This window comes from Peromyscus leucopus, chromosome 10 (genome assembly GCF_004664715.2).
Source record: "Peromyscus leucopus breed LL Stock chromosome 10, UCI_PerLeu_2.1, whole genome shotgun sequence".
NCBI classification, from domain to species: Eukaryota; Metazoa; Chordata; class Mammalia; order Rodentia; family Cricetidae; genus Peromyscus; species Peromyscus leucopus.
The window spans coordinates 56,058,457-56,130,545 of NC_051071.1; positions in this window are offsets into that span (position 1 = coordinate 56,058,457).

Below are 72,089 nucleotides of genomic sequence, written 5' to 3' on the forward strand. Positions count from 1 at the left end.
TCCTATCTATTTGGTGTTCTGTAAGCTTCTTGTATCTTCATAGGTAGTTCTTTAAGCCGGGAAAGTTTACTTCTATGATTTTGTTGAATACATATTGTGTGCCTTTGAGTTGGTATTCTCCTTCTTCTATTCCTATTATTCTTAGGTTTGTCATTTTCATGGTGTCCCAGATTTCCTGGATATTTTATGTAATGACTTTTTTGGCTCTAGTGTTTTCTTTGACTGATTAATCTATTTCCACTATTATATACTCCACACCAGATGTTCTCTCTTTCATCTCTTGTAATCTGTTGGTTATACTTGCATCTGTCGTTCCTGTTCATTTACTCAGATTTTCTATTTCCAGCATTCCTTTGGCTTGTGTCTTGTCCATTTTTTCTATTTTCCTTTTCAGGTCTTGAACTGTTTCCTTCACCTATTTAATTGCTTTTTCTTGCTTTTCTTGTCTTTCTTTAAAGGATTTGTTGATTTCTTCCAATCTTTTGTCTTTTCCTCAATTTCTTTAAAGGAATTTTTCATTTCCTCTTTAAAGGCCTCTATCATCTTCATAAAGTTATTTTTAAGGTCACTTTCTTATGCTTGTTCTATGTTGTGATGTTCAGGTCTTGCTGTTGCAGAGCTGCTAGGTTCTGGTAGTGCCATATGCTCTTTATGTTGTTATATGTATTTTTGCACTGGCATCTACCCATCTCTTCTTTTAATATGTTCAAGAGGTGTCTGTGTCTGACGGAGTTGCTATTGGTCCAGTCTGTGCTCACTGTGTCTGTGTCTTGGGGGCCACTCTGTGTCCAGTCAAAGCTCTTGGTCTAATTGGAGCTGGTGGATTCTGTGTCTCAGGGAGCCACTCTTGGTCCAATCAGAGTTCTTTCCCAATCAGAGCTGGTGGGTTCTGTATCTCTGGAAACAACTGAGGTTGCAGGGGAATGGGTGGTTTTGGGGTAGTGAATGGGTCTTGTAGGTTGCAGGATCCCATGAGGGGTGTTGGTGGGGAGGCCTTACCACAGGAGTCTTCCTTGCTGGCCTGCAGCTGGGGCAACATGGGTGGGGGCCTGGGGCATAGGTCCTAGAAACAGGATTATCTGGATGGTAGAAGAGTCACTAAACTCTTGATCCAACCAGAGCTGACTGTGTGTCTCAGGGAACCACTGAGGTAGCAGGAGGTTTTGTGGGTTTAAGGTAGGAAGTGGGTCTTGCAGATTGCAGGGTCAGATGAGGGTTATTGGTGGACAGGTCTACCTGCAGGGGTCTTTCCTGCTAGCCTGAAACTGGGACAGTGATGGGTGGGGTGGGGTGGATGGGTTGTGCCTTAGGGTCTCCAAATGATAATTTTCATATTAAGAGTTCCGTTTTTGCATCCATATGGAATTAACTGATTAGAGGATTTTGAAAAATAACAAACATCTCAGGATATTCAAGTTTTCTATGTAAAATGGAATAGCAGTTTCTGTAACCTAGGAACTCTTCCCATAGATAGATATTTTTGATTATATATGGATTGCTGATAATACTGAACTAGAGTTAATGGTATCTAAGTTGTTAGACTTTATTGCTTAGGAATAATGAGAATGATACATATTATTCAGTATAGGTACAATTTTTTTCAAATATTTTTAATAAATGAGAATAGGTGTACCTGTGGATAAAGAACCAAAGATGCTAAGGACTAACTGTCCAAGGGAAGGGTGGCATGGAGTATAACTGATAATGTTTTTATGAATCATACTATACTTATTTCCTGAAAAAATTATTTTCTGCCAAAAAATATACTTATTTATGAAAAGACCAACAAGATGATAAGTAAACCTGTTTTCTATTATATTTGTAGACTTGAGTTTATAATTCATAATTACTTAGAAATTAAATAAGATAATTTCTGAATAATTAAGATATAAAACTAATAATAGATGAGACTAAATTCAAAACAATAACTTGGAGGCATTATTTTTGTTAGATAAAAAAAAATCACTCATAGAGCTGTGATGCAAAAATCTACAGAAGGACACGATTGTATATAGGGAGAGTTCTCTTCAAGAGTAAAGAGTGAAGATGAAAATGGAAACACTTTCATGATTGGCTCAGTAAGCTGCAAGGAGAGCAAGCTAACGATGTCCAACCATGGTACCGAAAGTGAGGTTCTTTCCCCATTGTCTTATTTTTCACTTGTGTTTTTTTCTTCATCATACTACAAGAAGTCCACTGTTTATTTTGATAATTAATAAGCAATGATTGACATTATGCTTCACATTGTTTATAACCTATTAGCCAGTTAAAGTTAAGTATATTCAGTATTTCTCATTATAAGGTAATAAACACGATGTTAGGCAACCTTAATAACTTCCAAACCTGTGTATGAGCCAACATGTTGGTTGATGATTAGTTTCTAACTTTGATAGTGAACATTAACACACACTTAGAAAGCAAAATTTTAAGAATTTAAGGATCAAAGCCTCTGAGCCTTTTTTTTAAAGGGATTTTTTGTGAATCTTCCAACCTGAAATTTTGAATTCAAATGAGCCCTTGAAAAATAGATTGCCTCTTAGTTGTCGAAAGCAGCATTGGAAATTGCTTTTACAGGCCATTTTAGAGTTCCACCTGCTCACAGGGAGGCAGAATGTCAGGAAGTAATGAATCAACATCAGGCACACTGAGGTGGCAAGATGGGAAATGGGATTCAGATCAAAGGTCTCTGAAGGATAAAACTTATAAATGAAGTTTTGACATTGAAGGGTGCACTGTAGCCTATCTTTGAATTTCTTTATATATCCACTGGGGCATGCTGAATGATTTTTGTTTGTTTCTAATGTCTCTTCCTTTGTAAATCTCCTGCAGTGGTTGAATTAGGCATGATATGAAAAGAGCTGATAATTCCATGGGTGCTGGGCTTTCTTCTGAAAATAAATAAATCTATACAAATTTTCATTAACCTCAATTACAATTTTTAAATCCTGGAGGTTTACATCACTGTAACTGAATAACTATTTCATTTAACAGAAAGTGAATTTGGAAATCATCCTTCCCAGCTTCAGGGGCAATGTTACTCAGCATATATTGAACACACACTTTAAAAACTGGTTTGACTGAGACCCAGAATTTACCTACCTGATTTTTTTTATAATACATATCCAAGTACATATCTAGATATATATGGAATTTTTCCAACTAAGAAAAGGAACAGTTGTGAATGAATACTAAAACCTGGATTCCAGAAACATTTAAAAAAAAATCATAGGAGGGCCGTGTTAACAACGGAAAGAAAATTTTATAAATATTAAACACATAAAACTCCATTTTTATAATACCCCCCCAAAACTTGAACATTTAACAATGTCAAATCAATTGGATACTCAAACAATTGAATGCCATCTGAATGCCAGCACAAGCTGGAAGAGTATGGTCATTTAGTGTGGGCAAATGAATCACAGACTAACATTATAGGACAAAATAAAATACAAAAATGGCCAATTCTGTATTGTCATTCAACCATGCTGGAACTGCCACACAGGACTTCAGCAGCCTGACCAGCAAGAAAAATGAGGATGAAAGCTGGCATTTTAGCATATTGCCATAGGCCGTATCTTAGAGGAAGCTCTCAGGAGGCAACATGGTCAAAACACATCCAAAATATTTAGAAACCATTTAGTCAATTAGTGCTTCATTTAATTTCTTTTCTTTTTATTTTTGAAATACATGAGACTCTAAGAATACAATGTATAAAAATAATTGCCTCTCTGTAGAAGATATTTCATTTGTCAGTCTTCCAGTGTCTGTTCTTACTATCCTCAATTTAAGAATGGGGATGCAGATTTCTGGGCTATTTTAGAATTATAATCTTTCTTAGTTTTCTCATAATGCATAATAGTTTTGAAAGTAACAACCGTTATTTCAAAGATTTAGTAGTCAGGAATCCTGGAGTCACTGGATGACTCCTCAGGGATGGTAATTGACACACTGTGAGCCATCTGATATGAAAACACAAAAAAGTGAGAGAAGCTGTATTGGGTTTAAAACCTAATCTTAAAAGTAGCACAGCACATTTATGCTGTTTTCTTGTGATTATACATCCAAACAGTGCATCAGCAGAGACATGACCCGAAAGTGTGAAGTGGTCATCACTAAATACATATACAGGTGGAAAAAACTAAAGAGACTTTATATATGAAGTTGAGAGGGAGCTGAGAAGGGTCAGAAGAGCTGCTGGAGGATGGAGAGTATGAGATAATGTAAATGTCAATGATATAGAAACAGTATTCACATACAAAATTGTCAAAACATAATAAAAATGCTTAAAAATTGTGGAGTGTCTTTGTGGCTGATTGTAACAATGATACAATCAAGTGTTTTATGTGAAGAAAAACAACAAACTAACAATTCTAATTACAACAGGAATATAAAGAGATATTCAGGTCACATGTCTAAAGAATTGATCTACACAGCCATCTAAGGAAGTAGTAAATGAAAAGAGAGTTAACTTTAAACTTTACCATTGTCACTTCTTTTGAGAATGTTATTAAATGTAAACATGTGCTGATGACATGTTAGGTATTAAATGCTTTGTTATGAATAAACCCTTTCCATTTCATTAATTCTGGATGGCATTCCAAATTGTGAGAAATTGCTTTCATATCAAATGGCAAAATGTAGATAATTTATTGTGAAGGTATGATTGCTAAATGACTGAAACGGAACATTTCAAAATGAAGAATTTTAGTAGAAGACACAATGCATACATACATCCACACCACACCACCTGGCCGAAGGGATTTAAGGGAGAAAGAGTTGTCTGAGCTTACAGTTCCGGAAGGGATACTGGTTGGCTACTGTCCATATGGTTGGGGAGAGGAGGCTGCAGAAGCTGAGGCCAGCTGATCATATTGTATCAGCAGTTCAGAAGCAGAGAGAGAGCAGGTGCTGGGGTGTCCAGGCTGTAAAACACCAATGCTTGTTCCCAATAACAGATTTTTTTTTTTCTTTTTAGCAATTAAAGTTTCTCCACCAATTAAAGTTTCCATGGTCTTGGCAAACAGTTCCACCACCTGGAGATCAGGTATGCAAGTGCAGGATCCTACCAGGGGCATTTTACATTCAATCCACAACATACTGCTGCTGGACCCCACAGGCTCATCGTCGTCTTATCATGCATAATGAATTGAGTTCAATTTCAAAAATGTCCATACTCTTTAACGGTCATAATAATGTGCCAAAGTTCAAGAGTGAAAAATGCAATTTTTTAATTTTATTTTTGTTTTTGTTTTTAAAACAGGGTAGCCCCGGATGTCCTGGAACTTGCTCTGTAGATCAGGCTGGCCACAAACCCAGGGATCCACCTTCTTCTGCCTCCTGATTTCTGGAACTAAAAGCATGCACAATCTTTTAATAAAGCCTCCTATACATTAGGAAGAAAAAAAAACCAAACAAACACCAAAAAACAAAAAAACAGACACACACACACACAAAAAAAAAAAAAAAAACCCTACCTATTTTCAATGTACAATGTCACAGAGTACTCATTTTCATTTAGAAAGGAGACAATGGGAGAATAGTAAGAAAGTGTTGATCCAAAGTGAGACTGAAATGCAGGAGATCAAGCATCAAATCCTGTATCTCTGTGTTCATCTTGTGGGTCTTCTAACAAAACTATCTCATTTCCAAAGTGCTTAGGTGGCTCCAGCCTTCCGCTTCTGCTGCCTGCAACATACATCATCTCTTGGGCTGGTTCTACTCACTGATGTCCCAAAGCTTTGGCATCCCTAGTGTTGGGCCCCACAAGGCCTGGGCGTGAGACCTAGTGTAACTTCCCAAGCCTAGCTCCAGTTAGGCGACCTGTCCTGGGACATGACTTCCGCATGAGTGACTCAGCACTACCTGACCTAGAATCGGCCTCTGCCTAATAACTGCGGAGATGGCATCATCTCATTGGCCCGCTATCCTAACCCCATTGCCCTGTCACCCCAACCTATATAAGTTTACTCCTGATGCAATAAAGCGAGTTCCTGCTTCGACACCGGCCCAGTGTGTTTCCTGTGGACAGGAGGGAGGTCGCTCGACACTCATCATCCCGCTCAGCCCAGGGAGAGACCTGCTGTCCCCATCCTGCCTCTGCCCTACCTGTCGGTCAGACTGACATTCTAGCATCTTGGGTTCTCCTTTGCACCCCAGGTTTTACCCTCACAGCTTCTTTATGTGCCAACTTTTGTCAATCTATGCAGATCTGTGTCATCTGGACCTGGGATATGAGGACCTGGAAGAATGGGGTAGAATGTGGTCTAATGCTGTAGACAACCTTACTTCAGTTTCAGTGTACCTTTATACACAAATGGAACAAGGAAAGCAATGATCCAAGGAAGGTTGTGTTCAGACAAACATGTAAATAAAAGTCAGTAAGAACACAATAGTATTAACAGAGAAGCCCTTACCCAGAACTTTCTCAGGACAGACCAATTTAAACACAATTGCCTGGCATGTACTATAGATTTCATCTGGGAAAGAAAGAAAGAAAGCCAGAAGGCCAGAAGGCCATATCCAAGATTCAAGATACAGTGATCAGATTGGGTTCCGTAGTTATGTTTTGACATCCAATAAGAATAAATGTATCTTATAAATTAAATGCAAATGTTTGTCACAGAAGGCATGACATCAAGTCCAAGAATACTCCACAGAACAAAATGCACCTAAGGTAAAAGGCCCTCTGCCTTTATTCCTGGAGCATCTCTCACAGTTCCCCAAGGCATTGTTCACCATGAGTCATTCTTTTGACCTTTTGACACATATGTATTTATTTTTAAGGTATTTTTAACTACATTGTATAGTCACTCTTTGACAAGGTTTGTAACTTTTCTCAATTACTCAAATAAAATCACTATTAGTAATTAATCTTTGATCTTAAATCTATTTGAGTAAGCATTCTGATTTGGAAGTTTGTGTCTACTAGAGTAAGTTCTGTTTTTGTTTTGTTTTTTTTTTGTTTTTACAGAATTTTTACTAAGTGTCTTGCTTTAAATTTATTTTTTTCTGTTTTTAAAATTTTATACATGAGTATTATATTTATATTAATGCTACCGTACCCTCTACTGGTTTCTGTATCCCTAGAACTCCCTTATATATTGGTAATCTCTTACTTACTTATTATTATTATTATATGAATTCTGCTGATTTCAACCTTTTTGAAGATAGTTTATAGTTTTTCTGAATTCATCCATTCCTTTTTTAAATCATAATTTTACACAGAATTTTCTTACTTGGAACTCTTACCTTAATCATGCTTATTTCTGTCTTAATCATTTTACATATTTGTTGAGGTTTTTTTCATTATCTCTTTATGTCTAGGTGAGTTTGTCTGTGCTTGAGTGTGTTTTCATGTGCACTTTTTTTTGTCTGTAGAGGCCAGAAGAGCATATTAGATCCCCTGGAGCTTTAGTCATCGAGAACGGCCATTGTGAATCTCTTGCTGTGGATGCTAGAAGAGAACTCAGGTCCTCTGAGAGTGTGGATGGAGCTCAGCTTTCCCTTCAGCATCCCTTTATATACTGTTAATCAGGCTAGTAGAATTATGATTTTTTATTTATTATTTATTTTCCTATTAGTAATTATTGAGAATTCTATACATGCATTTAATGTGTCTAATTCATCTCTACCCTACTCATAATGTTTAGATTTCTCTATTCTTCCTATTATTAGTTTGCCCTCTGCTTTCATCATTTCAATTTTTGTGATTATTTGAAGGTCAAAAATTATTTAATTCAGTTGTTGTTCAAAATAAATGAATATATTACCATAGCAAATGATTTGCCCATTTGAAAATGGAAATGAGAATGGTAAATTTGATAGTCAGAGTTATTCTGGAGGTGCACAGACCACAGTAGATAGTGACATAAGATGAAATCTGGTAAGGTTTGGGGAGCCAAAGAACTACATTGTATTAAACCTTAATGAGGAATTTTGTAAAGAATTTAAGATGAATGTTACCTGACTGCATTTTTTTTTTGTTTTGAAAATATGTTTATTGAAATGAAAATTGTAATTTCAACTTGTTGGAAGAGAAAAGTAAGAGCTTCTTGGAAAAACATGAAGTCCTGGACAGAGCATTGGAACACCCTGTAAAGATGTAACTGGTATAGAAGCTGTGGAGACAGAAAGAAGGTGATCAAATCACAGTTGCGTGAGAAATCACCAGCGTTCCTTGAGGGTGTGTGCAGTTTCACACAGAGAAATTTGAGCAAAGTGCTCCTTCCTGGGCTGCACTTTCACTTTCTCTGTTCTCCATCAAAAATGACCAATAATGGCTTGAACATATTGAACAGAAATTCCATAAATAAACAACTAATATCTTTTTTTTTTTTTTTTTTTTTTTTTTTGGTTTTTCGAGACAGGGTATGTCTGTGTAGCCTTGTGCCTTTCCTGGATCTCGCGCTGTAGACCAGGCTGGCCTCGAACTCACAAAGATCCGCCTGCCTCTGCCTCCTGAGTGCTGGGATTAAAGGCGTACGCCACCACCGCCCAGCAAACTAATATCTTTTAAATTGTTTAATATTTTCAGTACTGTCTTTTCAGTATGCTACAGTGTAAAAGATGAATTATCTATTTTTCTCCATATCCATGCTCTATTAACTATATAAAGATAACAATAATAATAGTGATGACATGAAATATTGTAAATGGCACCATGAAAATTGATTTCTGGTTTAACAGGGAATTACTTTGTTCATACATTATTACCAATAGAGAGGGTTACAAATAGTATAAACCAAATTTTATACATAAACATGGTCAAGAAACATCAGTTTTATGTGTCTATGTAAGAGTAAAATAGATTGTGTCTCCATTTAAATTATTTGAATGACTAAAAATGATTACAAATTGCATATTTAAGTTTTTGATAACAAATAGATACAGACATTTATTATATTGGTTCAGACTGTTTCTACAATTTTACTTAACTGTTAGTATTGACAGTGGGCAGCATATATGTAGCAGGCATGGAGGTACATGCCCTTAAGTCCAATGTTTTGGAAGGAGAGGGTGCAGGATTGTTAACTAAAGCACATTCTTGGCTTCATACTGAGTTCAAGGCCAGCCTGGGCTACATGATAAGAAGAGAAAGGACAGTGAATATACAAACTGTTGTAATATTTACAATAAGATAAGAGAATTCTAAAAATGCATAGCTCTTAACTTCTGGCTGCATTTCAAAGCTAATGGAGATAAGGCTTCAGGTACCATAATCTTTAATGGCTTCATTCAAACTCCTAGGAGAAGTCTAGTAATGTAATTGCCAAATAATATTTTTTTTTATTTAAGAAGAATCTTTATTATAACTGCTATTACATAATGCCATCCCTTTACCCAATATCCCACAATGTGAAATGTTTTGGAATGAATATTTTTGGCAATCTGTTATGAGTTAATAGAGTTACAAGTACGTTCAGCTAAGCTTTTAGAATATCAATATGACTTGGAGTCTTGACCATGAGTTGTTATTACTGACCATCTGGAAGTAGAAACCATTCAATAAAGCCATCAACAGTCTATTCTCATTAGCCACATCCATTATTTAGTGTGTGTTCTTTTCCTTTAAAAAGGAATTCCCAAGATATATTCAAGCATCTATTACAAGAGCAGTCCAGTATTCTCTTTCACACTATGTTATGTAGATTCAATATGGTTCTGCTCATTTTCAATATTTAAATCTAAAAAATGAGCCATGTAAAATGATAATCAATTATTTATTTATTTGGCAACCTTAGTTTTTCCTGAGGAGGTTACACAGATGAACTCAACAGATTTCTTATCTTAATAGTGTTCAATTCTAAGGGAAATGTTTTCAAAAATTTACATCAATATAATAGGATAAGTGCTATAGCAGAATGTGATCAGCTATCTGTTAGAATAATTCATTTTTTCAGGAAGCTGAAAATCACTGAAGTAAATATGAGGTATAGGTTGAGGCAGGATGGAACCTCACCATTTAAGATAATTTAAGACAATAACAAGAACAAAAACACCACTTTAGCAATGGGGAATGATAGTATGTGTTTTAAATGTTGTTTAGGGAAATGGACAAATGCATTTGAGTAGTTTGTGTTCATTTGCCATTTGATTTAGAATAGACATTGATTTATGCCATTATGATACAACTTATTGTGATCAGTAGGGCACCTAATGTTTTAGCATTGGTTAAAAACATAAATTTTGTGTATGTGTACAATAGGAAAGACAGCTTGTTTTTCTATATCTTTCCAGTTCAACAATTAAAGGCAATTTCAATAACTGTTTTTAGAGACACAACCTCTCTCAAAAAAGACTATTGTTTTCTGTAGTGGAAAAATATAATTTCCTGTATTCAGGAAACTCATTTGAAATAACTATGTAGATTCTATGCTTGGTTAATCAAGGAATGTCATATTGAAAACCATTATGTAATTCTTTTATAATACAAAGCAACATGATGTAATTTTCAAATGATATTATGATTTCTTCTTTGAAAATGATCTTATCAAGAGTGAAATTCATCATCTCTTTATGTTACACTCAGAACCAGGCTAGCATAAGAGTTTATTTTTCCTTACATTTTAAACATTTGAAAATGATTTCATGATTCTGATACTTGCATATAATTGTTATTCTTAGATGAAGTACATAATTTTGAACAGTGATAGTACTATATTTCATTTTTTAAAAGGTTATCTCTTCTAGTTTGTCATTAGATACTTGTAGGAAGAAATCCTGCTTCTCCACACATCTGATATAGGAAAAGATATTTGTAAAAATAGCTCTAATTCTGGATAGTGTTTTGTCAACATGACACAGGCTACAGTCATCCTGGATGAGAAAGTTTATTTGAGAAAATACCTCCATAGGCAAGTCTGTAGGGAATTTTCTTGATGAATGATTGATGTGTGAAGGCCATGATTCCTGAAGAGAGTGCCTTAAAAGATTTCCAGCACTCCAGACATAATCCTTCTTACTTTCATTGTGAAGAGTCAATCCAATTTCCTCATGGTAATCTGGATCCATCACCCCGCCTAACACTGTTATTCCTTTATTAGCCTGTTGGCTTAAGGGCATCAGAAGACCCAAGTGACCAGAGGGAAGTCTGAGCTTCTAATGAAGTGAAATGTTTGTTGTGGGTACTAGCAGGAGCATTCACCCCTCTGGAACCAAAACTTCTTCTTCTTTTTTTTTTTTAATTCTAGCTCCAAATCTTTATTCATGTTTTCTTATAATTCTGTCACTGCATTAAACATATTACTGTGAATTCTTTGCTGTGCACTTCATGGGTCTTGCTTTCCTCTGTGTTTGCTACCAGAACTTCACCATTGTTCTCTGTCATGTTTTACTTCTCCAATTTTCTTTTTATTGGTTTATTTAATTTAAAAATATTTCTTTTATTCATTTTACATACCAACCACAGATCTTCCTCTCCTCTCTCCTCTCACTCCCCTCAGCCTCCCCATACCCCGTCCTCACTCCCATGTCCTCCTCCAAAAGGATAAGGCCTTTACATGGAGAGTCAGCAAAGCTTGGTATATTCAGTGGAGGTAGGACCAAGCCCCTCCCCACTGCACCAAGGGTGAGCAAGGTGTCCCACCATTGGTAATGGGCTCCAGAAAGCCAGCTTATGTACCAGGGATATATCCTGGTCCCACTGCCAGGAGCCCCTCAAACAGATCCAGCTACATAACTGTCTCCCATATGTAGAGAGCCTAGTCCAGTCACATGCAGGTTCCTCAGCTGTCAGTCTAAAGTTCTTGAGTTTTCATGAGCTTTGTTCTGTTCTCTCTATAGATTTCCTCATCATGATCTTGACCACCTCCTTGATCATATAATTCCTCTTCTCTGGGGCTCAGCCTAGTGCTTGGCTGTGGATCTCTGCATCTGCTTCCATCAGTTACTAGGTGAAAGCTCTATGATGACAGTTAGGGTATTCACCAATCTGATAACCAGGGTAGGTCAGCTCAGACACTCTCTTCACTACTGCTAGTAGTCTAAGCTGGTGTCATCCTTGTGGATTCCTGGGAATTTCCCTAGCACCAGGTTTCTCCCTTGTCCCATAATCTCTCCCTCTATCAAAGTATCACTTTTATTGCTCTCCCACTCCATGCCTCCCTTAGCTCGACCATTCCATTCCCTCATGTTCTCATCTCCCATCCCTTCTCCTCCCACCCCATCTCCATTTTACTCATGGAGATCTCATCTGATTCCCCTTCCCAGGGAATTCCATGTGTTTCTCTTAGGGTCCTGCTTGTTCCCTAGCTACTTTGGAGCTGTGGGTTGTAGTCTGATTACCCTTCGCTTTTACATCTAGTATCCATTTATGAGTGAGTAACATACCATGCTTGTCTTTCTGAGTCGAGTTACCTCACTCAGGATGATATTTTCTAGTTCCATCCATTTGCCTACAAATTTCATGATATCATTGTTTCATACTGCTGAGCAGTATTCCACTGTGTATATGTACCACATTTTCTTTATCCATTCTTTTTTTGAGGACATCAAGGTTTTTTCCAGGTTCTGGCTATTACAAATAATGCTGCTATGAACATAGTTGAGGAAGTGTCCTTGTAGTATGATTGAGCATTCCTTGGGTATATGCCCAAGAGTGGCATCACTGGGTCTTGAGGTAGATTGATTACCAATTTTCTGAAAAACCACCACACTGATTTCCAAAGGGGCTGTACAAGTTTGCACTCCCACCAACAGTGGAGGAATGTTCCCCTTGCTCCACATCTTCTCCAACATAAGCTGTCATCAGTGTTTGATCTTAGCCATTCTGAGAGGTATAAGATGGTATCTCAGAATAGTTTTGATTTGTATTTCATTGATGACTAAGGATGTTGAGCAAATCCTTAAATGTCTTTTGACCATTTGGGATTCTTCTCTTGAGAATTCTCTGTTTAGATCTATAACCCATTTTTTAGTTGTTTGATATTTTAATGTCTAGTTTCTTGAGTTCCTTATATATTTTGGAGATCAGCCCTCTGTCAGATGTGGGGTTGGTGATGATCTTTTCCCATTCTGTAGGCTGTCATTTTGTCTTATTTACTTTGCCCTTTGTCTTACAGAAGCTTCTCAGTTTCAAGAGGTCCCATTTATTATTTGTTGCTCTCAGTGTCTGATATACTAGTATTATATTTTGAAAGTGGTCTCCTGTGCCAATGTGTTCAAGACTACTTTCTACTTTTTCTTCTTTCAGATTAACTGTAGCTGGATTTATGTTGAGGTCTTTGATCCACTTGGACTTGAGTTTTGTGCATGGCAATGGATATGAACATATTTGCAATCTTCTGCATGTTGAAATCCAGTTATGCCAGCACCATTTGTTGAAGATTCTTTCTTTTTTCCATTGTACAGTTTTGTCTTCTTTGTAAAAAAAATCAGGTATTCATTGGTGTGTAGATTAAGGTCTGGGTCTTTAATTTGATTCTATTGGTCCACACGTTGGTTTTTATTCGAATACCATGCTGTTTTTATGACTATAGCTCTATAGTAGAGCTTGAAGTCAGGGATGGTGATGCTTCCAGATGTTGCTTTATTGTAAAGGGTTGTTTTAGTTCTCCTAGGTTTTTTGTTTTTCCATATGAAGTTGTGTATTGTTCTTTCAAGGTCTCTGAATAATTGTATTGGAATTTTGATGGGGATTTCATTGAATCTGTAGATAGATTGGTATGATTGCCATTTTTATTATGTTGAGACCAAACTTCTAAATTATCAGTACTCAGATTGTGGTAACAGATAGCAAATACTTTCCTGCAGGGTCACTAGGGTTGATAGTGAATGAAACTATTCCATTTCCCAACTCCTGATTCCTAGACCCATGGATCCTGGCTATAGGAGAAATAGTACCATATATTGATGCTGACTCAAAGCATATGCTACCTTCTCTAGAACCCTGTATCAGCTCTCCATACTGCTGCCACATAATTGGCACTGCAGCTGTGTCTTCAAAAGGTCATTCCATCTTTCTCTCAAGACAGCTGATGCAAGATGGTAGGGAACATGTTAAGACTAGTGGATTCCATGATCATGGGTCCACTCTCAGATTTCTCTGGCTGTGAAGTGAATTCCCTGGTCAGAATCAATACTATGTGAAATACCATGTCAGTAGATCAGGCATATATAAGTCCACAGATGGTGGATTTGGCAGAGGCATTGCATTTCAGGAAAGGCAAATCCATAACCAGAATAAGTATCTACTCCAGTAAAGACAAAGCATTGTTCTTTCCATGGAGGAAGTGGTCCCGTATAGTCAATCTGCCACAAATTTGCTGGCTTGTCACCCCAGGGAATGGTGCCATGTTGGTCTCTGCTGATGGTAGATCTGGCACTCAGCAGCAGCTATAACCAGGCTAACCTTGGTAAGTGGAATTTCAAGAATCCAGTAATTGCTCAGTCCCACAAGGCAGGGTGACTCAGCTGGTCTTCTATATCTGCTATAATCCAGAAGAAGTAAACTCCAATGCCAGTGAAGGGATGGATTGCTGACCAGTTGAGGCCAAGCAGGAGAAAAAGGAACAACCCTTCCTTCTTCCATTGTCTTTATATAGGCTGCTTGCAGAAAGTGTGGCCCACATAAAAGGTGTGCCTTCTTACCTCAGGATCTGTATTAAATTCGTGTGTCATTCTGCCTCAAGATCCATATCAAAGGCCTATGTCTTCCAGTCTCAAGATTTGGATCAAAGGCATGTTGTCTTCCTGCCTCAAGATCCAGATCACAAGTTTGCCCTCCATTTCTGAACTGTATTTCATTCCAGATATAGTCCAGCTGACAATCAAAAATAGCCATTACAGTTGCCGTCTGGTTTGGAAAGGTTGCTGTGTCAAACCATGTCCATTGGCAAAAGATAAAAGCTCTTGGGGAAAAGACTTTGGCCTAGTGGTTAGTTATTTAAAGTTGAGTTGATGACACATTCTGAACTTCATTGATTCATCCAAAACTATTTACCTAATTCCTATTCACATTATAATTGCTAAGGGACCAGGACTGAACCAGCAAATAGCATAGCTCACCAATTTAGATTGAAAGAAATTAAAATGTAATGGTAGCTATAGATATTAAGTATGATTAATAGGAAAATATTAAAGGATGATTTTACATGACATTTACTGAATAGATAAAATAACTACTAGAGGCATTGCCATCCCAGATTTGAAACTGTAGTATAGATAGACCTGTAGTAACAAAACAGCATGGTATTGATGTAATGCTTTTATGACACAGTGGAATCTAACTGAAGATCCAGACATAAGTCCACGCACTTATAAACACCTATTTTTTCTTACAAAAAGCCAGAAAAGGCCACTGGAAAAAAAGCATTTTCAACAAATGATGCTAGTCAAACTGAATGACTGCATATAGAAGAGAGCGAATAGATCCATATTTGTCATACTGCACAAAACTTAACTTCAAATGGATCCAGAACCTCAATCAGTATAAGGCCAGCTGACCTGAATCTGATAGAAAAGAAAGTGAGGAATAGGCTTGAGCTCATTGGCACAGGAGGTGACTTTCTGAACAGAACTCTGATAGCACAAATGGGAAGAACAACAATTAATAAATGGAACCTCAAGAAACTGAAAGCCTCCATATGGCAAAGGGCATAATGATTCAGACGAAACAGCAGGCTACAGAGTAGGTAAAGATCTTTACCTATTACACATCCCATAGAAGGTTAATGGAAAATATATAAAAAAATTTTTAAGTGGACATCAAGGAAAAAGAAACACTCAATTTTAAAATTGGTTATAAACCTAAAGAGGAAGTTCTAAAATGAGGAAACCCAAATGAATAAGCAACTTAAAGAAACATTCAACATCTTTATTCATCAGGGCAATGCAAATCAAAACTGCTTTGAAATTTCATCTTACACCAGCGAGATTGGCCAAGATCAATAAAAATGACAGTTCATGCAGGTGAGAATTTGAGTTAAGGGGAACAGCCATTCATTGCTGGCAGGTTTGCAAACTTGTACAGCCACTTTGCAACTCAGTGTGGTGGTGGTTCCTCGGAAAGTTGGGGATTGATCTATCATGAGATCCAGCTGGGCCAGTCTTGGGTATATACCCAAAGGAGTCTACATCCTACTACAGAGACACTTGCTCATCAATATTCATTGCTGCTATATTCATAGTAGCTAGAAACTGGACAGTCTAGATGCTTAATAACAGATGAGTGGATAAAGAAAATGTGGTACATTTATAAAATGGACAATTACTCAACTGTTAAAAAATAAAATCATGATGTTTACAGCTAAGTGGATGAAACTAGAAAAAAATTATCCTCCTGAGTGATGTACCCTAGACTCCAAAAGATAAATATTGTATGCCTTTTCTTATATGTGGATGTTATCTTTTAAGCCTTTGATAGGCATGCTAAAATCAGTATAAGCACAGATATCAGGAGAGAATAAGAAAGTAGGGGTGAATGGATTATCTTCCAAGGAATATTAAATAGAATATATTATCAAGCAACAACAGGGACACTGGAGTGAGTTTACATGGAGAACAGAACGGAAGGTGGTATAAGAAAGGAAATATGGGGAAGGACAGCTAACACTGTGTCATTTGAGGGGTCATATGGAAACCTACTACCTATAAGTTTCTTAAAATACACACATAAATAAAATAAATTGAAATATAGTCACCAAATAATGGAGGAAGATAATGCCCCAATTAATGTATAACAGTTTCCTCCTAAATTGAAACATTAATTCCTGCAGAGGAGCTCCTTAAGCAAGACAGTAAGCAACTCAAAATAAATTCAGGAAGTCCCTGAATCTAACCAGGCTCACTAGTCCCCTCCCTGCTAGAGTAAGCGTAAAAGCTAAGACTCTCTCTCATACAAGACAAGTTACAAAGAAAACCTCTCACACAAGCCAAGCTGCAAAGAAGAAACCAGCTGAGCTTCTACAGAAGAGATTTAGGATAACTGAGTCACTTGGATGGGACATTATCCATCCATTGAGTTGTCTGGAGGCTGCACAGTGCACTCCAGGTTGCCAGATTTTGTGAGCTGTCCCCAGGCTCAGGTGGGCTTCGGTGATGCAGCTGTCTGTAAGTCATTTCTGCTCTTGTAAATAACCTTTAACTATATTCCTGTAAATAATCCCAATAAAACTTACTGGTTCACCAATATGGACTTTAGTGGTTTTTATATTTTGGCCTTTGTGGAGTCCTTATCTGGGGTAAGTAGATGTGTGTATAGTGTCTCTCGAGGGAAGGTTTTGTCACACAACACCTACAAGACATCTCTTGCCTCGAAGTGAAATTTCTGTTCCAGGAATTAGTGAGATCTAAAGTGGTTTTCGAGAGGATCAGGGTATGGATTAGGTTATTGGTTACTCACAGAAACTGATGGTAAGGCCATGTTGCTGAAGATAACACATGAGTTCAATTGTTTTGACGTAATGAAATGTATTTATACTGCTGCTTACCCAGTCCCTGCATGCAAAGCTCATTTACATAATATGTACTATTTGATTTATATATAAAGAAAGGTCTTGAGTTTATGTTGATTTTTTCCTCTTTCTCCACTACTATCATCATTGTCCTCTCTTTTTTTTTCCATACTGCCTCATTGATAATTGTACTCCGAGGTTCACCATTCAAACATGTTTAGAATTTAGCATTCTGATGGTTAGTTGTGATTATCAATTTGAAAAGACCATGAAAGCAAGCCTTTGGGAATATACATGAATGATTTCCTAAACTAGATTAGTAGAGGCAGGAAAGCTTATCATAACTGAGGACAGTATCATTTGACTGAGAGGGATACTGGACTGAAATGTAAAGGCAAAGCCAACTGAAAATTTGCATTCATCATTATCTACTTCCCAACTGCAGATTCAATATAACTAACTGTTTCACATTGCTACCACCATGCCTTTCCTGCTATGACAGCCTGTATCCCCTAGAACTGTAGCTAAAAGATCCCCCTCCTCTCTCTTAAATTACCTCTAGTCAGGTGTTTGATCACAGCAATGGGAAAAGTAACTAGTACTGAGATAATCCATTTGTTACAGTTTGGAATTGAATAAATCTGAGGTAAAATCTGTAACTAATAATTTTTTGTAAAATTTTAAAATACCTAAATGCATAGCCTGTCAGTGATTTATTAACATGCACCTAGATTTCTCAATCTTTTGCCCAAGGCTATAAAGTGCACACATCCATTAATTATCAGTCACTTAAGGCAATATTCTAAAAGACTAGTATTCTCATAGAACGTGGACTGCAGAGAGATCATTTAGAGAGACTGCTGATCCCTTGTCTTGTCTTCTGTTGTCCTCTATGTTTAAATTTAAGGATAGAGTGCAAGTGGTTTCCTGGAGATTCATGATAGATTCGGGCCTGCTCATGTCCCTGGGATGAATCTCTAATCATTAATCCTTCAAGAATGTTATGAACCAATGCCATCATCAGGACTAACAATGGCAATTTGTTTTCTCATCAGGTAAAATCTTTATTTCAAGTTAATGAAAAGCTCTAGATGGTCATTCTACAGGCAGAAGTGTTTTATTAATTTACTAAACAAGTTTATATTAGAGAAAGAAAGAAAGAAAGAAAGAAAGAAAGAAAGAAAGAAAGAAAGAAAGAAAGAAAGAAAGAAAGAAAAGAAAAGAGAAAGGAAGGAAACATTTAAGCAAGTATTATAATCTAGACTCATAAGTGTTTTAAATTTGGTTAATTACACTAATGAAGGGGTAACTTAATGACTTTGTCATCTGCCTTTATTGTATCTTTGATTTCCTAGTGAATGTGATTTAATCTAAGAGCTTTCCTGTTATTTAATTGATTTTATCAGTCAGCATGTCTAATTCTTAGTTTCCTCAAATAATCTATATATACTTTGACAGGTTCAAGTCAGCTTCACACCACAGGCTATAGATTGGCAAGGGGGCAGATGGTGAGTTTATTTCCTGAAATTAGAGGCAAAAAATCAATATTTTTAGATAAGTATATAAAGCCACATAAACCCAATCCATTCTTTCATTGAATCAAGATGTATATGCTGAGCACATGCTAAGTAATAGCCACCCATTTAGGTATAAAGAATTTGGCTGTTACTGTGGGAGATGAGCTTTTGTTATTAGAAATACACCTCTTATGAGAAAAACACAGACGAACTGATGAACAAGATGACAATACATTTAGCATTGACAGACAGAGAAAACGGTCTTGTACAAAACGAAAAGGTCAGTGATTTAAGATGGGGTACAACTTCTGACAAGTTGTTCACAAGCGTTTCCCTGATGCATGAGTATTTTTAAGAATGTAGATGATCAGGTCATATAAAGATGTCAAATAGAAGTGTACAGGCAAAGGGAACAGTAAGTCCCAAGCCTCATGACAATACCCTATCTGCTGTATTTAATGAATATAAAGGTCAACAGGCTGGAGCAGAATTAGTAAGGAGAGATTCGGAAAAAACATTATAGTCTGTAGAAAGGTCACTTAAATCCTTGGATACAACATTCAAGGATTTGCCTTTTTCTTCTGAGTGCTATGACAAACCATTGGAGAGGGCTTTTATAGGGTGTGTTCTAGATTTGTTTTTAACAAGAATTTTTCTAGCTGTTAACAACGATTTTCTCCTTGACAAACCCTAATATGACTAGTCTGAGTCTTTTCCTTAACTAAATCTCAAAGTTACTCTTTAAAATCCACAAATAGTTAGCAAATGTCATTTCATTCTTAGCCAACAATTCTTCTTCCCCAACACACACACACACACACACACACACACAACCAAACATTAGAATTGTCAGTTCAAAATGTATCCCTAGAATGATAATTCCAGCACAAGTTTCTTCTTGTGAAAGGGAAAGGCTGAATGAAGAATATGCTCTTTGTTGGAGCTTTCAACTGAATCCCCTTGTTCCCATTGCTAGAAAGAGCATAGCAGCAGAATTTCAAAATAAACCAGTTAGGAAACACATGCCCTAATCACATTAATGATTTCTCCTTCATATTTTGAAAATCTCCACTTATCTGATACCTGAATCCTCTATAGAGACCCCCAACCTCATTCTCCCTGCTAAAGACCAAGTTCAATTGATATGGGACGTCTTTTCTGCTGCCATAATTACTACTGAACAAATTTGGCCTCTCTTTCTTCGTGTGTGTGTGTGTGTGTGTGTGTGTGTGTGTGTGTGTGTGTGCATCTGTGCATATAGTTGTGCTTACAAATGTCTGTGCATACAGGTGGTGGCCAGAGGTGAACATAGCATGTCTTCTTCAATTATTCTTCACTTTGTTTATTTTGCTGCAAGGTGTCTCATTGGACCTGAAGCTTTCAGGTTCATCTAGACTTGCTTGCCTGTGAACTTCATGGATCTATCTCTCTGTGTCTCCACAACATTGGAATTATAGATGCACCAAACCAAGCTCAGCTCTTTCATGTGGGCTCTGAGGCTCCACACTCAGTTCCTCATGCAGACTGAACATTTCCCTTAATCCCCAGACCTTATTGCTTTAGCTAGTGTTAGCCTTCATTTTTCTTCCATACTGCTTAATGGACAAAATAATTGTAAGGGAGTATGATAGTTAATCTTGGCTGTCAACTTGATTACCTCTGGAATCAACTAAAACTCAAGCATCTGGGCTTGCCTGTGTGTAGTTTGCTTGACTGCATCATTCATTATAGGTGGGCCACAGATCTAGTGGTAGCACATAAAAAGGGGCATGGATGAAGAAAGTTTTGCCTTTGCTGGCTTGTCCTTACTCTCACTGGTAAGTTCAGCTCTCCTCTTGATGAGACACTCATTTGAGGGTATTAGGACCTCCATCTTCAGTATTCCCATGTATCCTCAGGAACAGCAGCTCTCTAGGAATCCTTCAGAACTCCAGTACTAGACTGAGAATGCTGAGGCAGCTAATCTCGTGGACTGAGTAACTGCCAGATGCTTTTCTGTCAGAGGATAACCATGGTTGGTCTACCTTGGCCATGGCCTATAAGCTACTCTAATATATCTTTTTGATATAGTATATATGTGTGTGTGCACACGTGTGTTTGTGTGTGTGAATATATATATATATATATATATATATATATATATATATATATATATATATTCCTTTAAAGAATTCTGACTAATACAGTGAGTTAATATGAGTTAATATTGAAATAGACATCAGGAAGCTAATGGGGTAGTCTGATGGTGTTAATCTTTGGAGTTATAGCAGTAGTAGTTGCTATTGTGGAGCAAGGTAGCATAGCAGTAAGAAATTGGCCTATCTGATATAGTTACAACTTGGTAAAGAGTTGATGAAAAGTTTTACTGATTTCCTTATTTTTTTATCAAATATTTTATTAATTATTCAAGAACATCATAAAAGGAATTCTGAACATGCAACTGCTCCCATTAAGCACCCTCTCCACTCTGCCATCCCTTCCTATGCAATTTAGAGATTGCTTCTTTTTATTGTTTTCTTTTTCTGTCCTCATCCAGGCAACTTCCTGTTTCCTGGCTAGTATAGGGAGTGGGGCCTGCCCTGGTGTGTGGTCAGCCTATCATGGGTCACAACATGAAGGAAAATGGACGCTCTCTCTCCCTCTACCCTAGCATCCCATGAAAGGACTTTCATTGTTTGTAGAATTTTTGTACCAACTGTGTAGTATTTTTAATTACTAACATATACGTATGTGGTAATATATTGTGCACCCTAGTAAAACTTATTTGGGAATCAGAGGACAGAGCCAGCCACTAGGTTAGACATAGAGGCCAGACAGTGATGGCACACACCCTTAATCCTATCAGTTCAGAGGCAGAGATGCACCTGGATCTCTGTGAGTTCAAGGCCACACTGGGTGCTACATGAGAGAAACAAATCTAGGCAGTGATGGCACACAACTTTAATCCCAGGAAGTGATGTCTGTGGAGAGAAAGGTATATAAGGCGTGAGGAAACAGGAACTCACTCTCTTTAGACTGAGGATTTTGCAGAAGTAACCTAGTAGCTGCAGTAATTCAGCTGAGACCCATTTGGGTGAGGACTCAGAGGCTTTCAGTCTGAGGAAACAGGGTTGGCTCTGGCTTGCTCTGCTTCTCTGAACATTCAGCTTTCGCCTCAGTCTGTTTAGCACTTCGTGTTACATCCATAAAAAGATGCATGGATTTAAAGAGTACAGATTGTTGTGTTTAGATGACATACTCCATAATCTAAAGAACACTCAATAGTCTTTCATCATTTTTTTAATGTTCTTTGGTCTCTTCCCTTTTTAGACTCCACAGCCAATTAAAAAACACTGAAACAATCACTCTACTCCTTTTCATCATAAATTAGTTTAACTAATCCTGTAATGTCTTATAAATTGACTCATTGAGTATACATATGTATCTATATTAACATCATATTTTGAAACATTATGAGTTTGGAATATGTATTTTGTTTATATTGCAAAGTGTCATGTACTGACTTGAGTGATTCCTTCCAACCCCCATTTATACATTCAAAATATAATATACATTGTGATGTAATTAAGAGGTTGGACCTTTGAGACAGAACTGAGTTTTGATAAAGTTGGGAAAGTTGGGGGGCCTTGGGATGGCATTATTACTCATTTAAGAAAAAAGAAGAGATACTTCTTTTAACTTTCTGTTGCATAAAAATGTAGTAAAACACAGACACTTTCAAGCCAGCAAGAGTGTGTTCACTAGAACTCAGCCATTGTGGCATAATGATAATGAACTCCTTAACTGAACAAGTAGGAGAAATAAGCCTCTCTTAGTTAAGCCACACTCTATGACATTTTTGTTGAATAGCCTCAAATAACAAAGATAGGATATAATCCCTTGTATAGATTTAACACTGTGTATTTTTTAGCTTGACTATTCATGACTTGTTTCCAGTTTGAGGCTATTACTAATAATGGTATTATGAACACCTGATGTGGTTTTTTTTTTGTTTGTTTGTTTTTGTTTTTTGTAGAAACATAAGAAAAGAATTAGGAGGTTACAGGATAAAAACATGCTTAACAGTATCAGAACCTTCCAGAACTATTTCCCAGCAATTGCTGGTACTATTTGTCACTTCCAGAGGGATAACAGTATTTAAGTTGTTCCAGAGACATAAACCTGGGACATTGTCAGGACTGGGATAACCTTTGTTTGCATAGGAGGGGAATCTAGTTGACTGTGGTTTTAATTTGCAGTTGTGTGAAAACTGTTCACATGCAGCCTTCTTTATGTGTTTGGCCTTCATTTACATAGTTTCTTTTTATTGTTGCCGTTTTTATTGTCCCATGATTGTTTCTGTATTTGACTCTTTAACTACTAAATTGTTCTATTTATTTATATATTATATATATATTTATAATATATTTAATAAATACATATTATCTGTGTATATATAACAAAAATATATTTATATAAAAATGTATTATTATTAAAATTCATTCACCAGTTTATGGATATGTCACAAATCAAAATCTTTGTCAGCTCTAAGATTATTTTTTTGGTTCTCAAATTTCTTTTAAATATTGTACTTGGGATTATGATACATCTAAAGTTAATTTTTCTGATTGTTTTAAAGTCTGATTATATTTTATATTTTACACTTATATCCAATTCTCCTTCATGATTTGTTCAAAAATTCTTTCCTATCCCTACCTAACATATTTAGCTAAAAGTCAACCAGTCATAGAATTGGAAGTCTGCTGCAACAGTCTCTATTTCATTTTTAGTATATTTCACTGTGCATATTTGGCATTTTTAGCATGATGTTTTAGGATACAGATTGAGAGCACATGTTTACATCAGGGAAACAAGATAGTATCTCCGGTAGCTTTGTTTTTGTGACACAAACAACTAAAATCAGCTTAAGAAAACTCCCAAACACCACAGAATCTTGTTGATAATAGTCCTCACATTTTTAAGTAGCTCTCCAGTTTTGTTCATTCTACATTGTTGTATGATACCTCGTTTGTGTTCTGACAAATAAGGCTTGCCTGGAGATCAGAGAAGCAGAGCAGCCAGCCACAGTTACTTACCTTTATGAAATCTCAGACTGACTGGGCCAGGATCCTGTCTCCACTTGCCTTATATTCCTGTCTCCACCTCTTAGGGTTGGCATTAAAGGTGTGAGCCACCACTGCCTGGCTCTGCTTCTCTTTTAGACTGATGCAATCCAGGGCAGCCTTGAACTCCTGGTCTTCCTGCTTCCTTCTCTCAAGTACTGAGATTAAAGGTATATGCCACCACTGCCTGGCCTCTATGGTTAACTAGTGAGTAACTCTGCCCTCTGATCTCTAGGTAAGCTTTATATGTCAGAACGCAAAGAAAATATCCTACAACACTACATATTAGCTGCTTTGCAACCTTTCATAGATGTGTGTTTTTACACATAAGCCAATACAACACTATGTACTGTAGAATTGCAGTAAGTCTTAAAGCACATATTGTAACTAGATCCTTTGCAAGTTTATGTTATTGTGAGTTCTTTCAAATCTGGTTCATGTACAATCAAATCCCCTGCTACCTTCCCAAGGGAGGCTCAATATAACCAACTTCTCTAAGCATAAAGACACACAATGTTACTCCCCTCTTTTACCTCCAGATGAGAGATGCGGAGAGAGAGAGAGAGTGAGTTTGGGCATGAAATATTTGTTCATGTAACATTTTAGAGAGGAAATGTCTAGATTTTGAGCATGTTTCAACAGGTATTTTAATTGATGGGCTCCAAAGAATAGGTGAATAGTGGAAAGTGAAACACTTGTGTTTCATACTAAGTTTAAATTTAAGCTTGTAATGCCACTTCCAGCGTAGAGCCATGCATTAGCAACTGCTGAGTCTCACATACAGAAATAAAATGACCATCTGTTTTCTGTTTCACTTCCGTCAAGTTTGGAACTCTGTGGAAGAAGGAAGAAGGTGGAAAACATGGTTATTCTCTTCACCACCTACTCTGCAGAATGCCATACTTTGGTTTAAAAAGCAACTGCCATAATTTTGGGAGTAATATTGTAGCAAGCTTTGCCATGGAAAAATCTTTCAAAACACAAAAATACATTAAAAAGAAATAATTACTTTCACATAAGCATCATGCATTTTTTAACATTTTATCTCTTCCTGGATGGTCTATTCTAGCATTAATTGAAAATCTAAATTCACCTAATTAGTTTTCAATAAGAAGCATAGGGAACTCCTGCTGAGAGCATTATAAAAACGTATTTATTTATTCATTTATTTGCAGATGCAGATGTAGAGCTGAGTATGGCTCTTAGTAAGATAATCTCATATTTGGTGAATGTCTAAAGTGGGGAATAAAGTAAGGATGATGAATTCAGCTCAACTTTGCTCTCCTTCCAAATGGTTTAGTCTTTAAAAAACAGAATACTGAATTTCTTAAAGAATACCATCATCTGCTTGGAATACAGCAAGACAGAAACATCAACAAAATGAAGACATATATTTCTGGCTCAGACTGTGAACATTATAGAACTTCTTGAATGCACTGCTAGCCAGGGGGAATTATTAATCTGTAGCAACTGTGGCCAATATGAATAAAGAACTACCACAGAAAGTGTAAAAGCCTATAAAAAAGACTCAAAGATAAATGTTTCCTGAGCTTTGATAACAATGCAATGGGTTTGGTCATTTCTCTTGAACTTTCCAAATCCAAATTTTATATTCATAAAGCCATCAAAATAATATGATATCTTTGTCAGGCTACAGTCAATATTGGCTGAGAATAATGTGGTGGAATGGGAGCAGAAAGGGATTCTACTATAGCTGATCACATGGGTGCTGTGGGATGTCCTGTATGCTGTGAATATATGTTGCTATGATTGATTGATAAATAAAATGCTGATTGGCCAGTAGCCAGGCAGGAAGGACAGTGTAGGCGTGACAAGGAGAAAAAGGAATATTGGGTGGAAGAAGGCTGAGTCAGGAAATGCCAGCCTGCCATCCAGGGAGCAGCATGTAAAGGCAATAGGTAAAGCCACAGAACACATGGTGACACATAGATTAATAGAAACTGGCTGAGTTTAAGTGTAAGAGCTAGTCAGTGGTAGGCCTGAGCTAATGGCCAACCAGTTTAATTAATATAAGCTCCTGGGTGATAGTTTTATAAGCGGTTGGAGGGTCCATGGGGCTGGGCAGGACTGGAGAAAACTCCAGCTACACAAGGGGTACAGGTAGATTATCAGAATCTTTAAATTCCTGAGGTTAAATTTAAACAGCATGTTTCATGGCTGTTTCTCTTTCTTTAAACCAACATCTTTTATTAGTGCTGTTGAACTAAAGGATTAAACTCTGAACGATGCCCTACTTTAGCTTATCTTTTTTTAAGGAACAGTGAAATGATGACAGAAAGAGCAGCAGAGAGTCTGGTTGGAACCTAACATGATGTTTTACTAGTTTATTTTTTTAAAAAAAAAAGATTATTTATACTGCTGTAATAAGAAGTAAGCTGCTAAAAAATAAAAATAAAAAAGCAAAAGCATTTGCAATTCAGAATTTTACAAAGGGTATTCATTAAAAAAAATCATGGCAGATTTTCTGCAAAAAAAGCAAGATGTAAGCTGCTGGACACTTCTATTCCTCTTTTTCAGTTAGTATTCCATGATGCCTGAGACTAAGATTACATTAGTTTAAAACAGTGAGTCCTCATACAGTCCTCACAGCGAGCCATCTTGCAGCAAGTCCTTTGTATGAATTGTGATGACCAATTCTAAAATGGTAAGGCTATCCACAGAGGAAGCACATAGTTAAAAATCCTAGCCTGGAAAAAGATGCACAGATTAGAATCCTAAGTCTTGCCTGTATTGGCCATGTGAATTTGAGCAAGTTACTTAAATTGTTTTTGCCTTAGTTTCCTTATACACAAAGAAGAGGCAATAATGCCAATTATGCTGAGAAACATGGAACAAAGCAATTTTACCTGATAAATTCTTAAGGCATGCCTACTGTATAATAGATAAATCATTTATGCATCAATGTAATAACATAGCCATTTCAAAGAATTTAATTAGAAGTCTCAAGTTTTCACCACTTATTGGTAGAGGTGAATATTAAACTCAGACCGATTTCTAAATGAAACTTCAGAGTAAACACACTCCTACACTGCTACCATCCTTCATGGAGTTAAGCATGTAGAACAATATACAATACAATTATAATTGTTGAATTCATTTACAGAATGTTGTTTTAAAGGTAGCAAACGGCTTTGCTGTATGAGTTGATGAACGGCATTTCATTAAGGGACACCTTAAAACAATGTTGTGATATTAGCAAAAGTTTCAACCTCCTGTTAACTCTTAAGTGGCAATTACTTTCTATGATAGAATATTTGTCAAGTAACTACTATTCTGTTCTAAAGGTCAATTAATGTAATCCTAAGCTGTAGCTGCATGATGTTCTAAGCACAAAGAGGTCATGGGAAGGGAGCCTTGTAACTGAGCTGTAACGGGGCTCAATCTTTAAAATCATCCAAGGATCAAATTTGCTACAGCTGACAATTTAACTCCTCATCATTTATTTTGGTTTATTAAAATTGAAAGTTTTAAAGAAATTATCACTAAAATACCAGACTTTTCAAAAAATAATAAAAATCATTACTTTCAAGGGACATAAGTCAGGGAAGGATACATTTATTTAGCTACCTACTCAGGCACTCAACTTAACTGTTTCACTGAGCACTTAGCATCAGGACATAGAAAATGTCAAATAAACTTTCCAGTATAAGTCCTTGATACGAGGTAAGACAAGTGTTATATTCATAAAAGAAATGGATTCTCAAATTTATAAAAAAGCTTTAGAGTATATAATAGGTGCTACCTAGAAACACTCTTAAATTGTCTATTATTACATCTTATTTATATCATAGGAAAAATAACACTCAGAAATTCCATGGTGTCTGATCAAAAATCCAAAAAAAAAAAAAAAAAAAAAAAAGAAAAGAAAAGAAGAATTTAATTCCAAGCTTTTTACTATAAGACCAGTATACGGATACTACATGAGAAAGAAAACATCTGTTAATTTATCATTTGTATTAGTCAGGGCTTTCTCACAGAATAGAAACAATTGAAGAACTACAAATTAAGAAATAAATAGTATATTGGACTGGCCTATATGATCAGCATTGGAAAGTTCGATGATGGCCTTCTGTGGTGTGTAGAACTAGAAAACACAGGATCTGCTCAGTCCGTGAAGCTGAAGAGATCCCAGGACAAGGAGAATCGGTGACTGACTCACCCCTAGCCTGACACCAAATGCCTGTAGTTTCCCTGGTGAGCTGTGGGTATGAATCCACAGCCATGTTAAAAGGCAGATGAAATTCAAAACACATACATGAATAAGACCAAAAATTACACAAACAAATCAAAATGAAAAAAGTCCACACACACACATACACACACACACACACACACACACACACACACACACACCAGGATATACATACATTTCTCCCCCAACAAACAAACAAACAAACAAACAAGCAAACACCATGTGTTAGCCAACTGCTCCTGGGCAGGGCATGGACCTGTCCTAGAGTGAGGTTTTTATACCTATCAACACTCACTGGAGAAAATGGTATTTTCCCCCCTTAACAGTGGGCATCAAATACAAGAAAATTCTTCTTTAGGGATGGACTCCCTGTGTACTTCCCACTGTCAGGGCTAGGACTCCGTCTAGATTGAACAACTCCTTTGGAACAGCACCTGAGATTGTTTTCTGGCCTCACACACCTGTAACACAAACATACCTGTATAAATATCAATGCACATAAACAAAACAAAAAAAAATCAAACAGTCAAGCAGTAAGAAAGACAGATCAAACTATACTGTGGTATGCTTGTGTGATGACAGCCATAACAGATAGATGTGTACAGAAAATACCAAACTAAAATGTGCTGGCTTCCTTCTCACACTTTTACTTTATCCTGGGACCCAGAATATCTCACACTGCCCGTTGAAATGGCCATGGAAGTAGGGGAGTTTTTCACTCAGTTGCTGCATTGCATATAAATTATATTTCAGATGCCCTTATGGTCACTCTCAAAAGTGTGATTCACAATTTTTCTGTTGACAAAATAGTACAAGTTAACAATCAAGATTAACAATTAAAGTATATTTTTGCTTCTGTAATGCTACTCTGTTCATTTAAATTCAGTTTTTTCTATTACAACAAATGCAGTAAAAGTATTATAGTTATAGGAAACAAAACAACATCCCAAGTATTCATTAACTATAAATAATTATTATACAGAGGTGTCGAGTACTAAACTAGAACTTGGTATAGATTCTGCTGTTACCAATTACTACATAATTTGAATGAAATTGTTTTACTTGTCAATGATGTAATATTTTTTATCTCATAGGGCCGTAAGAACTAAATGTTGGTTATAAGCTATTTAGTACCATTGCTTAATAATGTTAATCTCCTAATGAATGTAAGTTAACATTGTATTACTTAAACTTATCAAAGCCAAACTGTCCATTGTCTTCTTACTCCTTACCATATTCTCTTTCAAAGTATTTTACTATAGTATCACATAAAGGACAAAATATATGCACAAAAAATGAACAAAATGCCACCTAGTGTCTCATTTTATTCAAAGATAAGAAAACAGGAAAGTTGAAGTTTTGTGTCAACTTATTTTCCATACATTTTACCAGAAAAATAACATATTTTCTCCATCTATAACATGGGTGTTGTCTTCTAAACATGTTCAAAGATTTTTTTTAATAAAATCTTATGTCTCCATATTTAAACATTGATATTAAGCCTGCAGGTATCCTCAATGTTAATAGAGTAGCAAATAGGAAGGGATTAGCAAGTAAGTACTGTTGTGATTGTGTTTGGGAACCAAATGTGTGTGACGTTAAGGAGGAACTGAAAAGGATTCCTAGAATTATAAGGGCTCTCAACAACACCAAAAGATACATTAATGATGAAAAATTGATTACTTGAAATCAAAGAAAAATCTTGTGCTTATGTTCTGCCCTTCTATTCCACCATTTACTGTGGAATCACACAAGAATGACAGCCATAGAATGTGGAGAGTGACCAGTGAAACTTCATCTCACCAATAAATGATGAAAATGAGATAATACAATTGCCACAATCCACAGAGCACAAGAGTATACATAATATGCCAGATACACTGTGAAATGAGATTTCAGTCATGTTATTTCTTTGTCTGTGTAGTTGTCCTCTGCTCCACAAAGAGGAAAAACAGGGAGCAAGATACATCACTGTATCAGCTTTCTACCTCAGGTAAAATACCTGCCTGTAACCAATATATAGTAATGGATGTTATAAAGATGTTGGAAGTTTAAAAGAAACATCATGGACACACCCACGCATGTACACACACACACACACACACACACACACACACACACACACACACACAGAGTTGCTGACCTATGTAATGAAATAAAATACTTATTAAAATTTTAGAACTTTAAGGAAAACAATTATTCCTTGTTTTGTTTCTATTTGAAGTTTCCAGGACAGAAGTTTGATTAAATTCTTTAATCCTCCCTAAAGATCTATTTCAGGTCTATGACCTGTACATCATAAACTCTCACATTGCATGCCAAGATGGCTCTCTTCCTGTCATCCATTCATATATTTGGAACGGAATATCAGACAAATGGTTAGGAAACATGAAAGGTTTGAGTCATTGCTGAGTCTCACTTAAAAATAATTTAATTATGAGGAGAAACAAAAGTCCCTTCTTGCCTAGGCTTAGTACCACTGTGTATTCACAGCAGTAGTAAAGTTAGAAGGGATCTGGGAGGGGAAGTCTGCCCGTCGATTCAGGCCTCATGTTCCCTAGGTCAGACTGCACTAAGATTGAGATCATCATTCCTGAGACCTGATCTATTCAGATCAACTGGTTTGACAATATGAGTTGTCTAACTTAATGTTGCACTGAACAGCATAACATTTCTAAACTTAAGTATACTCTTAATTGACACTAATAAAAACAGCTTTTTGCCACATAAGCCCCTTATGGTATAGAAATGTAAGGACTAATTACTAGCTTTAACAATGCTAAATGCAAACATTTTCAAAATGTTAATGCCTAATATCTATGATAATAACTGTGGCTGTATTATCTTGTATGTGGCATGGTATATCACTAAAATTAGTGATTTTTAAATACCCAGTGTATTTAATATACTATGGTATTTTTATGAATATATATTTAGCAAATGAGCACAATTTTAACAAATTATACAATAGCTAGTAGTTCAGATGGCAGGTTTTTTATTCTAAATGTGTGAAGTGACCTGTGAAATCACCATCATTTAAGGCTGAAACTGAATGGCTTAAGTGTGATATTTAATTAATGTTTAATTAGGGGTACCATGAGCAGAATATATTCTTAATCTTTTCCTTTGGGGATCACGATAAGGATTAAGACACAAGTTTTTTCCTTAGGTGCCCAGCAACTGACTGTGACCTGTTCTTTATCCCCTTGTCTATAGTGAACACCAACATTCAGAAATTAGTTCATTGATTTGCTTAAGGTATTCCAACATAGTTTGCATAGCTATGGTGTCCACCTGAGCTCTGAGGGGAAAATCCCATGCTGAAAATGAAGGAAGGCATTATTTCAATTGAGATTTGATCTCCACTTGAAATTGAGATTCCTAGAGCTGGAACTCAAAAAATAGATAGACCATGTCTATTTTTGTACTAACGATCTTATTTTAAGAAAAGTCATTTTGGATATTCTAAGGGAGATGAGAAGTTATTTTATCAACTGTTTATCAGGGTTGCTTCGGGATGCTTTGCTTTCCTCAAAATCAACTGGACACTTAGGTGATTGCAGAGAAATGCCAAACTGATGCTACCACGTGCCACCTGGAGAGTTGGGTCTCATTATGCAGAGATGTGCTTCATTAGGGAGACATTTATATGGTTTAGATCACATTCTGGTGCTTTTGAAAATAATATGGAGTCAAGTGAATGGTGTGTGGAAGGTCAAACTTTTCTATGTTCAGACGTCTGGGTTTGTGTTAATTAGTAAGGAAAGTTCTATAAATACATATTGTTAATTGCAACTACATTAAATATTCATTTGTAACATTTATTCTAAAACATCGATTTCTTAATGAATATGAAATGAATAGGTCATTCCTTGCAATTCATTAACAAAAGGAACTAACTCTTCCCCACCTGCCCTCAGTTCACTCATAAAATCTCTTCTATTTCCACTTCCTGGGGAGACCCAGGTGTCTCCCATGGAACCTGTCTGTTACCTAGTCTCTCTGGGACTGTGGATTGTAACATAGTTATCCTTTACTTTATAGCTAATATCCACTTATGAGTGAATACATACCATATTTGTCTCTCTTGGTCTGGGTTACCTCACTCAGGATAATTTTTTTTTTCTAGTTCCATCCCTTTGCCTCCAAATGTCCTCCTGTCCTTGTTTTTTTACTGCTGAATAATAATACTCCATTATATAAATGTGCTACGTTTTCTTTACCCATTCCTTGGTTGAGGGACATCTAGGTTGTTTCTAGATTTTCAGTTATTACAAATAAAGCTGCTATGAACATAGTTGAGCAAGTGCCTGTGGTATGATTGAGTATCCTTTGGTTATAAACTCAAGAGAGGTATAACTAGTTTTTGTGATATGTTGACTTCCAGTTTTCTGAAAAACCACCACACTGACTTCCAAAGTGGCTGTGTGAGCTTGCACTCCTGACAGCGATGAGTGTGTTTGTTCCCTTGCTTTCCAGCATGAGCTGACCCTTGTTTTTTGTTTGTTTGTTTTTGTTTTGTTTTGTTTTGTTTGTTTTTTCTTAGCCATTCTGACAGATGTTAGATGGAATCTCAGAGTCATTTTGATTTTTTATTTCCATGATAACTAAGGATGGGGAACATCTCCTTAAGTGTTTCTTGGCCACTCGAGAATCTTCTTTTGAAAATTCTCTGTTTAAATTGGTACTCCATTTTTTTTAATTGGACTGTATGGTTTGTTGATATCTAGAACATAGGTTGATCAGGTTGGGAGGACTGGATAGAGAACAGGAGTACTAAAAAGATACTACTGGAAGGAGGGAGGCATTCCTGGGTCAGATAAAATACTGCCACAAGGGAATCTCCTATGAATCTACAAGGATGGGCCCAGCTAAGACTCCTAGCAATAGTGGATATATAACCTAAAGTGGACATCTCCTGTGACCAGACTGGTGCCTAGCCCAATTGTCATCAGAGAGGCTTCCTCCAGCAACTGATGGAAACAGATGCAGACCCACAGCCAAACATTACGCTGAGTTCAGGGAATCCTGCAGAAGATAGGGAGAAAGGATTGTAGGAGTCCAAGGGGTCATGGACATCAGAAGGAAACTCACAGAATCAGCTACCCTGGGCTCACAGGAGCTCACAGAGACTGAACCGACAACCAGGGAGTCTGCATGGGACTGACCTAGGCACCCTGCATAAATGTTACAGTTGTGTAGCTTGACCTTCTTGTGGGATTCACAAAAGTGGGAACAGGAACTGTCTCTGACTCTTTTACTGGCTTTTGGGACCTACTCCTCATACTGGGTCATCTTGCCCAGCATTAATAGATGGGGAGCTGCTTAGTTTTACTGCAACTTGATATGTCTTGTTGATAATCATGCAAGATCTGTCTTTTCCTAAATAGAAACTGAGGAGGAGTGGATTGGGGGGGTGGGAACAGAGGGAGGTGGGAGGTTGACTGGGAGGAGAGGAGGGAAGGGAAACTGCGGCTGGGATATAAAATCAATCAATCAATTTATTTTTAAAATATGAATGTCTCTTGATATTATCAATATTCTCCTAAAATATTCATTTCTAGAAGCAGGGAATCCTTTGTTTGCAGCTTAAATTCTAATATAACAATAATAATAATAATAATAATAATAATAATAATAGAATTTTTCTCACTTTGCCTACTGGATTCTCTTAATCTAACGTTGTCTGCAATTGCAACAGACATAAATCATTATGCACAGCATCCAAAGTTTTCTGAGATATTTCCTGCTCCCCATTCCACCATTTCACTTCACACTCAATAGCTAAGTCCTCATATTGTCCCTTTATGAATACAAATCAATTGATCAGGATTCTTTACTCAAATTGATTTCTTCCCCCCAAAAGGTGAGAGTCTATTTAAGTCTTCTGTTGTTTAATCCTCCATCTCCTTCTGTATCTCACTTTTTAAAAAAATCATTGTCTTGTTACTCTCTCCAAGAGCAGCATGATCATTTTCTTTTGTTTCTTTAACTTCCTGAGCATCTAGCTTAGGACCGCCACAGAACCTCCCACGGAACAGCTGTGCATCTTCTTTATCACAAGCTGAACACATCTTTATCAGAGCTGACCAGTCATAGTGCCAGCCGTCTCTTGTGTGTAGCTGCTTCCTGTTTGATGTCCACTACCTGGAGAACACAGTGCCTTCTGACATACTACAGGTTTACATAGTTACATACATATTCTTTCGTTTGGCTTCTCTCCTTTCCCAAATATAACTGGCACTTGCAGGGGGGCGTGGTGTTTTTACAACTGTAAATCCAGTTGGAACTGTGTTTGAATATAGCAGGCATTTTTTCTACAATTCAGGAATCCTTTCTTTGGATGCTATAGATTAAACTTTTGACAAGATAAAGGTGACCGACTCATAAGAAATAAAAGAATGATGTCATCTACAGAGGAAAAAAAATCATTTTGCTAGTACAACCATATTGCCTCTGATTTTATTATTTTTATTTTTAACTTTTCTTTCTTTCTTTCTTTCTTTCTTTCTTTCTTTCTTTCTTTCTTTCTTTCTTTCTTTCTTTCTTTCTCTCTCTCTCTCTTTCTGTCTCTCTCTCTCTCTCTCTCTCTCTCTCTCTTTCTTTCTTTCTTTTGGTTTTTCTATACAGGGTTTCTCTGTGGAGCTTTATGCCTTTCCTGGAACTGACTTTGTAGATCAGGTAGGCCTCGAACTCACAGAGATCTGCCTGACTCTGCCTCCCGAGTGCTGGGATTAAAGGCATGCACCACCACCGCCTGGCGATTTTAATTTTTAAGTTAGCAAATATCAAGATGATAAGGTGAGTCATAGTCATAAAAGGCTATCAAACTACAGAGATCCTTTTAGAGTGCTGGGATGTAATGAGATTTTCTTTGTGTGGTCATACAAGACCAATGTGAAGAAACAGAAATCATAAGCAAATCCAAAGATAACCTGAGACCTGAGTGTAAGTCACAAAAGGAAACTGGTGTTTATGTTGTCTTTAGAATACTTTCATACTAGATGTGTTTTTACTTTTATCTGCAATGCATCTCATACATTTTTGTGGTATTTATACATGACAAAATAAAAAATGATGGAAGGAAAGAAAAGTATTCAAAGCTTTAGCCTAGAAAAATGGAATACTCTAGGTTATTTGTTCTAATTCCTGGGTTTATGGCCTATCCCTACCTCTCTGAGCAGAAGATAAATCTGATGCCTTCTTGGCAGGTTCTCCATATAGCTATAAATTACTTGATAAGAATATAAAAGTACCTGAGACCATAATAGCATGTGAATAAATATTCACTTAAGAATGAAAAAAAAACTAGTTCTTTAAATTCACCATTATAAACAGAAAGGAAGCCAATATGAACAATCATTTGTAGAAAATAAAGATATGGAGCAAGTATTGCATCAATGCATGCCTTTAGAATCCACCACAAAGTATGGAGTTTATTTTTTACTGGAAGATTATTGTCCCTGTAACACTGCAGTGAAATCTTCAGAAGGAAGCATGTGTGATTTAGACACAACCTGGAATTCCATTCTTTTTAATAGAATATGAAAATTTGGTTATCTGTTTATCATAATCACTTTCAGATTCTTGTGATGCTGAAATGTCCATACCCCATATAAACAAGGTGAGCTTGTTCTGTAAGACACAGGGCCATATGGCAATTTATCACACTGGTGTTTTAGGGACAGCATTCTGAGGCTTACCTAAGACACTCACTAGGAGTCATTTCTGGTTTTATTGCTTTGAATCTGCATATTTTCCTTCATTATACTCCCTGTTTGATTACTTTCCAAGCACCATTTGTATTTCAAAGATGTTTATTTTTATTTTACGATCATTTTAAATAAACAGAACAAAGCATACTTTGGGACTAGTAATTGTCCTAACACACTTTTGGGACATGGAAATGGCTGAAAATATACTTTGGGGTAGTGACTCCATTGAAAACTTGGAAAAAGATATGAAAATATGTAACTGAGAAAGATTGCTGAAAATTTATATTCATGAAATATCTAGGAAATGAATTATTAATATTTTATATTGGCAGTTTATCAATGATTTCATTTTTTAAAGTAATCACAAAAAAAAACCCGCAACCATTCAGAAAGTATTTGCCTCTGATATATTTCATGGAATGTAAATCTGCTGATGATAGTTTCTTTGATATTAATCTGCCAGTCCTCAGTGGAATGGGGAAGACATGGCATACAGAAAATGTCATTTTTCTGCTAATTGTGCTGTTTTCCTTACGAATAAGTTAATAACATTGATCTTTTGCAGTTGTGCACTTTTATCCACATTTTAAAGATGTACAGCCACTTCTGTACTTTCTAGAAAACACAAACTCTCTATAACGAAAATATTAAATATATGTGATTTTCCAATCATTATTTTGTGTCAAAGAAAATACAACCTAGGACATCTTTTTAAAATTGATTTGTTCTTGTTGTTGTTGATGGGATCTTATTATGTACTAAGGCTGGCCTGAAATCACAATCCTCTGTCTCAAGAGTGCAGAGACTGGAGCATTTTTTTTATAGTCTTTTCAACCATGTTTCTTCTACTCTTGACTCCAGAATAAATAGAATCTTGAAACATTGGCTAGAGAGAGCAATAGCCTTCATATTCATCATACTAGTGAATAGGAGACTATGATGATATTTTTGGAATTATTACTATACAATAATTGACAATATGAAAAAATGACAATCAGAAAGCAGCAACTTTTGCTGAAAACTGAGATAAAATTTGAGAATAAAAATGTCAAGCTGTGATTCTGAAACCATATTTTTCTTTAATTATTGGTTTTGCTTTGAAATGAGATGATGAATGCCCACAGTACTTCCACAGTACTACTGTCAGGGATGCTTCTATCATTTGGGAGAGGAAATAAAGCATCAAAAGGATTATGAGTTTTAAAAACTATACATATAATAAAAGCTCTCTATCATCCTTATTAAATGTCTGTAGGTGATCCAGATAAAAATCCCCTCACATACAAAAGTACATCTTTATTTGATGTAATTAATAAATTTACTTCTCAGACATTTTCCTTTAAATTTTAACTTTTCCAATTTCTGAAATAAAATTAATATTAATATTTGTTGATAGCTTTACCTCTTATTATAAAAGGTCTAACTTAATTTTGATATATTGACTATCTATGTACTTTTCAATTGTTTCTCAGGATATAAAAGTACTTCAAGAGCATAAATATAGAGCAGAGTACAAGGAGTTTTGGTCTTGGTACCAATAAAGGAGTAGAATTCTCCGTGATTCCAGAATATTTACTCTAGGCACTCTTCTATGTCTCCTCATGAGTGCAGCACCATCTCGAAATAACTACCTCTCAGCCCAGATTCCTTTATTTCTAAAAATCCCACTATCTTAAATGGAAAGTAACTGGGACTACTTCACATTCTGAGAATTACGGTTAATGCAGCTTCAAAAGGAAATGTCAGTTTCCACATAAGTAATTGAAATGCTCATATCACATTTCTTTACATCAGTGGTATAATTTTCATAAACTTGAATTATCATTTTTATAAACTAATGAAATTTTTTGAATAAAATATTTTTTTTGTGCAAGGGCATTAATACAGTTTAAAAAAATCAAAGGACAATGACAAAAATCATAACACTGATTTTAGTTATTGTTATTGGTTATTGCTATACATTGACTTCATTAAGTGAAATTTTATTGAAAAAGATCTTAGTATGTAAGCATAGTATTTCATTTTTCAAGACTATCTGAAAATACTTGGTAATGTTCTTTGCTACAAGTTTCCACAGGGAGGGGGTTGGAAATCATCTTCTTGACATGCATAAAAAAATTATCTGCCCATGAAATAACACAGCAAAGACTTTTTAAAATCTAAATGGGGGCTCTATTTGGACCTAAAGGTGAGTGACTCAGTTCATACCCAGTGAGTCCTGCCCCTCGAACCCAGCCCTGGGCCCCAAGCATTTACCAGGGAACACCTGTCCAAATCAACCCAGTTGCAGGCCAGCAGGCAGGGCTCTATAGATGTAACCAACCATCTTATTAAATAAGAAACACAGAGCCAATACAGAGATGAAAGACAAGAGGTCAGAGCAATAGCTAAGAGCTAAAAACCTTATCCTTCACTGTCCCTGTTGCCCTACCTCTCGGAAAGAAACTTACTTCCTGTGTGTATGTCTTTTTATAGTGTTTCTGTTCTGCCTTCTCATTGGTTGTAAACCCAACCACATGAACTCCTAGTCACTGCCTGTCTGTACAGACCTCCAGGCCTTCTATGGTTGGTATTGAGATTAAAGGCATGTGTCTCCATGCTGGCTGTATCCTTGAACACACAGAGATCCACTTAGCTCTGCCTCCCAAGAGCTGGGATTAAAGGCATGCACCACCACCACCGCCCAGCTTCTGCTAAGGCTTGCTATTAGCTCTGACACCTGGGCAACTTTATTTATTAACATGCAAATCACATTTTAGTACAAATAAAATATCACCATAGGGCTCCTTCTGGAAGCACCCCTCACCAAGATCCCCCAGTGAACCCTGCAATGTACACGCCCTGCCCCCATACCCATCTGCCCAGGAACCCAGCCACTTCCTGAGGCTGGGAAACCAACTCCCAGCTCTCATCAGGCCTAGAGAGAGAGAGAGCTCTCATTGAACAAAGTGTTGTCACTGGACCAAGAGTAACCTCAGGAGACAGGGAATCTGCCAGCCCTTATTAGACCAAGAGTGGCTTCCTGAGAAGTAGAATCTGCCACTTCTCATTGGACCAAGAGAGGCTTCCTATAACACAGAATCTCTCAGCTCTGACTGGACCAAGAGCCCTGATAAGACCAAGAGTGGAACCATGAGTCAGAGAATCAATTAACTTAGGTTAATCCAAGAGAAGCTCCCTGAGACACAGAATCTGCCTGCTCCAATTAGACCAAGAGCTAAGATTGAAACCAGAGAGCCTCCCTGACACAGACACAATAGGCATAGAGTGGAATATCAGCAGCTCACTCAGACACAGGCACCTTTAATACCTAATAGAGGAGGAGATGGGCAGACTTCAAGCCAGAAGTACATACAACAACATAAAGAGCAACACAGCATCACCAGAACTTAGCCCTCCTCAACAGCAAGACCTGACTATCACAAGGTAGAAGAAGAAGAAGAAAGCAACCTTAAGAATAGCATTATGAAGATGCTAGAGGCCTTTCAAGAAAAAGCGAAAAATGAAATTGAGGAAAAGACAAACAAAAAAGTGGAAGAAATCAATAAAGAAATTGAGAAAAAGACAAACAAAAAATTGGAAGAAATCTATAAAGAAATAGAGGAAAGGACAAATAAAAACTTGGAAAAAATCAATAAATCCCTTAAAGAAAATCATGAAAAAGCAATTAAACAGGTGAGGGAAACAGTTCAGGACATGAAAAGGGAAACAGAAAAAATGAAGAAGACACAAACAGAGGGAATGCTGGAAATAGAAAATCTGAGTAAATGAACAGGAAATACAGGTGCAAGCATAACCAACCAAATACAAGAGATGGAAGAGAGAATCTCTGTTGCAGAGTATACAATAGAGGAAATAGATTCCCCAGTCAAAGAAAATAACAAAGCCAAAAAAGTCATAACATAAAATGTCCAAGAAATCTGGGACACCAAAAAAGACCAAACCTAAGAAGAATATGGATAGAGGAAGGAGAAGAATACCAAATCAAAGGCACAGAAAATGTATTCAACAAGATCATAGAAGATGAAGTTTCAATTCTGAATATTTATGCCCCAAAACACAAGAGCACCCACATATGTAAAAGAAACATTATAAAAGCTTAAATCACACAAAACCCCACACATTAATAGTGAGAGACTTCAACACCCCACTCTCACCACTGGACAGATCCGTCAAATCAAAACTTAAGAGAGAAATAAGGGACTTACCTGATGTTATGACTCAAATGGCCTTAATTGATATCTACAGAACATTCCAACCTAACAGAAAAGAATATACCTTCTTCTCAGCACCACATGAAACCTTCTCTAAAATCGACCACATAGTTGGCCACAAAGCAAATCTCAACAGATACAAAACAATTGAAATAACCTCCTGCATTCTATCAGACTACTATGGCTTAAAGTTACATTTCAACAACAACAAAAATTACATAAAGCCTACAATCTCATGGAAACTGAATAATGCTCAAATGAATCACCAATTGGTCAAGGAAGAAATAAAGAAAGAATATAAAGACTTCCTAGAGATCAATGAAAATGAATATACCACATACCCAAACTTATGGGACACTGTGAAAGCAGCGCTAAAAGGAAAATTCGTAGCACTAAATGCGCACATAAAGAAGTTGGAGAAAGCTCACACTATTGATGTAACAGCACACCTGAAAGCTCTATAACAAGAAGAAGGAAAGTCACCCAGAAGGAATAGATGCCAGGAAATAATCAAATTGAAGGCTGAAATCAATAAAATAGAAACAAAGAGAACAATTCAAAGATTCAATGAAACAAGAATTGGTTGTTTGAGAAAATCAACAAGATAGACAAACTCTTATCCAAACTAACCAAAAGGCAGCAAGACAGCATCTAAATTAGCAAAATCAGAAAGGAAAAGGAAGACATACCAACTGACAATGAGGAAATCCAGAGAATCATCATACTTCAAAAACCTGTACTCCAGAAAACTGGAAAATCTAAAAGAAATGGATAGTTTTCTGGATAGGTACCACATACTTAAGTTAAATCAACAAAACAACCAATTTAAAGCGACCAATAACCCCTAAGGAAATAGAAAGAGTCATTAAAAGTCTCCCAACCAAGAAAAGCCCAGGACCAGATGGATTCAATGCAGAATTCTACCAGATCTTCAAAGAAGAGATAATACCAAAGCTCTTTAAATTGTTCCACACAATAGAAACAGAAGAAACATTACCAAACTCTTTCTAAGAGGCTACAATTATCCTGATTCACATGCCAAAAAAAATGTAACAAAGAAAGAGAACTACAGACCAATCTCCCTCATGAACATTGACGCAAAAATACTCAATAAAATATTGGCAAACAGACTCTAAGAACACATCAAAACAATTATCTACCATGATCAAGTAGGCTTCATCCCAGAGATGCAAGGGAGGTTAAACATACAAAAGTCTGTCAATGTAGTACACTATGTAAACAAACTGAAAGAAAAAAAACCACATGATCATCTCATTAGATGCTAAAAAAGCATTTGACAAAATACAATACCCCTTCATGATAAAGGTCTTGGAGAGATCAGGAATATAGGGAACATACCTAAACTTAATAAAGGCAATTTACATCAAGCCAACAGCCAAAATCAAATTAAATGGAGAGAAACTCAAAGTGATTCCACTAAAATCAGGAACAGAACAAGGCTGTTTGCTCTCCCCATACTTATTCAATATAGTACTTGAAGTTCTAGCCAGAGCAATAAGACAACACGAGGAGATCAAGGGGATACAAATTGGAAAGGAAGAAGTCAAGCTTTCACTATTTGCAGATGACATGATAGTATACATAAGTGACCCAAAAATTCAACCAAGGAACTCATACAACTTATAAACACCTTCAATAATGTAGCAAGATACAATTTTAACTTTAAAAAACCAGTAGCCCTCCTATATACAAATGACAAACAGGCTGAGAAAGAAATCAGAGAAACATCACCTATTACAGTAGCCACAAATGATATAAAACATCTTGGGGTAACTCTAACTAAGCAAGCAAAGGACCTGTATGACAAGAACTTTAAGGCCCTGAAGAAAGAAATTGGAGATGTCAGAAAATGGAAAAATCTCTCATGCTCATAGATAGGTAGGATTAACATTGTAAAAATGGCAATTTTACTGAAAGCAAACTACAAATTTAATGCAATTCTCATCAAAATCCCAACACAATTCTTCACAGTGGTAGAAAGAATAATACTCAACTTCATATGAAAAAACAAAAAACCCAGGATGGCCAAAAGAATCTTGTACAATGAAACAAACTCTGGTGGCATCACAATCCTTGACTTCAAGCTCTACTATAGAACTACAGTAATAAAAACATCTTGGAACTGGCATACAAACCGACATGTGGACCAATGGAACTGAACTGAGGACCCTGACATTAATCTGGACACCTATGATCATATGACTTTCGACAAAGAAGCCAAAAGTGTACGATGGAAAAAAGAAAGCACCTTCAGCAAATGGTGCTCACATAATTGTATGTCAACATGTAGAAGGCTGCAAATAGACCCATATCTGTCACCATCACAGCACACAAAACTTAAGTCTAAGTGGATCAAAGACCTCAACACTTGAATGCATTGGCACCAGAGATCACTTCCTAAATATAACACCAGTAGCACAGACACTGAGAGAAACAACTAATAAATGGGACCTCTTGAAACTGAGAGGCTTTTGTAGGGCAAAGGACATGGTCAACAGGACAAAATCATAGCCTACAGATTGGGAAAAGATCTTTACCAACTCCACATTTGACAGAAGGCTGATCTCCAGAATATATAAAGAACTCAAGAAATTAGATATCAAAATACCCAACAGTTCAATTAAAAAATGGGCTATAGAGATAAACAGAGAATTCTCAACATAAGAACCTCAAATGGCTGAAAGACATTTCAGGAATTACTCAACATCCTTAATCATCATAGAAATGCAAGTCAAAACAACTCTGAGATACCATCTTACACCTGTTAGAAAGGCTAAGATAACACTGAAGACAGCTTATGTTGGAGAGGATGTGGAGCAAGGGGAACACTTCTACACTGTTGGTGGGAATGCAAACTTGTACACCCACTTTGGAAATCAGTATGCAGACTTCTCAGAAAATTGGGAATCAGCCTCCCTCAAGACCCAGCTATACTGCTCTTGGGCATATACCCAGGAATGCTTAATCATACCACAAGGATACATGCTCAACTATGTTCATAGCAGCATTATTTGTAATAGTCAGAACCTGGAAACCACATAAATGCCCTTCAAGTGAAGAACGGATAAATAAAATGTGGTACATATACACAATGGAGTACTACTCAGCAGAGAAAAATAATGACATCATGAGGTTTTCAGGCAAATGGATGGATCTAGAAAAAAATCATCCTGAGTGAGGTAACCCAGACTCAGAAAGACAAACATGGTATGTACTCACTCATAGTGGATACTAGATGTAAAGCAAAGGTTAACCAGACTGCAACTCACAACTCCAGGGAGACTACCTAGTAAAGAGGACCCTAAGAAAGAAACAGGGAATACCCAGTGATAGAGAAATGGATGAGATCTACATAAGCAAACTGGTGGTGAGGGGGATTAATGGATAGCAAGGGTCAGGGGAAACAGAGCTTAGGGGAGCCAGAGGTCCCAGCAGGATCAGGAACAGAGAGGGAGAACAAGGAAAGAGATACCATGATAAATGAAGAATCCATGGGAGTAGGATGAAGCAGAGTGCTAGAGAGCTCCCCAGAAATTCACAAAGATTCCTCCACTATAGACTGCTGGCAATGTTTGAGAGAGTGCCTGAACTGACCTACTCTGGTGATCGGATGGCCGAACACCCTAACTCTCATGACAGAATACTCATCCAGTGCCTGATGGAAGAAGATGCAGAGATCCATGGCCAAGCCCCAGGTGGAGCTCCAGGAGTCCAATTGATGAGACAGAGGAGGGATTGCATGAGCGAGAGATATTGAGACTATGATTAGAAAAAGCACAGGGACAAATAGCCAAACTAATGGAAACACATGAACTGTGAAACAATAGCTGAGGAACACCTATGAAACTGGACCAGTCCCTCTGGATAAGTGAGACAGTTGATTAGCTTGAATTGTTTAGAAGGCCCCCAGGCAGTGGTACCGGGACCTGTCCTTGGTGCATGAGCTGGCTTTCTGGAACCTAGGGCCTATGCTGAGACACTTTGCTCAGCCTTGGTGCAGGGAGGAGGGGACTGGACCAGCCTCAACTGAATCTATCAGGCTGGGCTGACTCCCCAGGGGAGACCTCGCCTTGGAGGAGGTGGGAATGAGGGGTAGATTGGGGGGGGGAAATCCTGGGAGGTGGGAGGAAGGAGGACAGGGAAATCCATGGCTGATATGTAAAATTAAATTAATTATAAAATAACAATATTAAAAAAATTAAATAGACTCAGTGGATTGACAAAAAGAGAGCGCATCACATTGGGAGTCAACGTCTTGATAGGGTAAGAGAGAAATAGGATGAGAGGAAATGAGAGGAAAATAAAAAGTGATATTTTTACAGAAATATTCAGCCTTATTTTGTATCAATTTTATATATAATATATTTTATGTTTTCTATACAATTTGATCATGCTTTCCCCTCCCTCAGTTTTGCTCAGAACCCTACCACCTCCCTACCCACCCAATTAATCCCCCACTTTGAAAAGTAACCAAAACAAAAACACAAACCAGAAAAACCCAACAAACAAGCAAAAATCCAATGAGACAAAAATGTCCAACCACATAAAATGAAGGAAAAAGAGAGGGTGTCACCAGGTGTATCCACAATACTTCAGGGCCTGCTCCATGCTCCAGTAGTTGATCAAAAGTAATCCTTTTACACCTTAAATGTTTGTCATTGTATTCACATAGAAAACTACTTCTCTTTGCAGCAGAGGGAGACCATAACAGAAAGACATAACCAATCAAATGCAGACTTGTGGAGCACAGTCCCAAGTGATACATCTATAAAACAACATGTACACCAAAGACTTAGGAACCATTCTGGAAGAGTGGACAGAAAGAATGTAATAACCAGAGGAAGGGGGGAGTTTACTATGTGATTGTGGCTCCCAAGGATGTTATAAGCTTTTCACATAAAGTCTTAACAACATGACTGCTGAGACATGAGCTGAACATGGCATCAGTAAGATGCCAAAGTGGACAGTGAAAAGCCAATAAGGCCTCAGCTCTTCACAAAGAACTCCAGGCACATAAGTGATGCTGAGATTGGGAGAAATAATTTTTTCTAGGAATAAGTATCCAAATTAGTTATCCAACAGCAAATGATCAGCCCTGAAAACATAATTACACATAGTGTACAGACTGAGCAGGTTGCACAGAGGTATATTTGGAGGGAAAGAAGTAAAGAGGATATGATGTAATCTTAAAAAAAAACCATATGTTTTAAAAAGTAATCTTGAAACAAAGTATTTTTTTAGCATTGAGTTAATGATGAATTTATATTAAATCTGTACATACAGGAATTTAGAAATAGTATATATTTTCACAGTAAAACTTGTCATAAAATAATTTTACAAACTGTTTGTAGAAGCCTTGGGAAAGATTGCTACAGACTTTGAGCAGTGTCTCTCAGAAGACTCATCCTTTCTGGGAAAATTATCATGTTCCTTCCTCGCAGAAAGCAGAGCATAAATGTCAACACGGAAATTTTTTTTTCAGAAATTTAAGCTTGGATTTTACTTGTACATTCATAATTTTCAAGTTATAAATCCAAGAAGGAGAGATTTAATTTTAACCACCACCTTTTTCTCCTTTGCTCTTTCCTATTTCAGTAAATGTTCAGCACAGTAACCGAGACACTGAATTTGATGCCTCTGAATGATCTTAGACACCCAATTGCCTGTCACACCACATGGTTTGCAAGTATTCTGAGCTTCCCTACATTATATTGGAGACAAACCTATATATTAGCATTTCTATGGACAGAATCAATTTTTGAATGCTAAAAAAATAAGAAAAATTTAAAAAGCTGTTCATAAACCATGTGAAAATGTAAAGTTTCATTTTCTTCTAAAGCATTTTCCCCCAGAATATTCATGCAAATGCTTTAGATGAGCTGGCTTTATTAGTCACCAATGCTGTCACTTCTGTCTTATGCATTCCACTGGCATTCTTCTGTCATTCTTTCTATTGCTTTACCCTTGGTGGCCATCATCTCTTTATAGAACACAACATATGTTACTAATAGCTCCTTAGCCTGATGTCTTTCCTAGTTATAGCCTCTCCTCCCTTCCATTTATCTTTCTAAAATTCAAATACAATCAAATCAGTCTCTCATTTAGAACTTTTATTGATTCCCTAGTGACTCCCTATACTCCAAGTGACTCCACTGCATTGATTTAAGCATAGAAAGAAGAAAAATTGAAATATTTCCTACCAGGAAGCTACTTATTGTACCATTTCTGTTGTCCTATGGAAAACGATTTATTTTCTTCCAATCAATGTGTGACTCATCTGAGGAATATATTCACCTGCATTTATTGGGTCTTATTTGTGAGTTATCACCTGTAGATATTTTAAACATACTATCTGCATGGAAATAATACAGCTCTCAAAAGAGAGGGAAATAGTAGATGTGAGTAGATAAGATTGCTCATTAAGTCAAGGCACTTGCAGCCAAACTTGATGTGTTCAATCTCCCGAAGCTACATGATTCTCATTCCTGCAAATTGTCATCTGACCTCTATATGAATGTTGTGGCATGTACACACACACACACACACACACACACACACACACATAAATACATATAATAAAAACCATTAGAAGTAAATTATAAGTATGCTATGTTTATTAGGATCTTTAGAAAACACTAAAAACATGATGTAGTATCAAAGGCCAGCAGAATGACAGGTGGATGCTTAGGTAAAAGCACAGCACTTTTATACATATAATTTTAATAATAATTCGTATCACTTTTGTATTGTGCCACTTGAAACAACTGTCCTTGAATAAAAAGACTATAACTTATATTGGAAGGAAACATTTGTGCAGTGAAAAAAGCATAGTATTTATAATTAATATAGTTTATATAAAAAACAAAGCTAGGTATACTAATTGCTTTCTTTGTTGCTGTGACAAAATACTCATTAAAAACAACCTAATTGGAGGAGGGGTCATACTGTTTCATGGTTTCAGGGAAATCATCCACCATGTGGGTATAGCCTGATGACTGGAATGACTGCATCTGTGTTAGTGGATACAGGAGACTCTCATGTTACATGTTCATGAGTTAGGAAGTATAGAGCAAGACTGGGAGTAGAAATGTCTATAAATCTTCAAATCCCTGCCCTACTAGCCTATGCTCTCCAACCAGGCTTATGCTTTAAAAGTTCTACATCCTCTCAAAACAATCCCCAAGCTGGGGACCAGATGACCAAACCCAAGAGTCTGTGTGAGACAATTCATATTCAAACTACAACATAGAAACTCTTGTTTTTGGTTGCACCTTTTATAAGATAAGTTGTTTGTCTATAGCTAACAATCCTCCAGCCTCAGTCTCTTAAAGAATTACAAGTATGAGTCACCATGCCTTAGCATGATCATTATATTAAAATATGTCTATACATAATTGGATTTTCAAGTTATTTAATTACCCGAGTCCATTTCATTTTTCTTATAGTAGAGATATTGACAGCTAAAGGGTTTGTGTAAAGATAAAAAGAAATAAATGATGCTGTGTCAGGATTTGAATACAAAATATTCCTTATAGGCTCATGAGTATGTCTACTTGGTTTTCAGCTGCTGGCACTTTTGGGAAAGGTTGTGGAAACTTTAGCAGTGGAGCCATGATGGAGGAAGTATGTCACTAGGGAACTGTCTTGAGATTTTGCAGCCTGGAACCATTTGCCGTTCTCTGTCTCTGCTTCCAGAATAATAACACAGTTAACCACATGCCCAGGATGACAGCAAGCCTTCCCTGCTGTGATGGATTGGATTCATCTGGATCAGTAAGGAAAAATACCACAAGGGCACTTGCTCAGCTATGTTCATATCAGCATTGTTTGTAATAGTCAGAACCTGGAAACAGCCTAGATGCCATTCAACTGAAGAATGGATAAATAAACTGTGGTACATATACACAATGAAATACTACTTAGCAGAGAAAAACAATGACATCATGAGGTTTTCAGGCAAATGGATGGGTCTAGAAATAATCATCCTGAGTGAGGTAACCCAGACTCAGAAAGACAAACATCGTATGTACTCACTCATAGGAGGATACTAGATGTAAAACAAAGATGACTAGACTGCTACTCACAACTCCAGGGAGGCTTCCCAGAAAACAGGACCCCAAGAAAGATACAGGGATCACCCAATGACAGAGAAATGGATGAGATCTACATGAACAACATGGACGTGAGTCGGGGTAATGAAGGGCAAGTGTAGAGAGAAAGAGAGCTTGGGGGAGTGAGAGATCCCAGTTGGATCAAGAACAGAGAGGGAGAACAAGGAATAAAAGACCACGATAAATGAAGACCACATGAGAATAGGAAGAAGCAAAGTGCTAGAGAGGCCCACAGAAATCCACAAAGCTACCCCCACAATAGACTACTGGCAATGGTCAAGAGACAGCCCAAACTGACCTACTCTGGTGATAGGATGGCCAAACACCCTAATAGTTGTGCCAGAAACCCCATTAGATGACTGGGGGAACCGGATGTAGAGATCCACGGCCAGGATCCAGGTGGAGCTCCAGGAGTCCAATTGGTGAGAAAGAGGAGGGTTTGTATGAGAGAGAATTGTTGAGACCAAGGTTGGATAAAGCACAGGGACAAATAGCCATGAATGGAAACACATGAACTATGAACCAATAGCTGAGGAGCCCCCAAGTGGATCAGGCCCTCTGGATAAGTGAGACAGTTGATTAGCTTGATCTGTTTGGGAGGCATCCAGGCAGTGGGACTGGGTCCTGTACTCAGTGCATGAGTTGGCTGTTTGAAACCTGGGGCTTATACAGGGACACTTGGCTCAGCCTGGGAGGAGAGGACTGGACCTGCCTGGACTGAATCTACCAGGCTGAACTCAATCCTCAGGGGAGTCTTTACCCTGGAGGAGATGGGAATGGGGGTGGGCTGGGGGAATCCGTGGCTGGTATGTAAAATTAAATTAAATTATAAAATAAAAGAAAGGAAAAATATCCTTTCATCACTGATGTGCTTACATTAGAGGATTTTATCACAGTAACACAAAAGAAACTGATGGGATGAGTTCCTAGTCCAGGGTTTACACATGATGGTTGTCTTTTGGGATGTGTGTGTGTGTGTGTGTGTGTGTGTGTGTGTGTGTGTGTGAATATAGACACTGGGCAAAATCTAATCAAATATTAGAACTCTCTTAGTACCACTTATTATTACATATTTAGAATAAGCTCATTCTCAAAGATTTTAGGAAAATAATTTATTCTTTCATTTTAAATGTTGCAAAAACAGTGATTGAGAAGGGTAAAAATTTTAGAAGTTAGAAAAATTAAGCTTAATAGTCAGTGTAAAATGATAAAAGCACTGTTTTAGATAATCCCTCTGAAAACAGGACTAACTAGAGAGATTTCTGAATGGCATCCTTTGGATCGTAAGAGAAAATCCCCTTTGAGTATTCCTTCTTCAATCCAACTTCAGTAGAGATTTATGTGTTATTGCTCTTTTAGCTTATAATATCTATTTTTTCTGACTATCTTACCTGTGAGGATTTGTGGTATTTTTGCAGCATGTCGCTTAACTAAATTTGAGATTAATTGCTGTCAGAGACAAGGTTTTGAAAGTATTACAATATTTTAAGTATTATTTTTTACTTGAAAGAACATCATACCTCAAGTGCAGAGTTTTAAGTAAAATTTTTATTATATATTGACACCATACAATTTAAAAATACATAGGTGTTTGAATTTATAAAGTACCAAATATTTAACTTTAAGTTTTTAAGGAAAATTAAAGTATACTCTTAATAAAATTCTTCATTTATCATGGTATCTCTATCCTTGCTCTCACACTCTGTTCCTATTCCAGCTCTAACCTCCGGCTTCCCTAAGCTCTCATTCCCTGTCCCTTGCCTTCCATTACCCCCTTCACCCCAAGTTTGCTCATGTAGATCTTGTCCATTTCTCCATCGATGGGCAATCCATGCATCCTTCCTAGGGTCCTCCTTACTAGTTAGCCTCCCTGGAGCTGTGGGTTGCAGTCTGGATATGTGAGACAGTTTAGCTTGAACTGTATAGGGGCCCCCCAGGCAGTGGGATCAAGACCTGTCCCTAGTGCATGAGCCCAGGACCTGTCCCTAGTGTATGAGCTGGCCTTTTGGAGCCTAGTGCCTATGGTGAAACACTTTGTGTACCATTTGTGTGGGGAGGAGGGGCTTGGACCTGCGTCAGTTGAATGTATCAGGCTCTGCTGACTCCCCATGGGCGACCTGGCCTTGGGGGAGGTGGGAATCAGGGGTGGGCTGAGGGGGAAGGCTGGGAAGTGGGAGGAGGGAGGGAGGACAGGGGGATCTGTGGTTGATATGTAAAATGAATAGAAAATCTCTTAATAAAAAAATTCTTGACATAGAGAAGAGTTACTCAGGTTTGAAAGACAAGTTATGAGAAAAGAAGGTATTTAAAGATATACACAAGCACATTATCAATCCAAGGTGATAGTGGAGGAAGAAAAGAAAGAGGAAAGAAGGAAGCTGGTATCGTGAAAGAAGAAAGAAAGAATATGAAGAACACACAGTGATGCGTTTGGAACAGAAACCATGTGCTGTGAAACAGCCATAACAGGACTGGGGATGTGTTTTTAATTTATAGTCCCAAAGTATAGTCATCATCTAAAATACGGAAAATTAATCCCAAGTCCCTGAAAATGCTTAGTAACAAAATGTCTACACTAAATAAAAATAAGAATCAAATGCTGAAAACAGAGAGAAGTAATAGTTTGAGAATGAGGGGTTCTGTTGGAGTCTCAATCAAGACAACAAGACTCAGATGAAAAGATTTTAAGGCAATGTGCATTAGCAACATGTGGCCAATAGGACTGTTATATAGAAAAGACCACATCTATCAGCCTGTTATCCTCATTCACTGGGTGGAAGCAGCATGAAGACTTTCTGGTCTTAGAGTGAGCATTGAGGTATCTCCAAAAACAGATTGCAGGTGGATTTGCTTACAAGACAGTCTCAGAGATGATGTGAACATGGAACCTGCTAAGGCCACAATGTTCATGAAAATAAAGAACCTCAATATGAGTGATAATTTAGTCAGATGATTTCATAACTCAATGGGGAAACTTTCAAAGGTATTCACAGACTCAGGCAATGTAAGAATGTCAGGTTCTTAGATAGATTATATGTAAGTAATTATAATATAATAAGGGAATACTATAGACAATGTCACAATGACATAAATGATGTGCAATATATAAATATATTATTATGTATAATATTTATTAAATATCTTATATGACTCTACCACCCCATTCAACATATAAGTTAAGCAAAAGGTATTAAAATACACATAATATAATTATCGATAGTTTCAGCTTATTTAAAATATTAGATAATGGGGGAGAAAAAATAAAATAATATATTAGACCAGGTAATAAGTAGATGATGAGAAGATACAGAATAAAAACCAACACATTATAACTAATTACAAAATACAAAATGAAATGTAATATAGTATATAATATAAACATGTTATAACATATAAATATAATATAAAAAGTAACACAAAATGCAGCAAATTATAACCAATTATAAAAATAATAATTGTTTTAGAAATCCATTCCTAAATGAATCAAAGATCTTAATGAAAGACTTAAATTCTGAAAGTGTTGGATGAAAGCAGGGAAATTATCTGAAAATGATGACAAAAGCATGAACTTTATTAAATGATTCAATAGGGCAGAAAATAATCTCAAGATTTGACAGATCAGATTGCACCATATTAGACAACTTCTGACAGCAATGAGAGAACAGAGTGAGTGGAAAGAAATCCTAGAGAACCAGAGAGCTTTACTATCACTCTCTGATAGAGAATCATTACCTAGATTATACAAATAATTCAGTAAGTAAAATAATAAGAAATCAAACAAATCAATTAAGAAATGACTTCATGAAATCAGCAGATGGTTCTCCAAAGATGAAGTAAAAAAGGAAAAGAAAAGTATGAAAGCAGTTCGGTATCGCCAGCAATCAAAGAAATTCAAAAATAATTGTCTCTCTTGCCATCACACTGGTCATTGTGGCAATTATTTTTTTTAAATGATGTTGAAAAAGGTACAGAGCAAAACAAAAGCTGCTAGTAGCAATGTAAACTTTTTCTAACCACGATGGAAACTCCCCCAAAACTAACCACATGACTCAATTATACCACTCATGGGTATTTACCTGAGGCAATTTACATCACTATAAAACAGAGGTAGTAGTGCATTGGTGGTTTGTATAGCATTGATTAAATAGCTAAATAATTAGATTAACCTAGGTTTCTGACATTGTTGCTAGGAAAATATGACCCTTCAGGATTCCTTCCATGCCCGGTGATCCAGTAGTCTAGAGTCTTGTGTTTCTAATGATGAAGACATTATAACAGAGCACAGGTACAGGAGCAAATGGTCAAGGTTTAGTTCACCTTGTGAGAAAGCAAACTGCAGAAAGAAACTGAGGAAGATAACTCCAGCGGGGATAACTACAAACTGCTGCCTGTATTATCTGGACTTAGGAGTCCTGCTTTATTTTTTCTCCTGCCACTGCACATACTTAGGGCTATATGGAGTTATCTCATTTCTGGAACAGGAAGAGGCTTTCTTAGAAGACATATTAGCAGGCAGTTCAATCAAATGTGTTCTGTAGAATGTCCTTCTGTATGCTGTGAATGTGCGTTGCTCTGATTGGTTGATAAATAAAGTTGTTTGGCCAATGGTGAGACAGAATAAGGTTAGGCAGGACATTCCAACTAGAGAGAGAGGAAGGAGAAAGGCAGAGCAGAGGAGATGCTGCTAGTTGCTGCCAGGAGAAGCAAGATGTAAAATACCAGTAAGCTACAAGCCATATGACATAGTATAGATTTATAAAAATAGTTTAATTCAAGATGTAAGAGGGAGCTAGAATTAGATAAGCCATTAGGCCATGTAGTTTGAAAATAGTATTAGCCTCTGTGTGTTTATTTGGGTCTGAGTGACTGTAGGACCAGGCCACACACAGGAAAACTTCCAACTACAAATGCATTATATGCAGGACTATACATAATACCTACATACTTACATATTAATAGTTTAAGATTATTTAGAATATTAGCTAAACGGGCAGAAAAAAGAAAATATTAAAAAAGGTAATAAATACATAAGATACAGCTTAAAACCCAATACATTTTAACTAATTATAAAATAAAAAATGTAATGTAAGATATAATATGAATATATTATAATATATAAACATTACATTTTTTTGTGTATAAATACCCATAAAGTACCCATAAATTTAAAAAGTTTACTATAGGGAAAAGCTACTTATGTCCTATTCCTGCTTCTCAGGGGGATTTTATGGGAGCCAGTGGGAACCTGCCCATATTTACTTTGCTACTTTTTCCAGCACCCTGCTCTCTCTTACCTGGTTACCTGTCTGATATTCAGTTTGATATAAGTCCTCTTATTTACCTTCTTCAGAATCTCTGACCTCATTGTTTTGACATTAACATTCTTTTTTTCCATTTTAAGCCTAAAACTCTTTTCACTGTAACATGTATGCACAGAGGAATGGATATGGAAAACACAGCGTACTTACAAAATGGAATTTTATTTTGCCATAAAGAGGAATGAAATGGTATTGTTTGTAGGACAATGACTGCATTGAAGATTATCATCTTAAGAAAATTGAGACCCAAAGATAAGTATGTGTTTTCTCTCATGTGTGAATGGTTGACATTGTATAGATGCACAAAATCACGTGTGCATCTATATCACAAAAGTGAAAACAAAACTGTTTAGGGAAACAAAGATTACCAATGATAGGATCTTTCTAGTAGAAAGGAGAAGGCTGAGGAGTATAGAAGTATATAATTAAAGCCTAATTTTTATACTTGCATGGACATTTCCTTGGGGATTATTGTTCATGGTTAACAAACACATTCCAGTAAAAATAAAGAATAGAATTGAACTATAGAACATTTAAGAATGGAAAAAATAAAACATATCAAAAGACAAAGTACTTTGGAAGCTGGAGAATACACACTTTGTGTATATAGCCTATCCATATACACTTTGTTACCTTTTAACCCCAAACCAGAGAAGAATAAGAAAAAATTACAGTGACTGTGGACTCATAGCACAGAAAACATTCCACAGTGTAAGATGAAGAGGAAAAGAGTAACCGGAAAGGGAGTTGTGACTCGGTGACCTCTGAAAAACGTCCCTAGGTTTTCCAGAACCTGAAGGGAAGATTATAAACCCACAATGTCAAAAAATAAAAGAAGTAAAAGTAAACAGGCAGATATAGACAAAATCATTAGAAGTGACTGAGAAATTTTTAAAAATGTTAAGAAGATAAGACATTCCATTGTAATGAATGTGAAATTTATATTAGAAACTAAAGAACAAATTTATCACATGAAATGATGGAAGCCAAAAAGAGGCAGTAACATAGTGTCTCTAAAGTACATTGAAGTAAAAATCAACCTGAAGTTTTTGGCCAATAGATATATTCAAACAGTGGAAAAGTAAATACATTTTCAATGATAAAACAGCTGGAAGACTTCATGATAAGCAGATTTTGTGACAAAGAATATTTTTAAAACCTTTCAGCAATAAATAAAGATGATATTAGGTAAGGAAGTATACATGTATAAACACATATCATAAGAAGAATAAGAGTTGATAAAAAATGTGGGGAAATATAAAGTACTCTTAAAAACATCTTTTCAGAGATGTGAGGGAGGGACTATAGGGAGAGACAGCTAGAATTGACAGGTATTTGAGTAGTGATATGGAAGCCTAATGGAGCGGAAACTTCCTAAAATATGTGAAGACAATCCTATTGAAGTCTGTAAATAATGAGAGAGATGGAGTCCCAAATGGCCAGCACTTGTCATCAAATGAAGCTCATGGTACTGGTATTTACAATACTGGGTTATATACAATTGAGCTGTTGGCCAAAGAGGTTCCATGGAAGTCTCGACACAACCAAGGCTGTTGCCAAAATAATAGACTGCTCTCCAGAAGCTGACAAGGCTCCATTGCTGAAGACAACACCCACACAGCTCATTGAACATGGGGAGAAAGAACTGGTGCCCACATAGAGCCTTCACCCCTTACATTATAGTCTCTTTCGTTTATGGGCAGGTATTCTGCTGGCTACCAAAAGAGAAATGTAAACACCAACCCCCGCCATGTAACTTTTGATTTACAAAACTGTCCTGCCTGAAAAATATGCTAGGATGATGGTGACACAGAGTTTGTGGGAGTAATGTCTGATTTGGCTTAATGCTCACTCCAGGAGTTAGAACCCGTTACTCTACACTGCTTTTGGTAACCAAGAATCTGAGAATAGATAGCCCCAAACCTATGGTGAAACAAATAGTACTGTTCTCTAAAAAAAAAAAAAAAAAAAAAAAAAAAAAAAAAAAAAAAAGTAGTAATAAAATGTCTCCTATGATGTACTCCTATGACTATACTCATAGAACAGTGCCTTATTCAGCCATCATCAGAGAAGCTTCCTCCTGCAACAGATGAGAACAAATACAGAGACCCACATATGGTGGTATTTTATTTGTACTGAAATGTGATTTTCATTGTATGTCAATAAATAAAGTTGCCTGGGGGTCAGAGCTATTAGAGCCATAGTAAGAGCATGGTGGTGGTGCACGCCTTTAATCCCAGCACTTGGTAGAAGAGCTAGGTAGATCTCTGTGTGTTCAGGGATACAGCCAGCATTGGAGACATACGCCTTTAAGACCTGGAGGCCTGTACTTACAGGCAGTGACAAGGCAGTCATGTGTTTGGGTTTACAACCAATGAGAAGGCAGAACAGAAAGACTATTTAAAGACAGACACACAGGAAGTAGCTCTCTTTCAGGGAGGTAGGAGCACTGCAGGAGGTAAGATTTTAGCTCTGAGCTCTGACTTCTTGGCTTTCTCTTTTACATTGGTTCTGTGTTTCTTATTTTAATAAGACGGTTGGTTACATCTACACCCACATTACACAGAAAGAGAGATCTTGAAACACACATCTATAAATGGAAGGCTTCATTAATTTTTTCCCCTCAGGGTCCAGGGAATTCTGTAGAAGAGCAGGTGGAAAGAGTATAAGAGCCAGAGGAGATGGAGTCCAAAAGTAGAAAAGACCCTCTCAATGGAACAAAGCTCATTTGAATTCATAGCAACTGAAGCAGCAAACAAAAGGCTTATAGGACTCTGTGCCAGGTCCCTGCATATATCTATTAGCTTTCAGTTTAATATTTTTATGATATTCATGAGTGTGTAAATGAGGGAGTCTCCGATTCTTGTGTCTTCTCTTGGGCTCTTTTTCTTCTGCTGTCCAGCTTTGATATGATGGTCCTGTTTTATCTTATATTTTATTTTGGTATGTTTTGTGGTTATCTCTTGGAAGCCTGGTCTTTTCTAATGAGAAACAAAAATTTAATGGATCCAGATGGGAGGGAATGTGGGAAGAAAACAGGGAAGGGGAAATTGTAATCAGGATATATAGTATGAGAAAAGAATATTTTCAATAAAATTAGAAAAATTAATAAAAATTAAACAAATAAATAATTTCGTGTTCATTTTTAGCTTGAAAAAACTATTAATAATATATTCTGTGGCTCCTGGCAATATGAAACATGATACGTAAGTACAATATAGAAAAATACTATGAAGTGTGAAATGGAAGTGTACTATTGTAAGGTTTGGAAAATATCTGTCAGTGTAAAATAGAATTCAAAGAGAAAGTAAATATATCTATGATTCACTTTCATTCAGTAAATAAAATTAAAACAAATATTTATAACTGTAGTTTATAATTATGGTTATAGTCCTGTAATGAAAATGAAACAAAAGCATTAAAAACACTTAAAAAAAGCATTTTTTAGCATTTAAAAATATAAGCCCATAAGGGAGCTCAAAGAAAGTAATTTGTGATAATACCAGCAACATCAATAGTTACATAAAATGAAAAGAGAAAAGGGAAGGGAAAAGTGTTGTAATTATAATAACAAAATATTTAAAAAATAAAATAATAAACAAATAAGATGAACAACCACAGTTAGAGGCAAACATGCATTCCTGTATATGATCATATGATGCAGACTCCAGAGTTTGGGAACTACTTACCATCTCTCACATACACTCATCTTTGACCACTTGTTATTACTGTAGATTTTCATAGAATATTTTAAAAATACAGAATACATTTTGAATTTAAATATTATGGGAATAAAAGAATAAAAAGTATGGCTAAAATTTTTTCCAGATCTGGCCATAATTTGTTAAGCTCAGTGACTCATACTTCACAATTAAACATTCAGTAAAATAAAGCAAGCTATTTCAACATCATCAAAAATTAAAAAAAAAAAACACGAATATTGATGAGAAAAGATGCCCATAAAAAGCCAACAATCTCATGAAGAAAGGCAGTGAAGTCAAATTTTCATTCTACAAAACTATAAATCATATTGTAAATTTCTCATTTCTTTATTCTTATTAATAACATTCTTTCATAACTTCTGTCATATTAACATAGAAATGGCACTCCGATGGCTGATTATTTGATTATTGTAACATTCACTTAGGCCCATAAGAACACTTGGAGCCCAAGTTGAAGATGCCTTATAAATTGCTATAACAACACATTGGCTAACAGTCTCTGATTTATATGTAGGGTGTCCCCTTACTGTGTTGACTATGACACTCATTGTCAGAGTAGAGAAATTGAAAACAAACTAGCAAGCATTATAAAAGAGTTGTTACAGTTCATAAGGAATGACCTCTTCTGCCTGCTGTTTACTCTCAATTTACTACTCATAGGCCTGGATCAAACTCTACTGAAGAGGAGGGTTAATGGTGATATAGGACTATTGCCAAGAATTTTAGGTCAGTTGGCCTACAAAAGAAGTGTCAAGCTAGTTTGAATTATATAGAAGGTCTCTGTCTCTAAAACTAAAACAATATAACAAAACAAACAGAAAATGTTGAACACTTTAATAGGTAATTACAGTTAATGAACTTATGTAATCATAAATATTACCAACGTTAACCTATCAAGCCATTCATCTTGCACGTTAATTAGAATTCTAAGCTACAGCAAGAATCAATTTCCTTTATTCACTTCATGGTCATTCTCATAGATAAGATTAAAAAGAAACAGTTGTTGAAACTTTAAAAAGAAATAGTGTTGCTTCTAAACCTTTGGTTAGTATTGAGGATTCATTTGTGAACTACAGTGACCTAACTTGACCTTATGAAAATATCTTAAAACAAAAAATATAAAAAGCCCTAGAACCATGAAGATATTAAAATAGTGTGCTGGTTTCACATTCACTTGATGCAAGCTGGTGTTACCTGAAGGAAGGAAACAATCGTTGAGAAACGGTCTCCATAAGACTCCATAGGATTCTGCTGTAGGGAATTTTCTTGATTAGTGATTGGCATGGAAGGGCTCACCTCATTGTGGGTGAGGCCATCCCTGGTCTGATGGTCCTGAGTTCTATAAGAAGCAGGCTGAGCAAGCCATAGGGAACAAGCCAGTAAGCAGCATCCCTCCATGGCCCCTGCATCAGCTTCTGCCTCCAGGTTCCTGCCCTGCTTGAGTTCCTGTCGTCCACTGCCTTTGATGATGAACTATTATATGGAACTTTAAGTGAAATAACTCCCTTTCTCTTCATTGTTGCTTTGGTTGTGGTGTTTCACCACAGCAATAGAAACTATAACTCAGACATAAAGTAAAATAATTATCTGTACACTGGGAAAATATTTTCATAAGATGCTATAATGCCATTTTTAAAAGTACCCCCACTGTACAGCCTAAATGCTGATGCTTTAGAGACAAACATGGATGCAAAATTGTCTTCTAGGAGGAACATTTAATTAAAAGCTTTTAACTGGAGCTAGAAGCATTTTACTCAACTCACAAATAAAACAATAAATTATTACATTTTGTGCCTATATCCAGTAATACAAAACACTAAAATAAACTACTGCTTATTTAATTGTCTGGTAAGGATGCATCTCCTTTTTCAGTTTTCATCATCAGTAGTAATTTGCTGTTTTGGTTTGTTTGTTCATTTGTTTGAGACAGAGCCTTGTTGAGGGATAACCCCTCCGTATGTTGTGTATATATTTTATTGTCATTTGGTTAATAAATAAGCTGCTTTGGCCTATAGCAAGGCAGGATAGAGCCAGGAGGGAAATGCAAGCAGAGATACAGGAGGAAGAAGTGGGGAGTCGAAAGGATACCAGCCAGCCACCAGAGGAACAAGATGTATTAGAACACAGGTAAATCCAATAGGCATGTGACAAAACATAGATTAATAGAAATGGGTTTATTTAAATTGTAAGAGCTAGTTAGTAATAAGCCTAAGCAATAGACCAAACAACTTGTAATTATTGTTAAGCCTCTGAATAATTGTGTAAAAAATGACTGTGGGACCAGGCAGGGCAGAAAAGCCTCTGTTTACAGACAGGCCCTTGTTCACTATATATTACTGACTGGCCTTGTAGTCACTACGATATCCTTTCCAGACTCAAACTCATGCAATCTTCTAGCTGAGTACAAGGAATTCCCGGCATGCATTTCTATGTCCACCTTTCATGTAAAATCTTACACAAGAGGAATTTTCTCTTCACTGTACAGACAGGAGCATGATAACAATGGGTGAAAAATGAAGAAGTATTTTTTTCTTTTAATCAGTGTATCAGGAAGCAAAAGGAAACACCATCCTCATGGCCTCACTTTTCAAGCCTGAACATAGTATGTTTGGATTTCATAGCAGATCACTAGACACTCACTCAGAAGAGTGGGCCTCTGAATATCTGAGTGATCTCTTAGATCAGCATTTCTAAGTCAGGATTACAAATGAGAGTATATCTAGAAATGTAAAGTGATATGATTCGAGACTCCAAGGCACAGCCATTATAATTTAAATGGGTCTGTTGTGATCATCAAGACTAAATTCTAGGCTTTTCAGGTAGTGTGAATATGAAGTTGGAATTAGTAGCTATTATTTTACTTTTATGTACAGAACTCCATACTGTATGTTGTATAACTTTTATTCCACTTTTACATAATTCTTGTTTTTAACAATTTAAAATTTAATGCCTCATTCTAAGAGCCAAAGATTTTTATTAATTTGTTGGCACTTGGTATATTCACTGGTTATTCATTGATTTTTTTTCAAAGAAATATATGACCACATACGAGATTATATATATTATAATTCTCATTAAAATTCTAAGGAAAATCATTCAACATGAAACATTAAACACAGTAACATTTAATAACACAATTTATATTGGATTGCTGGTAAAATAGGATATTTCATTCTTGCAATAACATGAAATTAGAGTTGTGACTGAATAAATGCAAAGCACAGTGGATCAACATGACTGTTGTGATAATGAATTAAATAATAAGAGGAAACCTTAATGTGGAGATGAGTTAGAGAGATATGCTTGTAAGACAAATTTTAAAAGGGCTTCCAGTTTGATGTGGATTAATCACACTTCTTGCCAGTATCCAATGAAAATTCTCGTAAATGAGTTGATAGATGCAAAACTTTCCGAAGAGTCCACGGCACATGTCAAATGCTCATAAGGGTTTATATTACTAACACAGTCATTTTTAGCAAAGGGACCCTGTCATGACAGCTCTAGGAAACAGAAGGGCAATATCACTAGGGTAGATTATTGTTGTTTTTCTGGAAGATATGTCATGATTGATAGTTTATGAATAGCTACTATGCAAAAACACATAAAGAAGTCAGTGGATTCTGTGAGTGGCATTCTGCCCAATAAGTATGAAACTCTCAGTTTGGCCTGGAAAAATGCAAGCACAGGGAAAACATTAAGGAAAAAACCAAGTTGGTGAACTAAAATGTGTTCCATGTGGTCACTGTTTGCACACTCCTCCACCAGCCCTGAATGAGAACCCACAAGAGCAAGCCAACAGCAGTGCTCTTCCACAGCCTCTGCACCAGCTCCTGTCTCTAGGTTCCTGCCCTGTTTGAGTGCCTGCCTTGAGTTCCTTCCATATGAACTGTGACACAGGAGTGTAAGCATTGGGAATCAAGCTACCTCAAGACCCTGCACTACCACTCCTGGGCATATACCCAAAGGATGTACAATCATGCCACAAGGACACTTGCTCAACTATGTTCATAGCAGCATTATTCATAATACCCAGTACCTGGATGCCCCTCAACTAAAAAAATGGATAAAGAAAATGTGGTACATTTACACAATGATGTATTACTCATCTGTAAAAAACAACGACATTATGAAATTTGCACGGAAATGCATGGAACTAGAGAAAACCACCCAGCCCCAGAAAGACAAACACAGTATGTACTCACTCATAAGTGGATATTAGACGTAAAGCAAAAGATAAGCAGGATACAATCCACAACCCCAGAGAAGCTAAGCAACAAGGATTACCCCAAGAGGGACTATAAAGGGAAAGAGATAAGATCTCTTGGGTAAACTGGGATGGAGTGATGAATGAAACCATGAGAGAACAGGATGGTTGACTTGGGGGAGGGACAGAGAGGAAGAGCATGGAAAGATACTTTGATAGAGGGAGTCATTATATGGTTAGGGAGAAACCTAGTGCTAAGGAAATTCCCAGGAATTCACAAGGATGACCCCAGCTAAGACTCCAAGCAACAATGGAGAGGGTGCTTGAACTGGCCTTCCCTTCAATCAGATTGGTAACTACCCTAATTGTCATCATAGAATCATAGAATCTACACCCAGTACCTGATGGAAATGGATGCAGAGATCCACAGTTAAGCACTGGGCCGAGCTCCTGGAGTCTAGCTTGAAGAGAGGGAGGAAGGATTATATTAGCAAGGAGGGTCAAGATCATGATGGGGAAACACAGAGAAAGCTGACCCAAGCTAGCGGGAGCTCATGGACTCTTGACTGACATCTGGAGAACATGCATGGGACAGAACTAGGTCCTCTGAATGTAGGTGACAGCTGTGTGGCTCGGGCAGTTTGTGGGGCCTCTGGCAGTGGGACCCGGATTTATCCCTAGTACATGAACTTACTTTTTGGAACCCACTCCCTATGGTGGGATACCTTGCTCAGTCTTGATGAGGGGGGGAAGGGCCTGGTCCTGCCTCATCTTGATATACCAGACTTTTTGACTCCCCATGGGAGACCCTACCCTCTCTGAAGAATGAATGGAAGGTGGAGGGAGGAGGGAGGGTAATTGTGGTTGGTATGTAAAATGAAAAAAATAAATTAAAAAAAAGTGTAAGCAAAATAAACCCTTTCTTCCTCGAATTGCACTTGGTCATAGTATTCCATCACAGCAATAGAAACACTAAGACAATAATTTTATATTTACCTATGAAAATAAAAATATTGTATGTTATACCGTTTTCAAAGTTGGATAACTAGATATTCTAAAAAAAGGCCATCAATTGCTAAAATAATCTACAAATTTGAATAATTTATAATAGTGTGGTCATAGCCTACCTTAGCACATATTTTATATTATGAAAAATATAACCTTTAGGTTGTGTATGTGTATATGTGCACAGGAGTGCATGTGTCTGTGTCTGTTTTGTAGATGCATGTAAGCCCATGTCTGTGTGAAGGTGTGTGTGTGTGTGTGTGTGTGTGTGTGTGTGTGTGTGTCCTATGTAAATGCATGCAAAGGCCAGAGGAGGACATTGCTATCTTTATGTATCACTTTCCACATTATTCCCTTGAAATGGGGTCCCTTGCAGAATTTAGAGCTGCGTATTATTTATTTGATCAGCCTGATGAGTCAGAAAGCCTCAGACATCTGACATCTCATTGTCTTCACTTCCCTCAGGGCACCATCCTAGCTCAGCCAGAACTCACTGACAAGTGAGACTATATCCAGTTTTTATACGTGAGTGCTGGTGTTCCAAACTCACGTTCTCACGTGCAATTTTTCCACAGAGCCATGTCCTCAGCACCTTGCCCCATTCCCCACCACACACAAATAAAATATTCTAAAGAAATAAAACACTGGGAGAGCCTGGCCTATAGACTTAGAAGACAGAATCATGTTTATACTTGGTTAACAAAACAGAAAAATAGAACAGAAAAGAGAGCTTTCACACACCTAAGTGTTGTGGATCCCAAGCACTGATATAATTTATAATTCACTGCAAAAGTAATATTATGAATTAAATACTTAGGGTAGAAAAAAAGTTTTTTGTTGGTTTGTGTTAGTTTGATCCCAATGGTTTAATTAAGATCATTATTCATGCTAAATACATTGATATCACCCACAGCTTCTAAAGACTTTCTGAATGGGGTTGGGGCTGTTTTTGCATATTGGAAAGCTTTCAGAAGGTTACTATAGACTCACTTACTTTGTGACAGTTTAGTAAAATGGATGAAAGTCGTAGAACACAGAATTTCTGTGTGGTGTCAGCTCTGGGAAAGCTGAAGCACAAAGAATCAGAGTTTGAGAACAGCCAATATTACATGATGAGGTCTTATGTTAAATATAAAAAAAAATCAGAAATTTAAGTTCTACTTAAAATTTATTCATACGGTAGAATACATCCTTATGTAAGTAAATATAGACATTACAAAGTAAAAGAAGATACTCTACAAGCATCTAAATAATCTAAATGATGAAGGACTAAAATGTAGACCATACTTATTTTTAAAGCACTTTTTATAAAGCAATAATGAAATCTTTACCCAATCATGGTGCTGCAAATCTGTAATCCCAGTACTTAGGAGAATACAAAAAGAAGAATAGGATTTGAAGCCATCTTGATCTGTAAAATGAGGCTAGTTCAAATAAATAGGCAAATAAATTAACAAATACATAAAACTGTAGGCCGACAAGGAATCATAAGACAGAAAATTTAATGCGCCAATAAATATTTTTAAATGTTTTATTACCTTAGTAATCTCTCCAAATGCCAATCAAAGCTACAATAAGTAATTATCATATATCAAATATGATGGTAAAATATTTAAGGAATTTTACTAAATGCACTATATGTGAAAAAAACAAAAGGCACTTATTTATTTATAGTTGGAGTAAGATTGATAAATCATATGCATAATCAAAAAGTTTCATGCTTATATATGTCTACATTTTGAATTTCCAGCACTTGGAATTTAGACTTAGTTTGTCACACATACTCTAATCATATGATTGGGAAATTCCTTAATATGGTTAGATATAACAGTAAAATTACTCAAATTTGAACCAAACTATTGATGAAAATTTAGTCTTTTCATCACAAAAATATTTCAGAGTAAAATTATGTGAGCTTTCAAGCATAATTGAGAGATGTAAGTCACAAAGAATCATGTTGTTAAATATTATAGTGTATATACACCACAACTACAAACTCATATGTTAAACTAATCATCCCTAGCATTAATATAATTGGTGATAAAGCCAAGATTAAATTAGGCCATAAGGATAAAGACCAACTCCAAAGATTTGTGTTTTTATGAAAACAGACGGGAAGCATGAAAATCCAGACAAACGTTTATATAGACACAGAGAAGAGACTATCTACAAAGTAAAGAGGAAGGCCTCACCAGAAACTAACACTGTTCAACTGTCAAGTTTAGATTTCCACCCTCCATTGCACAGACACATCACTCAATAGTCCAAAGTTTCTTTTGAGAGTCAAAGCAATCAGTTAACTCTGGACCCCTACAAAGTCAAAGTATTCTATATATTCCTTTCTACAATGAAATACTAGATTAAAACAAACAGTAGAACAAACACTGAGCCATGAAGCACTAGGTCTGGCTCTGGGGCTCTTATTGCTGTCATCTGGGCTGAATAATGTGGCCTAGATTTAAAGGCATCTGATGAAAATGTGCATAAGTATCTGCTTTGACTTTAGTGAGTGGCATCCATCACAGTTACTTCCATTCTTCACTGACATCAGATTCTTTCAGCCTTTATATTTGGACTTAGTAACAGCACATCTCCAGGGAGCTCCACACCTTCAGTACTGAATTTGGAATGCTGAGACATTCAGCTTTCTAAATGAGAAGCTACAAGGCCTCCTCCCTGTCTATCATATAGGTGGCCAGTTTTTAACTACATGGTTTCTTTTCATGTAAATCAGTTTAGTAAATCTCCATCTGTTGCATTAGCTCTGATTCTAACCTGCCTAACACATCTCCATAAACAAGGTAGTAAATTATGATGTCTAAACTTAATAAACTAGGAACAAGCAAAGTCAGCTATTTTAGAGATATGCTGATAAAGCAAACCATAAGAAAATTCTAGGCTTAAGTTTGTTTTATAGGCTGAAGACATGTCTCCATGGGTAAAGAACTTGCTCTGCATTGCTGAGAACCTGAGTGTGAATCTTCAAAACACATTTTTTACCAAGCTAAATAATGCACATTTATAACCCCGGTGCTCACGGAGACAAAGATGGAAGAATACTTAAATATCCAAAGACCAGCAAGCCTGGAACACACAGAAGCATCCAACAAGGAGATTCTGTCTCAAACAAGATAAAAAGCAAAGACTTACAGGTGAGGTGGTCTCTCCACATACATACTTGCACTCATACACTCATTCATATGTGTGAAAACACATAATACACACGGGAGAAAGGAATTTTACAAGTATTTGTTAAGACAACTGAGATTCTGTGTAAAGAGAAAGGACTGAAATTTCCATCATAAGCATTGTATGATTATACAGCATATTAGTTACTTTTCTGTGGCATGATAAAATACCATGACCAAGGCAACTTATAAAAGGAAGGATGTAGTTGAGCTATGGTTCCATTGGAGAAAGAGTCCTTCAGAGCCGCCAGTGTCAGGTGTGGTGATGTCTGCATTGGTTATGCTCCTGTTGCTGTGATAAAGCATCTTACTCAAGACAACTTATGTTAGGAAGGGTCTGTTTGGACATATAATTTCAGAGGGAGAGAAGTTCATCATGGCAGCAAGCAGTAGGTGTGGCAGTGGGAACAGAAGCTGAGAGCTCACGCCTTCGAATTTAGGCTGGAAGGTGAGAGGACAATCTATAAGTAGAGTTGGTGAGGCTTTAGGTTCACAGTGCCAGCCTCGAATGACACACTTCCTCCATAATAACCATAGCTCCCAAACCTCCTCAAACAGTGACACCAACTGAGTACCCTAGCTGAAATGTCCCAAACTCTGGGGGACACTTGTCATCAAGCCACCATGTTTAATACAATTAAAAATCAAATCACTTTAGAAATCTGTGCCAATCAGCAGTTTATAAGATAGGGACGTAGTTTTCCTTTAAACTATCTTCCCTAAATTACTTGAAATGCAAGATATATCCTTTTTCTGTAGCTGAGTTAAGAATGACAATATCTCACAAGGGCACAGGCAATGCAACATTTTGCAGAAGTCCCAAAGGAAGCATGAATTTCTAGGTTCGAGTGCACAAAATGGCAAAATAGCTACAATACACCCAGACATTGGAAAGGTGAAAATGTATAGACAGGTGAAGAGTGAAAATCTTGAAATGCTGATTTTAAAATGGTCAAAAGTGAATCCTCTATCTATAAAATATAAATATGAAGATTCATATTCATTGGCAAGTTGTGCTGCACTATTGTGGAAGGGAGAGTGTTTGATACCTTCAATGTAATGAGCTAAATTTAACAAGAGGATGGCTGGTAGAGTCCCCATGGTGACCGCACATCTGCAGTGAAAAAGATTTGTCACCACACAGGACCCAACTGGAGCTATTAAAATATTTTACTAGATGTAACTCATGACTCATTTCATTTTACATCTCTAATGAAAATCACGGTTATGAGTAGAATTTGGTAAACCCTCATCTAATTTGACTATGCTGTGTACTTTGAGGGTAATCTTTTTATACTGGAAACATCTTGTTACTTGCTTTGTTCTCAATTACATCTGGATTCAGGGAGTAAGGTGACTTTGTCAAATAGTGTTTTGCCTTTGAGAAAGCAATGTGATCGTTTTTAGAGTATGTAATAGGAGACAGTAAATTATGGAGTTTGCGGAGATACTGTGACCTTTTCAGTATTCAGTACCTTGCATAGCTGGTCTTTCCATCCTGCTTGATTAAAGCTCCACTAATCATCAAGAAAGTTAATGCAAGATAAAACATTTTTTTAAATGGCACGGCATTAATCCTTTCATATGGCAGAAGTTAGAATGGAGACTGTTAGACATTTGTAACAAATTTCAATGCCTCTGCTGTAGTTGCAAATCTTTAGACAGCAGCCATTGACTTTGGATGATGAAATTGTGACCTGGAGAAAACTTGATCAAGCACTTTTGAGAGTAATAGTATATTACTAAAGTGTCTGCCGTACACAGACAGCAGCCATGACCTTGAGAGATAACATGAATGACTCGCTCTCCCATGAAGCATTACAGACAAACTCTACTTGCAAAGAATCCTGATTATAAACACATCCAGTGACATCAATTTTAGCATACCTTTCAGTAACCCTCTGAAAATAAAAACTTTTAGTGTTGCTCAATGAAGTAAATTGTAGTTGTTATAAATCTATGCCAAACTGACAGCTAGGCATTGTTAACTATTCAATAAAAGCTAATTTATTAGTTAGTGAATAACAAAAAATTGCATAACATTGAAAATGCAGAAGGTTCTAGTGCATAGTTTTAATCGAGAATCAGAGAAGCTGTGTCATTGACCAGTGGTAAAAAATACTAGGTCAAATTTAGGGGAATGGGGAGATTCTACAAACAAGAGAGAACACACTACTGCATTCTTTAATGCCTGCCATTTCATTTAGTATATTGTCAGAAGGACCAAAATAAGGACTGTAGTTAACACTGTGTGGTATTCTAGGAGTTCAAATGAGGCTTTAGGTACTCTAACCACCAAAAGAGTAAGGGTGAAATGACAGACACATTAATTGGCTAAGGCTATAATTATTTGACTGTGAATATGCAGATCAAAATATCATGCTTTACATCTTAAATATATACCATGAATATTTATTTTGAATACATAGAGATAAAGGAAGTCATCTATATTTCAACACATTGGGGGATTCCTTGCATTATATTTTCATGAATAATGTGCAGGCGGTTGAGTTGTGTTGCAAGCAGTAGCTGTTATATGTACTGTTCATAGCAAACTTTTCATGTTCGACACAGTGTGAATGCTCAATAAATATGGCAATAAGTGGCTGATGGTGAATGAGCCATGGACATTTTATTCCTTTGATTTCAAAACCCTGAAAGTTCATATGCACCTGTTTTCAACTGAATGACAGACTTAGAAAGTGGAATGTTCAATATTTATTGTTAAGAGAATATTATAAATGGGAATTTATACATATAAACAACTGTTGTTATATGAGAATCAGTCAAAAGGTTTGGAGACTATTAACTAAGTTTGTGAAATTACAAAGTCCTGAAATAATTAAACTAAAACAATATCTTAATTAAAAAACAGTTTGACTTTTGTAAGTTTAATGGTGACATAAACTTTCTGTAACATTGCAAAGATTGGAGTTGAGCATATTTTCTGAGTTAGAATTACTCTCTTTCAAACAATATTATTTATGTTTAAGTCTCATAAAACATTCAGTAGGTATTTTATTTTTATAATTGTTGTCTGTGTGTTTGTTTATTAAAGACCATTGTGTTGTCAGGTCCTCAACTCAAAAGTCAACATTAGATTATTTTTAAATTGCCATCTCTATTGATTCTTAAATCAAAACTCTCAGCTCTGTTGTAAGTAAGATGAGTATTGAACAGGTAAACACTGTTTCTTATTTTTAATTTCCATGTCCACATAAGGTAACATAAGTTTTCATGTTTTATAAATGTATTTTTAAATTAGTGGGTTCAAATTGTTGCTATAAATTTATAGTTTGATATTCAGAACACTGTATAGTTCATTATCTTTTGTTTCAATAAAGTGTCGAATATATGTCTAAGTTACAAAACATATTATAGGTCTCTATTAAAAGACCACAATAGTGGCTTTAATTTACAACATTTTGTAAAATATGAATCTATAATTAACAAAGAAGACAGATCTAATAAAAATATGGTGATAGAATATGTGGATAAGCAAGATTAGAGTGTAGTTTGTACCTAACTTATGTATTTTATATTTAAGCCATTGAAATGACTTTGTTATCCTTATTTTACTGAGGAAACAAAGTAATAACTAACAGAGTAGTTAACCGATATTGCTTGAGGTTGAATTTGTTTATGCGGATGTACATTTAGCCACTTGTCTATTTAAACGTAATTCAGTGGCATTATTTTACTATTGGTTCATATTTAATGGATAATATTTACTCTGCATTGCAAATATAATCTAGCTCCTCCATACTGAAGTGAAAAAAGTTATAGGACTCTCAGTATATGAGTAAAATAACATACAATGCCAAACTCTTTATGTACAATGACTTTTCTATAGTACATATCTACAATAATATAAGCACAGCATAGCATTAATGGTAGGATAAATATGACAATATAATGTAGTGATAATGAGATAAAACTTAGCAATCACTAACAGAACATTTCACCTACTACACCTGACTTCAATGGACCAAGAGTAACTGAGGCTGTAGAAAGCAAAACCATGGGTACTAAGAATCTATTATGATTGAAAGATAGTAAGTTCTCCATTCAAATCTAATCTACTTGCTTTGCATGGATTCTAATAACAATATCAACTTGATGATCATGTGTCAACTTTCAATTTCTTTCCTTTTATTGGTATAGCAAGAGAGATGAAAGTCCCATTTTACAAAAATGAAAGAGTGATTAAAATACTAGTATCTTTGAATTTTCTTGATATTCATATCTGAAAATCAGATTTGTTTCCATTCCCTAAAAAATGTGGCTAGAAAATTAATTTCTAAGTACAACTGACCAATTTAGTAATTAGCATGACTCATGTAGCTGAAGGAAGAAGATAGTTTAATTTCAAGGAAAGCGCAACAGTTGTTCTTGAATTTCCAAATGTGCTTTTCTTTGGATTTCAGATATGGGTCATAGGTAGAGTAAGGTATTAAAGCAGCAGAATGCACTTGCATTGACATTAAGATACTCCTAAGACAAAAGTTGCACATTTGTGTTAAAGTCTTTGTGAAGAGTTTATATTAAGAAGCAAATAACTTTTGTTTCATTAATACCTCATCACATCCATTGTGGTAAGTAGTTCCCAGGAGTGCAGCTCTCAGAGGTGGAGTGCTGATGTATTTAAAACATGAACACAGATGATGCCCCCTTTTTGGGTCACTTTACTATTACTCATCGAGTCAATGTCATCTTGGCTGTTTCCCCTTGCATGCACCTATTGAACAGCTGAGAAAATTTCAAAGGGTCTATTCTACATCTATTTGCAAGGGGAAAGAGAGAGTGATGGGGGTGTTATTCTAAATCAATTTTAGGAAATGAATCCATTGCTTCCTTGCTTCTCTACATATTTAATTAAGATTTTCTATGACAATGTCAGATTTTCCCTCTTTGATTACTGGGCTTAAGTTACTGCCATGGGTGTAAATTAGGAAGGCTGTCCTTTAAATGTTGAATGAAATTTCTGATTACCAAATGTTAAAACTTGGATTTATCTTTGTGCCATTTCTCTTGGGGCAAAGAGCAATAAATCACTCAGTCGAGCCTGGTGAGTTAGGCAAAATGTAAATGCAGAGGAACAACTGAAAAGAAGAATTTATGGAGTAGGCACCTAAATGCTATGTTTCCTAACGTTGTATTTACTGCTGCTGTAGCAGATTTATATCTCTGCATGTGCTTTTCTTAGATTAAAGTCTGTTTACTTTTTTTTCTTCAAAGAAAAATTTCGATTGTCCTGAGTCTTTAGCCAGGCCTATTCTTGAGAGTTGTGAAATGCTCTCCCTCAGCAGTTACTGGAGGCTCCAATCTGATGTGCTCCTCACTCATTGTAAGAAAAGGAGAGAAAAAAATCGTGGACAAGAGTTAGAAGGACACAACCTGACAACTTACTTTACTATGTTAATGAGGACTTACTATACTAAGAGGACATCAACTCCACTTCTGACTGCTTCAGATCTTGGAATTTATGTTGCCTGAAAATTTATCAACACACCTCATGCTGCTATATATGCTTGTGTACTTTACAAACTGCTAAAATAAATAAATAAATAAAAGAAGCAACCTGTCTGTGAATAGAGGCTAAGGAATTTTGTTGCCTAAGACTAGATCACACCAGCAGTAACATACACACACACACACACACACACACACACACACACACACACACACAAATTCTTAATGTTTGCACTGAAGTAGAACCTACTCATTGACTTGGAAACCTTGTAGCTCTCAGCTCCTAAGGGGCAACTTTCCTGTCTGCCTGTAAAAGATGCCATTCACCTTCAAACACAGACACTCAATATACATGCAGAAGTTTGGACTTCACTAGGTAGATAATAATGAAAGTCCTGCACAAGGACTAGATACCTACAAATTGTCGGGTAAATCATGTAGATAATATTCAGAGATTCAGGCTTACACTAGATTCTGGGAACTTTCTTGTTCCGCCACATCATATTATTCACGCATGATATGCAACATGATTAAGTGGTGCTTCCTCCAAATTATGAGCAGGGCAGGGAGATGGCAAAATAAGGAACTCTGTGGCAGAGATTCTGCAGTACTTATAAGTCCTACTTTACTCCCAGGATTCTGAAATGTTGTACAGATATTGACAGCTCTGATGTCTAGAATTGAGTATTCTACAGAAAAGAAGATAAACTATTGATCCTTTTTTAGGATACAATTCAAAAAGGAGAACAACATTGCCTTCTCTAAGAAATGAGGGAATATTTACCTGTGAGAAAGATTCTTTGCAGGGGAAAAAAACAAAATGATCTGGTGTGACAAAAAATGTAAACAAATAATAATTTTAAAGAATTGACCCTTTTATACTAATTTGTTCATCTA